Below are 71,236 nucleotides of genomic sequence, written 5' to 3' on the forward strand. Positions count from 1 at the left end.
TTTATCAAACTTTTGTAAATATTTTTGGTGATTTTAAATAAAGTGGAGGATTTCTTTTTTTAATTATTATCATTGTTATTATTATTATGTGCCTCAAAAATTTATTTTCAAGATCTCTTTGTCTACATACAGCTGTTGCTAACCCATATTAAGGGAGAAATCCAAAAAATATTTTAGCTTAGGATATCGCCGACAAACACCAATCGTTGACTTGCCTGTGCTAAGTGCTATTGCCCAGCTGTCAGGGTCACATGGCGTAACATTTTTTATCTGATTCTCAGCCGTTGCTCCCTCATTGGCGCAAGCCAATGAATACCACACGCAGGACATTGCGTGGATCGTAATCGTACCAATAGCAGCATATTTCAATGCCCGGATCAGTGTTGTGTTTGTTCCCAACTCATTTTCTCTTGCCCCTAAAAATGTAATATAAATGAGAGGAAAAATGAAACTGACAAATAAATAGATACGATGCAGGAGATCTCGTCATCGAAAGTTATGCACAACTTTTGAGATAAACTTAGCATTTTGTATGTAAAGAGGCTCTAGGCTAACGTCTTTATAGACCAGCTGCAGAAGTCTTCGAAGGGGTGTATACGTATTCGCCACAGAAACAAAAACCTTTTTTTTTTTTCACCACCTACACTATGGGTATCCATTAAATAATTTTTCTCTATTAGTAACCCGGAGTAACTCGTCGTTGTGTTCAACAACATCGGTTTGTCCGAAATCGCACTTTGAAAGATTTAGGAAACGTGCGACAGTTCATAAACGCAACTGAAATTAAAACACTGTTTATGTTATATATTTTAGCCACCAGAGCGTTTGAGAGAAATTATTCGTTTGTGGACCAGTCAGATTCGAAATTTTAGTCCATTAATTGTCATTTTGGAAAATACGAAATTAACATAACCTACCAAAAAATGAAACCAGCCTGTAAACCCTTAAAATCCGGTTGAGCCTCAGCAAAGTCAGCAACTGATACCATCCAAGATCTTTCTGAACTCCAAACACGAGCAGATCCAAGGGAATTAAAGTTAGAAAGTCAGGTATAAACTTTGTACGAAGATAGCGTCGGGTAACCGATGATTTGTCTGTGACAAGAGCTCCTTTGTTGTAGTACCCAACCCGAAATGTAAGCAACACATCGGCGAGAAACAGCACATCAAAGATGTAAACGAAAACCCAAAGACTCACATCTCGAGCATCGAAGCTCGCCTGGAAAGGCACTAATAGACAAGTCAAGAAAATGCAAATGGCGCTACCGGCTTCCCAGAAGCGATAAAAAGTCGTGCGAGGATTTACAACAAAGGGAGGTTGTGGTACAAAATTAAAATCCTCATTAGCGAGGGAAACTCCCTTGAAAGTAACTTGAATTTGACCGTCTTTAGCTGAGGACATTGTCCCTAGGAAACGTAGTAAATATCTATAAGCGCTACATCTTTAACGTAGCGCTAGACGCGGACCTTCCTTGAAAACAAAACACAACGGTTTCTTTCCATGTGCTTAGTTCGTTAAAATGACGCGACAAACAGTATACGTCTTATTTGCGCGCGAGCAATTAGCGCTTTGTTGCGCGCGCTGTTTTTCCGTGATTGGACAGCTCGAATCGACATCGTTGTTGGCAGATAAAGAAATGGATTGAATTAAGCCTATAATTGTAACTCCAGTAAGTTTACTTTACTGCCTTTCATAGATACGACTCCATTCCCCTTTTGCCGTGCGCATGCCCCTCGTTTGACCGCTTTAGTTCCAACATGTCGGCTAGTTATTGTTGAGTATTGCCGTAGCTAATTCTGGCTTGCATGTCCTTCGAAAGAGGAAGTTTCACGGGAGTTAATTCTTACAGAACTGAATAAAAATAAATTGTGAGATCACTAAGCTCGAGAAATTTAGTCAAAAGCGATTTTACGTTGGAAGATACCCTAGTGCTCAATCCAAACAGCAGTCTGTAGTTCAACATGTTGGGAGGAGCGACTGTAAAATCCTGTCTGTTAACTCAAAGCCGTTCTAGGCATTCATTCACTAAAACGAAGCGTGCCAGTAAATAGTGCGATAGAAGTAGCGTAGTGAGAAAAGAGGGACCAAAAATTTCCCTGCTTTATTCGCTCCGCTTCTACAATCGAACTCTGTTTTACGGCCGTTCCCCTAAATGAACGCCAGGAACAGGCTAGAGTTAGCTGAGTTATGCATCGAATTACAAGTGGCCTTCCAAAAAGAAGCAGAGTTATCGACGAATGACGCAATCGACGTGGACTGTACTTCAGCATTTCATTAGCACACTAGGTCAATGGCGAAATTATGTAGAGTTGTACTCAGCGCCTTACAGACTTTCTGCAGAGCAACACATGAAGTTCTCTTCAAAATGAGTGATGCAATATCAAAACTACATGATGCCCTTCCAGCAACAGCTGTCAACATACAAACTGTTAATGTAGCCACAATGGTGCTTGACACTGTTAAAACCAAGCGAGACTAAGCAATGCAAAGCTTGGAGTTAATAGGACAAAAGAGAAAACTATTGACTGACAAACAGCACAAACTGTTAGGAAAGGCCATGTCCTCAACAGCAAATGCTGCCAAAAAGAAAAAGAGGAATGCTAAGGTTGCCCAATCTGCCAAAAGAGCGAAAACAGTATAGTGTTGGACATTTTGGTTATTGATGTTCAAAAGTCGGGGTTGGCTTTTATTGTAAGAAAGGTATACATTTGGTGACAGTGAACTTTGATATTGCTTTGGTTTTTCAAAAGAATTATTTTTGCTTATCATTCTCACTGTTTTAAAGAACTAATAACTTAAGTGAAAGGCATCTTGTGATGTATCGAATGAAATTTGGAATCTGGTAAATGTTGTAGGATGAGTTGTGCTTGGTAACATAGGTGGTGGTAACGCTTGTTTTTGTTTATACGGCAATGAATTGTGGATGTATGCGATGGTCCCTGTTAAATATTAAAGGTTGGGCTGTGTAATAGAGTTGCTGTTGGGAGTGTTAAGAAGATAGAAATCAAAGAAATCCTCCTATTTTTTCCTTTTTTGGGGTGAGAATTCCCATTTATTTCCTATTTTTTGGCAACTGTCATTCTTATTTTCCTATTTTCTAATTTACTAATCTTTCCTATTTTCTATTTACTGCGAAGGATCGTTCTTATATACATAAGTGTCATTTGTCACTTGACACCTTGATCTTACAAAAGCCGGTGATATCAATAAATTTACTGTCACTCATCATGCCTGTATGGTATGTGGATGCAACCTATTTCCATTGAGCATTTGGTCATATTACATGTATGTTAAGGTATGCTATATTTTTTCAGAACAAAGGAATGCTAGCTTCGTCTCACCACAGTGAATGTTCGTAGTAAGCTATTTGTACCATCACCAGAATCTGTGGCCAGAAGAGAAAGGGCGAGGCGAAAGCCCTCTGCAAGATAACACAAAAGGATGAAGCTGGTCGTGCGCTAGTAAGCACGGGCTGTCACGTTTGTGTTATGACCCTAGGTCAAAATCAGTGGTTGGAGCGATTATTTTATCCTAACAAGTAGCAAACTTATTCCAAAGGAGAAATTTGATGTTCATGAATACGATGTGGAGTTCATAAAACCAAAACCAAAATCAAAACCAAAAACGTTTCCACTATCAAGTATTTTGAAGAACATTATCCATCATGAGATAGAATAAATATATGAAAATCATATATTTTGAACTGCGGTATTTGATACGTATGATGGACGATCCTCGCAGTAGATAGCGCTATTTGAGCAATAGCGAAATTCAGACCTGAAAAAAAAAAAATCAGGCCTGTACGGGACTCGAACCACTGACCTCTGCGATACTAGTGCAGCGCTCTAACCAATTGAGCTAACAAGCCAACTGAGAGCAGGCCGTTAAGTTGATTCGTAATGAACCCGTGAAAGTGATAAATGAGATAGAATAAATATATGAAAATCATATATTTTGAACTGCGGTATTTGATACGTATGATGGACGATCCTCGCAGTAGATAGCGCTATTTGAGCAATAGCGAAATTCAGACCTGAAAAAAATCATACGTATCAAATACCGCAGTTCAAAATATATGATTTTCATATATTTATTCTATCTCATTTATCACTTTCACGGGTTCATTACGAATCAACTTAACGGCCTGCTCTCAGTTGGCTTGTTAGCTCAATTGGTTAGAGCGCTGCACTAGTGTCGCAGAGGTCAGTGGTTCGAGTCCCGTACAGGCCTGATTTTTTTCAGGTCTGAATTTCGCTATTGCTCAAATAGCGCTATCTACTGCGAGGATCGTCCATCATACATTATCCATCATGTTTCTTCTGGATTGGTTGTGATTTTCATTGATTCAGAGACTCCTGAGCTAAAGAGTGACCTTTTTCAAACGTGGAAGTTCCAGTGTCCTAAAATGATCTTGAGCCCAGGATAGGTTGTAAGCATAAAGAATCTTAATTCCTTTTTATCGGAGAAAAAAAGGAATGAATATGTAGCAGGAGAGGTTGACCGGAAAGATGACTCTATCTGTCCACCCAGCTCAATTGTTTTACTGGAAGAAGGCGACAAATACCTTCAAGCAGTTGGAATTCTTAACTTTGAGGATAATGAAGATCACCCATTTGTTCCAATCTGGTGGAAGAGCTCAAATGTTGAGGAAATTTTAGGTGAGTTGAGTGTCTTTTATATTTTTTAACTCTTAACTTAATCAAACACAATTTGCTGCAAGGGATTAATTCGGTCAAAACAAGCAGAATTTCTTTAACATACACTGTATGATGTATTTTCAAACCATTAATGTGATAGATATCTTCACAACATTAGTTAGAAGGAGACAAGAAAAATTTTCCAAAAAATTGAAAAACAAAAAAAAAAATTAGTCACAGGTTCTGGTGAAATAGCAGTCAAATTTTCTTGAACAGCCGATAAAAACAACCAGTTACTGGCTCTTAGCAAGAACCCAGTTTTTTAAAACAAAATGATAAAGTTTGATCTCCTGTTGTAGTCAATGTGTAGTACAAAATAATATATATATTTTTTAATAAATTCAATACTTCTGAAAAGAATATTTATGGATAGATGATTAAAATCAATTAACTTTCTCAGGTTTACCAGATAAGCCAGTTATCACAACTGCAGATGGTGAAGTTAACACAGTGTTCACTATGACTTGGTCAGAAGTACACAACAACCCTTAAAATCTCAGCCTTGAATATTTTTTTTTCTAAGGATTTTGTACATTGTACAGATGGAAGAACAATAGAATGCGTAGTCCCCTACAAGGTTCATCCATCTAAACCCAACCCACCCATCCCACCCCGGGGATGGACATCCATCACACAGTAATCTCGTGCGTGAGAAATTAACGCCTCCTACGCCTCCTGCAGGAGACGGGGCCTCCATTTATTCGTCCCTATCCGAGAAGACTAGAATATCTAACCATTTCTTGATGTTATAGAAAGGAAGCATATTCTTCTCAATTATTTGAAGACCTTAAGTGTTGGTCCGGGCGGGGCTCGAACCCTCGACCTCCCGCACAACAGTCCAGCGCTCTATCCATTAAGCTAATTATTGTCTAGAATGGAGAAAAACAAACAGTACAGGATCCACAGCAGTACCACGTAAACACCTAAAAAAATCAATCATGATACTCATTTCAAGATTGCTGGCTTAGAGTATGACTCAGTCTATAAAGTAAAACTCTTTCCTGTCAGCAGATGGGGAGACAGTAAGTTAGAAATGCACAGTAAGCCAGATATCAGAACATTTAAAACAGAGACTGGTAGGTACCTTTTATTAACATGTTATGCACCCGAAGTACATTACAAAAGGTAGTGTTTGAGGTATAGTGCATGTACATGTAAGTAGATTTACATTTGAAATTTGTAAGAAAAATTATTTTAACATTGATAATATTTTTATAGGTTTACCTGGCAAACCAACCATCACAAATAACGAAAGTGAAGTTGACAAGGAGTTCACTCTGAAATGGTCACCACCAGAGGCAAACAGTAGTGATTTCCAGCCTTCGACTTACCGTCTGGAATGGAGAAAAAAAAACACTTCTTGCAGAATTCTCAGAAATGCCACAAAATGCAAAAACTAATGAAACTCACTTCAAGATTGCTGATCTTGAGTATAACTCAGAGTATGAAGTGAAACTGTTTGCAGTCAACCAACAAGGAGAAAGTGAGCCAGATGTCAGAACATTTAAGACAAAGAATGGTATGTACCTTCATTTCACATGTTATGCATCAGATGAAATACATTACAAAAGAGTGTTTGAGATAAAATACATGTATATGTAAGTAGATGATACATTTGGAATTTATGAGAAAAATTATTAATATAACTGATAATATTTTTATAGGTTCACCTGGCAAATCAACTATAACAAATAAAGATAGTGAAGTTGACGAGGAATTTGCATGTACATGTACATTGTACTTGTGTCTTTGAATATCCCTTTGAACATCCCATTGGAATTTAAATGTATTAGAAACGAACTTTACCAGGAATCATCAATTTTAATAGGTGCACCTGACAAACCAACCATTACAAATAAAGGAGATGAAGTTGATGTGGAGTTCACTCTGACCTGGTCGGCACCAGTGGAAAACAGCAGTGACCTGAGCCCTACTTACCATCTGGAATGGAGGAACCTCACAACAGGAATCACGAAGTTTGGTCTCAACATTGTTGCGAATCAGTTCAGCATCACTGGCCTTGAGTATGACTCAGTGTTTGAAGTGAAACTCTTTGCAGTCAACAAACAGGGAAAAAGTGAGCCAGGTGTCAAAAGATTTTCAAAAAAGTCTGGTATATATCTTAATTTACAATTTACTGGCAAGTTTATATTTATCTGTATGACATATTGTTGTTGAGTTTCACAAATCCTGCACTAGTTATGACACATACATCAACCCAAATTATGAAACTGCTTTCTCAAGCAGGAACGCTGTCATAAAAAAAAAGAGTTGCCTGTGTTGCAAAGAGTTGCCTGTGTTCCAGCCATTGTTATATATACCGGCACTGCACAGCTTTACACACATGAAACACGCGTACAATGCTGCTATTCCTGTGGCCAGTACTGTATATGTATATGTAGGTGCAATTAAAAATCATTGGTTATCCTTGCACTGTAGCTAATTGCCTCTCAGCAGTATCATTTATTCCTATGTTGCACTATTTTTGCTCTAATTGACATTTATTCTCAGCAGTGAGAATAAATTGCACAGAAATAAAAATCAATCAGTTCACAAAACTTTTGTATTGGAGTGACCAATCAACTTGCCCAATAATTGAAAAACTAGAAAGCTATGTATTGGTTAGAAAATGTTATCCTTGTAACCTCAACATCAATGTAATAAGGTGATAATAACATAGTGAGCCAGATGTCAGAACATTTAATACAAAGACTGGTAGGTACATTTTATTAACATGTTATGCATCTGAAATACATTGCAAAAGGTAATGTTTGAGGTGTAGTGCATGTACGTCTAAGTACGTACACATTTGGATTTTGAAAGAAAAATTATTTTAACATTGATAATGTTTTTATAGGTTTACCTGGCAAACCAACCACCACAAATAAACAATTGCAAGGTGAAGTTGACAAAGAGTTAGCTCTGAACTGGTCACCACCAGAGGTAAACAGTAGTGATTTCCAGCCTGCGACTAGAATGGACGAAAAAACACAACCTCCCGCAGGATCCAGAGAAATGCTACAGCATGGAAACACTGATAAAACTCACTTCAAGATCGCTGATCTTAAGTAACAACCCGCTTTAGCGTTTCCTTTTTTGAGAGATGGGAACTCAATACTTCTTTATAAAGAAAATTTGCAAAATTGTCGCGGAACAATGAGTTTACTACCTCTTTTTAATTTAATCAAGGACGAACTTCAAGGGAAATGTCTGAACTCACGTTTTGATATATTTCTGTTTTGTTTGTTTGTTAGTTTTGATTCTGTTCCAAATGAGTTATTATGACGTTTTGAACCTTGATTAAAAATCAGTAACTGCAAAAAAAGTATTTTGATCAGCTCTGCTACACCTCGTTTCGAAGCGCTTTTTCTATTCCGGCTTTGAGTCCCCCCTCGGAAACAAGCCCATCTATTTATAAGCCTACTAAAAACCGCTTGCGAAGTTAGATAAACCCAGCGCTTATAAGTGGCAGTTTACAGAGTGCTGCGCTGAATACTGGAGACTTTTACTGGATCGTACTCCTCGCCATTTTTTTTTCCTGCGTGCGTTTATAATTAAAAAGTTTAATAAACTTTTACAGAGGATGTACAAGTATGGACGCAAGTAGGCTTTTAATTCTTTGGCTCTTCATCCCATTTGCTACCATGCAGCGAAGAGTGTTCACATCACTGACCATCTTTTTATTTGAGTTAAAACTTTTGATTGTCAGTAGCTTCCTGGCCTTCGCTAATGCCTGTATCAGGGGTTTCCAGATCATAATAAAATTTGCTTGGTGAATGATCATCTTCGTTGTCCTTCAGTCAAATCTGTCGTTTGGTGACTCGTTTAAAAAGTCTCGTGCACAGAAAAAGAATATTTGCAGGTTTCTTCTTTTCAGTTTTAATTAAAAAGTTTGAATTTGCCAGCAATCGAGGAAATAAATGCACGGCTAACGATTGTTTCCGTCAATACGCAAACAGTTTGGGTATCGATGTTTTAGGGGGGAATTTGTGGTGATACTTCCACATATTTTTCGCTGGAGTCGAACCCGTCTAAGGGATATAGTCAAGAGTGTACGTTGCAAAATTGGACAATTATTAGTCTTTCTTTATGATGTCACGAAGCACCCAAACGTGAAAAAGAGAAAGGAATGCGCCATGTAGCACTAAAGATTGAAGGGAAAAGGTGTGATTCCGACTCGATCTTGTTGATTGCAGTTGTATTCATGCAATCGTGTTAAACGTCTCATTGTTGAAATCCTATTGTCAACTGCAGGGCCAGTGGGCAAGTCAAGCAAAGATCCTTGAATGCGAGGTGTAATTTCAGCAATTGCACACGCCGCCATCTGCACTATGGCGTTCAAGAACGCAAAACCGCTTCTTCGTCGATTGGCAGGCATTTTCACGACAAGCATTCTTAGGAAGAATTTCAGCGTTTTAATGAAGTGTACAACTCTCTGAAATGTTTTTGTTCAAGAACTGAGACCTGTTCTAAATGTACAATTGGACTAAATTCGTGCAAAAGCTACTTATTTTTTTATCTCTTTGTATGTTCTTATTGTCCGTTTTTTCCTACAAAAATTAGTAGACTTCTCACACCCCTAGATATATTTCCTGGTGACATTCTTGCCATTCACTTGAAAATGACCGAAGTTTGGTCGAAACGTCGTAACATTTTACCCGTTGAATTTTTATTGTCAAAACTTTTAAGAAACCCTTACTGCAGAAAAGAAGCCTAAAAAAATTCAGGCTTCGGTGCGATATTAAAACCCGCGACTCCCACCAGTTAGGTGTTACTGCCAAATGTATATACTAGACAGTGAGATAATAAAGCATTAAAAAAAATGATTTAACTCATCTAATATTGCAACTATTAAAACCTTTTCAGACACAAATCCCGCGCAGGTTGCTCTGAGAGGAATATTAATAACAAAGGACATTCGGAGTTTGAGTAACCAATCAAAGCGCGCCTTTAACGCTCTCCATTGTTTTAGCTATGCTCAAAACGGTTACTATCTTCTCGCTGATCGGGGTCACCTTTACAAGGAAATTAAAGCTTGCACCTCATTCTCTGACCTTAGCCCTGTCAAATTGTGCTCACTACCTATTCTGGGTTTGGATTTTTTTCTTTTTTTTGTTTCCCGATGTAAGTGAACCAATGAGAGAAAAAATGAAATTTTTCTTTTGTTTTCCTTGGTCAGCGGGAACTTGCATAGCTGATGTTGATTTCACAGATTCATCAGTGTTGGAAGAAAGGCAGGGCGCATCGGAAATCTCTCATTGCCGCAATATAAACTGCATTTGATTCTGAGAGGAAAACAATACATCGTCAGGTAATTGAAGATTTATCTTTGTTATTCATTGGTTTTCAATATCAGTTACCTTCTGAGTAGTGTCTGTAGATTGAAGACGCTAGTTTTGGTGGCAGACGTGTTCCTGAAGTAATCTCTAGAGTTGCGCGTGCATAACTTATCAGGTAATAACCGTTAATCTCGATCCCCTGTCTTCTTTCCCTTGACATTTCAATGAGGGGGAAGAGGAGGTTGGGGTGATTGGACACACAATTCATTCGCCTAATGCTTTTTGTGTTCACGTTTTTGTTTTTGAACGGCTTTGGTCCCCACCACCTACGACTTCCTGTATTTTCCTTTCTGTCGGTTTCTTTTCGGTTTCTATGAACACAAAAAAGACGCTTTTCGGTTTTTGTCTTTCCCTGGTGTTGTTCCGTCATTTTTCCTCGGTTTGGATAATTATTCATAGCGGTTTTTCGGTCTTGATCTTGTTATCACTGTTATTATTACTATTTCCATTGCGTTTCATTGTTATTTTTGTGTTGGTGTAATTTTGGCCAAATGACTCATTGTATACCCTTGTACCCCTTTGTAGCTCCTGAATGTTACCCGTTCTACAACCAAGAGCTCTACCACTAATTAAATTGAGCTTGAACACGCGGCGGAAACTGAAAACAACTATACAAACAGATTCTTTTAGGGAAAAAGGCGTATTGATGATGGTTACATTTTAGGTTTTGGTCCTACGGCCTACAGCGGCGTCTAATTCACTTGAAGTCGCCTATATCGCGATTAATAACAATCTTGCTGCAGAAAGGTAACTGCATGAAAAGAAGACAGCAAAACTTAAGCCTTATCCAGCCCTCCCTTGAACTAAACTTTAGGCCTATCGACAATAGTTATACGAGGTATTTTGAAGAGTGGAGGGTGAAATTGTCCGTACGATGACAACTCGGCTTTGAACTTCTCTAGGCTAGATAGGACTAACGAAAGTAAATAAGAGGAAAGACTAGCAAAACTTTTTAAATTGTACTCACGCTTTCTCCAACAAAAGTCTAGTACTTGAGCTGTCAAAAAGAAGTTCTGTATTGGTCACTTTCTAATTGAAGCCTCGGTTTTTTTTTTTCCTGTGTTCAATGTTTTTCTTGTTCATTTTCTCCTTGCATCATCCTCTCACATGTTATTGGATTTGACATCTATCCAGTCTTCATTAAATATTTTACATTTCTTATCTTAATTCATCCACATGACATTTTTATCACGATCCAACAGGAAGGTTATAAATTTTTTCCAGGTGAAATAGAGTAACCGTGGTGCTAAAACGGTAAACTCTACTGATTCGGCCCGATTTCAGCTTAATTCTCAAATAAGCCTCATGCCTAACCAAATCAATTGACCAATCGCATACCGTATGTGTAGAAGAAAACAGTCTGAAATTCTAAATTTGATTTGAGTAGTCGTATCACCGACGCGACTATACAATTTGCATAGATCTTTTTTTTTCTGGGCTTTCGCCTTCGAGTAGATAAAATCTTCGGCAATAACAGGCGTGACAGCCTCGAGCTCGTCAGGAATCGTCACGGTTTTAAATTGGCAATGTGCTATCACAGGTTATCCTTGACACACACTTGAAACAAAAAACTTGGCGTAAAAATCAATGTCATTGTTTCGTTAATGAAGGAACAAACGCTGGCGGGACTAAGGAAAATTACGATTACAAAGCCCGCATTATCAAAAGAAAACTGAAAAATTCATGGCTTTTTCTATGAGCAAGTAGTTAGAACTTGCTGTCTAAATGTTTGCTTCAGGTACACAAGAAAAGAGGATAAAAATGCACTATGTTGGACATGGGAAATAGTTAAATTCGTCAGTTTCTTAGACTCTTTGCAAAGTAAGTTTCCGAAAAAGCAAGTTTTCTTGCAAACAGCCACACAGGCGCCTAAGTGCAGTGTTTGAAAACCGTTACTCTTCTGTGTAGTAAATCTCAAAACAAAGTGGAAAATCAGCAGAAACCCGTAATCGAAGACGCGTTGTGTATGTCTCGACAAGAGAATTGATATTCTCTTAGTCTGGAATTTTCCTTTTCCCTGCTTTTTTTTCCTTTTACAGATTTCTATGAACGAATCAAATTATTTTTTTTTTTAATGCAAATATTTGGTGACAGCAGTGACAGGACTGACAGCGGCTGTGTCTTATATTTCCTTTGAAATTTTGCGCGGGAAAATTGGCGCGCGGCTGGCTGAAATTAATGCCCGTGCGCATGCCCCTCTTTTTACCGCTGTGGTTCCAACAGGTCGGCTAGTTAGGCTAGTTATTGTTGAGTGTTCAACATGCATGTTGGGAGGAGCGACTGTAAATTGCTGTCTGTTAGCTCAAACCTGTCCCAGGCGTTCATTCACCAAAATGAAGCGCGGCAGTAAAAAGTGAGATAGGAGCAGCGCAGCGAGAAAGGAGGGACCAAAATTTCCATGCTTCATTCGCTTCGCTTCTACCATCGAACTCTGTGTTACGGCTCTTTCCCAAAGTGAGCGCTGGGAATAGGCTAAAGTTACCTGGGTCATGCACCGAATTACAAGCAGTGACCTAATATTAATAAATTTTTGCGGGAGGACCTGGCAATGAACCGTCTCGAAATGCTATCTATCGAAGTTCGCAAACTTAGTACTAAGCCATTTGTAATCACAACTTGGTATAGACCCCCTAACTCTTCGGTAGATCTTTTCTCTCATCTTGATATACTTTTAAGGAAATTAGATACTGGATATATCGAGCATTATCTCATGGGGGATATAAATTGCGACCTTCTATCTGAGAATAATGCTAATTTTAATGCTCTTCTGAACTTTTCGGATGTATATGGCCTAAAGAAACTGATCACTAAACCAACTCGAGTTACACCTTCTTCTAGTTCCTTTGCAGACTTCATTTTCACCAATCAGCTGGATCTTTTCTCCTTTTCTGGTGTATCTCATGTTGGTATCAGTGATGACAGTTTGGTTTATGCCTTTCGGAAAGTTTCAATTCCTCCAGCTTCTAAGGGAATTAAACTGGTAAATTATAGACAGTTTAAACACTTTGAGAATGTGAATTTTAGAGCTGACATTTTAAGTCAACCCTGGGATATTCTCAAGGGACTTTTTGATCCTAATGAAATGTGGCTGAAATTGAAAGCGTTATTTCTAAGGGTGTGTGATGCTCACGCTCTGTTAAAATCTAAACGTTTGCGCCCTTCCAAATCCTCTTGGATTACCACCGGGCTAAAAAAAAGAATGAATTATCGAGATGATTTAAAAAAGAAAGCTGTCAAAAGTAACAGTCTGATCAATTGGAATTATTCTCGGACATTAAAGAACCAAATTAACAAGGAAATTAAGACCGCAAAACAAAATTACTATATCAGTGCTTTTCATAAGTTCTCTGGTGACACTCGGAAAACGTGGCAAACTATTAATAAACTAACTTGTCGTAAATCAAACAGAACAGTTATAAATGAAGTTGAATATTGTGGCCAAATATCGGAGAGCTCGTTGGAAGCTGCCGAGATCTTCCATACATTTTTCTCGGAAATTGGTACAAATCTTAGTAAGGCTGTTGCAGAGGCGGCCGTTAGCTATTCCGAATTTCTAATCGAAACTGAAAAACTGTCTTCCTTTTGTGAAACCACCCTTGCACATGTTTATTCGCTTTTATCGAAACTTTCCAGATCTAAAGCAACTGTCCCCGATAATATCCCCGCCAAACTCCTGAAGGAATGCCCCGATTTAATCTGTGAGTCGCTATCATTGATATTTAATCAATCATTTAAAACAGGTGTATTTCCGAATGATTGGAAAAATGCTAGATTCTCCCCTCTCTACAAAAATTTCGGGCAAGCGCAATGATCCATCCAGTTATCGCCCCAATTCAGTAATTCCTCTGGTAGCAAAAGTTTTTGAGCGCATAATCTATGATAAACTATATGTCCATCTTGCGAAGTATAATCTTCTTTCCAAACATCAGTCCGGTTTCCGATCATTACACTCGACCAGGGCCGTAGCTAGCATGAGGCAAGACGCCTCGTCTTGATTTTGGCCTTTTTTTTTTTTTTTTTTTTTCCACCAGTATCGCTTGGCAATAAAAAAGTGAACTTCCACACTTGCCCAAGATTGACTTTTCTAAAGAAAAGTGCCACGGAAAATGCTTAAAAGAGCATTTCTGAGCCTCTAGATTTCAACATTTTCTGGGGCCGGGGGAGGCATGCCAGACCCGAAACGTGCCTCGTCTTGTTCTGAAGTCTGGCTACGGCCCTGTCGACGGTTACGGCTCTTTTCGAGGCAACGGATAGCTGGGCTCTTAATATAGACCGTGGATTGATCAATGCTGTTGTCTTCTTAGATTTAAAGAAGGCATTTGATGCAATCGATCATGAGATTCTTTTATATAAGCTTCGTTCGTACGGAATTCGTGGACTAGCTTTGCGTTTGTTTCCCTCCTATTTAGTTAACCAAACACAGATCTGCCAAATCGATCGTTCTAAATCGACGCCAAAGTTCCTTAATTGCGGTGTGCCTCAAGGCACTATTCTGGGCCCGCTTTTATTCCAACTCGATATTAACGATTTACCTCAGTGCCTTCATTTTTCTCATCCTCGAATGTATGCTGACGATCCAGCATTACTTACGCTGGCAAAGATTTAAACGAAATTGATGATTATCTTAACAAAGATTTGAAATCTGTTAATACCTGGTTGTCTTCTAATAAACTCACATTGAACCTGACTAAGACCGAATTCTTAATAATAACTTCAAGGCAAAGGCGAGTTTACTTGTCAGACAATCCGTCTCTTACCATCAATAATTTTCCCATTGAGCAGGTGTCGTCAACAAAGTCTTCCGGTGTACTATCGATGAAAACCTAAGCTGGAAGACCCATATTGTAACTCTTTGTAAGAAAATTTCTTCAGCTTTGGGCTTAATTAAGCGCATTAGAGATTTTGTACCATTCTACACTCTTTTGAACATCTCCCGAATGGTTCAGTAAAGCCCCAGTTTGACTACTGCAGCTTAGTATGGGATTGCTGTAGTACAAGTCTGGCCGAAAAACTTCAGAAGCTGCAGAACCGTGCGGCTCGTATATTTTTCTAGACCAGTGCTCTAGACCTGTTCCGTAAACTTCATTGGAAAAACCTAAGGAATCAGAGGCTTTTCATTTGCCAAAGCCGTTATGAAGTTCAAAATTCTAAATGGACAGACACCTGATTATTTATCAAATAAATTCATCTTTCGTAATGATACTACTAGTTAAAGATTGCGAAATAGTGAAACGAGGCTGGCTCTTCCGCAACCTCGTACCGATTATGTTCGTAAAAGTTTCTCTTATAGCGGTGCCGCGTTGTGGAATAGCCTTCCGACTGATTTTAGAGTATCTAAAACATTAGGTGAGTTTAAGACGAAGCTAGGTAACCTCAGTTTTGAGTGAACGAATGACACGGTGTCCCTGAAAAGGAGTACTTTTATTTTCATTTATTTTCATTCTAATAAGAAGTTAGTTCAGTTCGTTTAGATTAGGCTTTTAATCTTTGTATATATTTTATAATGATTATATAGTTTTAAGTTTTACATTTATAGGTATATTGCTTGCATACGACTGAGCGGAATCTACCGTGTATAAATCAAGTGATCTATCTATCTATCTATCTATCTATCTATCTATCTATCTATCTATCTATGTCATGATTGTTTATTGATGGCTTCAGGAATGTCGAGATTGTACGCAAAATGCGAAAAAATCACCCCCACCTTCGTATATGGATGACCACAATTTTTTTGGTCAGCGGTGGTAGCCAAGGACATGAGATGAGGCAATTGAAATGGCGGAAAAAATCTGATCGGAGCGGCCGAACGGAGTAAACACCGGAAGTTTGTAGCCTTGTGCCAAGGTCTCCACTCTAACTTACATACAAAATGGCACCCACCATAGCAAACGGGAAAATTAACATTTCTAGATGCCCTTTTTTGCACATTCAGGCAAATGTATGTAGCATGAAATGCCACTTTGATGACGACCTCCTTAGTCGCACCAGGTATTTATTGCTTTCATCCTTTCTTAATCTAATTGGGGGGCCAGGAGGTGGTCCAGAAGGGGGTCCAGAAAAGGGGGTCCACATTTTGTACCGTCCCGCCAATCAGAGTGCAGAAGAGCCATCCTATCATTAAGAGTGTTACCCCCAACCAAAATGAATGATCCGCTCTGTTGCCAAAAAGTGGTGTCCAGATGGCAGACATTTGTGGTTGAAAGGAGATTCCAGTTTAAGATGTACACAGTTATATGACACACTCTAAAACGGCTCTTTTTGGGGCCACCACATCAATAAACAACAGTCATCGTCTTGACTTCTTATAATAGCCAAATAATTATAAGTGGGGAAACTTGGGCTTTTAAAATCAGTTACACCAAAACACTCAGCTATAAGACACACCCCAAGTTGGGTATTAATTTTCCATGAGAGAACAGATTTTCTCATTAAAAAATAATGCGCTTAACAATCAAAGAATTATGACTACTGTCCTTCTGTAATTGAAATACTAAACTTTGCTTTTTTGAGAATGATGTCGTCTCACTTGGAAGAATGTTTTACATTTTAGGTGTGTATATTTTAAATAAGGGCTGATAGTTTCTAAAGAAACTGTTTGGCGCTGCGTTGGTGGGGGTAACGAAATAATTTGAATATATAAACAAAGTTGAAATGGTAAATTGGCCACCGTTACAGTTATAAAAGCTGACGTTTCGAGCCTTAGCCCTTCGTCAGAGCGAATAGAGGATATTTTTAATAGGTGATCTGTTCTTCTTTCTTGATTTTTAAGCCCTGATCAGAACTTCAATAGTCCATTTTACAGTTGTGTGCTTGGTTGTCAAGCCTTTGAATGGGAGTGAGGCTAGGGTTGACCTTGTTATGATACAAACCATGCTGCCTTTCAAGTGTAAATCACGTTGTTATCATGCTAAGTAGATACAGGTCTCTATCACAACAAGGTCACCTTCAGCCTCACTCTGAATCAAAGGCTTGGCAACTAAGTACACAACTGTAAAATGGCCTATTCTCTTTAAAGAAGGAAATCAAAGCATCTACCGTGATAACATATGTTTCCAATGTTCTTTATTGTGGTTACTATAGAACAACCTCCGTTTGTCACACAAGCTGTCAAAAACTATAGATTACAACTAGCTTGAAGACTGATCATGTAGATGATTGAAACTTGACTCCTATAGTTACCAGTTATAACAATCATATTAAGTACCAGTAAACTTATAATTATAAGTTGTTTCTATTTTTAAAAGAAACTGGAGGTATCGGTAATCACTTAGGAATTTAATATACAAACCCTTTAAGTTCTCTGTCATAGTTCTTTTACTGGTTTTTGTAACTTTGGGTTTCATTACAAACATTAATTTTTCTATCAATGTTCTTCCCTTTTTATTCAGACTTTGTGTCTACAGTATAGAGTTGACAGATATCCATCATCTGATTGAGAAAAGAACAAAATCTTCACTATACCATGTAACCATCCATCATAGGCTGAATTACATGTAATATTAGTGTCAATGATGTGCAGTCCAAGACAGGATTGAAGGGTGATAACTGCTAGTTGAATGTGGAGTAAGTTTCTAAATTATGAGCTTGATTTATAATGCAGAACTGAATAAATACATTTTAGCTGTATTGAAAAAAATACAAATCAAAACAAATCAAACAAAGCGATGAAATAATTAACAAATGAACTAGCTCACTTCAATTGGTAGTTTTCTAGGTCAGTGTTAGTAGCTATTCCTAGGAGCTTCTTCAAAACAATCTGACTGCTATAATTTATTTTAGTTACAATACTCGTGACAATTTATAGTAAAATAATACCTATTGTACTGTTTTTTAAATTACTCTTTATCAACATCATCATTATCATTGTTGCATATTGTTATCCTCATTATTAATATATAAATAGCATTGAGGTTTAAAGTTACAGGAGTCTGACGTCTGTAACGTTAAATTAAATGTCTCTCGTCCTGCCTGTTTGGTATGTGGATGCAACCTGTTTCCATGGTGCATTTTAACTGTGTATTTGGTCACGGTACATGTATGTTAATGTGTACTGTATTTTTTCAGAACACGTTCGTAATAAGCTATCTGCATCAACATCAGACTCTCTTGCCAGAAGTGAAAGAGAGAGACGGAAAGCCCTTTGCAAGATAACACGAGAGGATGAAGCTGGTGGTACATGTACTTCAGTTGTAGGCGGAGGATGTTTGTTTTATGATCCTGATGTCAGAACCGATGGTTGGAGCAATTACTTTATCCTAACAAGCAGCAAACTTATTCCAAAGGAGAAATGTGGTGTTAAAAAATATCAGGTGGAGTTCATAAAACCAAAATCAAAATCAAAATCAAAAAAATATCCACTATCAAGTATTCAGGTGAAGAACAATATCTATCATGTTTCTTCTGGATTGGTTGTGATTTTCATTGATTCACACTCTCCTGAGCTTAAGGGTCGCCTTTTCAAACATGGAAGTTCCAGTGTCCTCAAAGATCTTGAACCCAGGATAGGTTGTAAGCAAAATGATACCCAATTCTTTTTTATTGGAGAAAAAAGGTATGAATATGTAGCTGGGAAAGTTGACTGGAAAGATGACAATCCACCCAGTGCTAAAGAAAATTGCTCAACTGTTTTACTGGAAGAAGTTGACAAACGACTACAAGCAGTTGGAATTCTTAACTTTGAGGATAATGAAGAACACCAACCTGTTCCAGTCTGGTGGAAGAACTTAAATGTTGAGGAACTTTTAGGTGATTAAGTGTCTTTCTTATTCTTCAGCTCCTAATTTAATCGAACACAATTTGCTGTGAGGGATTAATTTGGTGAAAACAAGCAGGATTTTTTTAACATATTACACTGTATGATGTATTTTAACTGAACTAGTAATGTGATAGATACCTTCACAACATTTGTTGAAGGAGACAAGTAATATTTTTAAAAAAATTGAAAAACAACATTGCATAACTTGGGTAAAAATTTAGTCACCGGTTTTGGTGAAATAGCAGTTAAATTTTCTTGAACAGCCAATAAAAATAGCTGGTTACCAGCCCTTAACAAGAACCCAGTTTTTTAAAACAAAATGATAAAGTTCAATCTGCTGTTATAGTCAACATGTAGTACAAAAATATATTTCTAACAAATTCAATACTTCTAAAAAGAATATTCCTGAATAGAAGATTAAAATTAATCAACTTTCTCAGGTAAGCCAGTTATCACAAATGCAGATGGTGAAGTTGACAGAGAGTTCACTGTGACTTGGTCAGAAGCACACAACCAACCTGAAAGTCTCAGCCTCGAATATCGTATAGAATGGTGGAAAAAAAACAGTAAGGGATCCACAGCAGAACCATGTAAACAAAGAATCTATGATGATACTCACTTTAAGATTACTGGCTTAGAGTATAACTCAGTGTATGAAGTAAAACTCTTTACTGTCAGGACATGGGGAGGCATTGAGTCAGATATCAGAACATTTAAAACAAAGACTGGTAGGTACCTTTTATTAACATGTTATGCATCTGAAATACATTACAAAAGGTAGTGTTTGAGGTATAGTGCATGTACATGTGAGTGCATATACATTTAGAAATTTGTTAGAAGAAATATAATTTTAATATTGATAATATTTATAGAGGCTGATAGTTTCTAAAGAAACTGTTTGGGGCTGCGTCGGTGGGGGTAACGAAATAATTTGAATATATCAACAAAGTTGAAATGGTAAATTGGCCACCGTTATGATTATAAAAGCTGACGTTTCAAGCGTTAGCCCTTTCGAGCGTTAGCCTAATTCGCTCCGACGAAGGGCTAACGCTCGAAACATCAGCTTTTATAACCATAACGGTGGCCAATTTACCATTTCAACTTTGTTGATATATTCAAAATATTTTTATAGGTTTACCTGGCAAACCAACCATCACAAATAATGAAAGTGAAGTTGACAAGGAGTTCACTCTGAACTGGTCACCACCAGAGGCAAACAGTAGTGATTTTCAGCCGGCGACTTACCGTCTGGAATGGACAAAAAAAAAACTTCTAGCAGAATTCTCAGAAATGCCACAAAATGCAAAAACTGATGAAACTCACTTCAAGATTGCTGATCTTGAGTATAACTCAGAGTATGAAGTGAAACTGTTTGCAGTCAACCAACAAGGAGACAGTGAGCCAGATGTCAGAACATTTAAGACAAATACTGGTATTTACCTTCATTTAATGTGCTTTACATCAGATCATAGATGTTTTGAGTTGTGATGATGGGTTTTGTGGACGACGTGGATAAAGTACTTTCACAACCTTTCAATATCCACATTGCCCGCAAACCCATCACCACACTATGTCAGTTACTTAAACCAACATTAAAGACAAGGACGAACTGAGAAACATACAGGGAGCAATTTATAAGATCAATTGCTCTTACTGCCAAGCCTCCTGCATTGGAGAGACTGGCAGAAATCTTGCAACAGGATTGACTGAACACAGACAGGTGACAAGGATGGGTGATGTCAACAATCACATTGCTAAACATCATTGACTTACAAACCACAATAATGACTGAGACTCTGTGCAATGCCTAACCTACAGCACTAACTACTTTCAACGACTAACCCTGGAAAGCTGGTTTACTAACTTAGAACAGACTCCCCTCAACAGGTGTCAACTACTAGCAGCTCCATACAAACGACTCATCCACAACATTAACATTACAAACAAACCAAACAGAAATACCTAACTTTTCCAACAGATTGAAACAGACCAATCATGACCAACCTACACCACTTGAGTCTTACAGCCAGTAACATTAACCACCACCCAGTTAGCTCAGTGGATAGTGCGCTGGACTGTTGTGCGAGAGGTCGAGGGTTTGAGCCCTGGCCGGACCAACACTCAAGGTCTTAAAATAATTGAGAAGAATTTGCTACCTATGTATAACATCAAGAAATGGTTAGATATTCTAGTCTTCTCGGATGGGGACGAATAAATGGAGGTCCTGTCTCCTGCAGGGTTGGAGTTAGGAGACATTAATTTCCCATGCACAAGATTACTGTGTGATGGATGTCCTCCCCTGGGTTGGGATGGGTGGCTTTACTGGGCCCGCAGTAATTGGCGCAAGCTGTTGCAGTGTCCCTGCCGGTTGGCGAAGGTAATAAACTAAACATCAGGGCAAACTGACCAATCATTTTATTTGAACTGGACTAAGAACATTCTACTGACAACAACTATTCACTTGACTCTAATGATGACATCCGCACAGGTTGTCGAAACGTCAGTCACCACCACCGACAACAGTCCTTGTCAGGACTACACTCACCCGGACAATCACACTACACTTTCACCTCTTGCTTATACTACTCAAGCTAATTTCAGGTTTGCCCTTCTCAGTAATAAAAACGTTTTCTTGAAACTGATTACTTTTAAATTAAGTGGTACTGGACATGTGTTTAAGATGTAGGAATTATCATTTTGGTACTGTAGGTTTACCTGAAAAACCAGTCTTCACAAATAAAGAAGGCGAATTTGACAAGGAGTTCATTCTGACCTGGGCACAACCAGAGGCTGACAGCAGTGATTTAAGCCCTACTTACCGTCTAGAATGGAGAGAGAAATTTCCAACAGGATTCTTAGAAAAGCGAGAGCATGGAAGCATTGTTGAAACATACTTCAAGATTACTGGTCTAAAATATGAATCAGAATATGAAGTGAAACTCTTTGCAGTCAACAAACAGGGAGAGAGTGAGCCAGATGTCAGAATGTTCAAAACAAAGACTGGTATGCAACTTCAGTTAACATGTTATGCATCAGATGAGAATGATATATTTCTTCACTTTATATTATTAAGGTTCCTTGGCTAAAAAGATAGCCACAGGCTACATGTACCGTAGAAACAAATGTGAAAATGACCTGAATTTTATGGAATAATTCAGTTTCAAAATAGACCAACATGAAACCTGACTAATTATCAGAACTACAACTTAACAACCAGACGATGTGAGCATGTTTTTTTACTGTTGTTGTTGTTTTTAGTCGGTTTGTTTGTATGTTTACATCATAAAGACAGCTGCTTTTGCATCACTTACAAAACTGAATAAATTTGCATGTACATGTACATTATACTTGTGTCTTTGATGTGGAAATTAAGTAGTTCGGATATCCCGTTTGGAAGTTAAATGAACTGGAAAAAAAGTTTACCAGAAATCATCAATTTTAATAGGTGCACCGAACAAACCAACCATTACAAATAAAGAAGATGAAGTTGATGTGGAGTTCACTCTGACCTGGTTAGCACCAGTGAACAACAGCAGTGACCTGAGCCCTACTTACGAGCTGGAGTGGAAAAACCTCACAACAGAAATCAGAAAATTTGGTCTCAACGTTGTTACGAATCAGTTCAGCATCACTGACCTTGAGTATGACTCAAATTATGAAGTGAAACTCTTTGCAGTCAACAAACAGGGGAAAAGTGAGCCAGATGTCAAAAGATTTTCAACAAAGTCTGGTATGTGCCTGAATTTACAATTTCTTGGTCAAGTGCATATTTATCTGTACCATACATTGCTGCTGAATGTAACTAATCAATAAACACATCTCCATTTTAAAATGTACTTAACCTTTTAAAATGTACTTGATATTTTGGGTATCTTAGTTCTTGAATAAACCAATCAGATCTCAAATACATTTTCAATGAGGTTTTTGGGAAATAAGTTACTATGTCAACCAATCAGGTTTGGTTTGTAATATGAACGTTACTCTTCAGGAACTTAAAGTTCCTCAACAAACCAATGACATGGAAGAAGATATGCCATTTCTTTGCCAAATTAAGGTTTGCCTGTTTTATTTAAGTCAACACCAAATGAAACAGACAATGATAGCTGGGACTTTCTGCTTAAAGAGCAGTAATGTTTCATACCAAATTGGATGTTATCTTTAGCAAATTATGTTTTTCCGAGGCTGTATTATGTTCATTTAGCCCTCAACGCGTACAAGCTTTTTGTAAAGCTCTGTCACAGTAGTAATTTTCGGTAAAAATTAGTTACATTCATTGGATTTCGCTTTAGAAATAAACTGATTACACTGTGGTTAACACAGCAATAGAAACACGCATAAAATTCTACAGAAATCGTTGACAGAAAATGCTGCTAACGGTTTTGTCGCGCTTTTTCGCGCTTTTTATTAAGCCGAACGCTGAATATTAAGAAAGCGATCAAATGACTATTATCATCTGTAATGACTGTCAAGTCATCTCCAGTGAACGTGCAAATAATCGTGATCGCGTTGTAAAAAAAATTCGTAACATAATTAAGGCTGCGATGCGTAAACGTTCTTTCAAAGCAAGAAGATTTTACAAATTTTTCCGTCAAGAATGTAATACCGTAGCGCTTATTGTAAGACAAGCGAGGACTTGACTTATGGCCGCACTAGAAACTGTATCACCTTACTCAGTCTGCCAATTTTGTGACAGACAACGATTTCGTTACAATTTTGATTTTTGCGCAGGATTTCTGCTAAATTGAAGCAAACCATGTTATTGAAACTCAGCTAATTACTACTGTATTTACGAGGTGAATTAATCATCAAATGTTGGAATAATTCGTGGAACAACTTCCATAAAAAAATGCTATTAGTCTAGTAAACTTGAACTTTTGCTACACAATTTGTAATTAATTATTCTGACACACGTAAAGACAATCCATTGAAAGTTACCGGACTTGAACGTCTTTCGAATCGCGAAATTGCCATTCTCCATTTAGCTTCCTTGCCAAGGGATTCAAAGTTTCTAAATTCTTAGTATATTTAACATTTTTTCAAATCTAGGTTTCGCTTCCATGTCTCAACGAGAAGTTCACTCACTCATTTCGCGCCATAAAGTACTTTTTAGCGGGGAATAGATCGACAACTGCTGTTTGTCTCTGTGCTTTCTAAAATGCGTTACCGACAGATTTAGCCGTGTTTTGTGACAGTTAGAATTCATTCAATATTCAAGAAAGCCACTAAATGAAATTGATTCGATAGAAAAGAACGTGGCTCGTTCACAAGAGTACGATCTTGTGAAAGTTATCGATCGAACGCAATTAACTTCACGGAAAGTCCTATTGTGAGCTCAGTTTTCCAATCTCAAGTCAAAATAACCGGTAGCTGATTGGCTAAACCAGTAAGTAATTTCATGGCTGTGCAAGCTACCAACTACCTCGTAGAATAGTGATCAGCCCGCACCATTAATATTGTTTCAACATATTATTACAGGAGTCTATTAAGCAGCACCTTTTGTTACGCAACACGATACTCGTGGTAAATCGTACTCGCACTGGGTTCTTTCAAGTGATTCTTTAAAGTTCCGTTCTTTTGTCGATCGAATCATTCAGTACTTTTTCCCGGTTTTTTTGTTTGTTTGTTTGTTTGTTTCTGAACCGGCCTCATTTTGATAAGGTTTTCCAAGCGTTGAAGGGGTCATCTTTAGCCTATGCTCGAGGAATGATTCGCAGTTAGTTCATCCTTTAAATTGTCACCTACTTCGAGGCGTCAAAACATTACAACACTCCGTTGTCCTCTTTCGTAATGCTTTTTGTACCTCTATGTAGTCGTTGATACAATGCGGTTTAAGCTCAGCGAAATGTCCACATTTTTAGGATATCTGTACAATTGTCTAAACAATTCTCTTACTCTTAATTTTAGTATTATGTAACTTTGCATCTGAGTTGCCGATCATTCTCACAAAGCTCGAAGCTTACAGCGTTTGAGGTAGTGAATCATTAATCATTAAATCATGTCAAATGACATTCAGTTATCCTCGGTCAAATATGTGGTCCATAAAATAATCCGTATCAGTTGATCGAAATGCTGCTTTTATAATGTTTTGACTTACGTCCAAGGATTCAGTTTCATTCTTTATTTCATCAGTAAGCAATGCTGCTTCCGAGTTGAAGATCGTCTTAAAACAGCTCGAAGCGCACAAAGTTCGGGTAAGAAAATCATTATGTGTATAATAAACTTCGAGTCGTATACTGTAATTGAAGAAGGTGTAGTCTGATCGTCCGGGTGAGTGTAGTCCTGAGAAGGACTGTTGTCGGTGGTAGTGACTGACGTTTCGACAACCTGTGCGGAAGTCATCATCAGAGTCAAGTGAATTACTATAATTGAAATTGATTTAATCTGATTTGTGCCTATTTACAGTACAACCTAACCTAGATGTCGATGTCGACGAATGTGCCTTGTCTCGCGAAAAGCACTGATCAAGTTAATGTACATCAATTAGTTTTAAATGTCAATCGATTAGATCAAAGGTCCACTGTACAAACAAAACATTACATAATGAATCGCTAAAACACGTGTCATTTCACGTGGGTCCGCGTGTAACATGTGCGAAGAATCTGACAATGTGCACATGATCATCACTAATGTCACACTAAACTAAGTCAGTGTCCTCTTTCGAATCTGGTGTCGTGAAAACAACTCGCATTTAATTCATTGAAATTTCGCCTACTTCAAGATTTCGTAACAAACTTATAAAGCGGGATTCTTATTTTAATAATAAGCAATTTCACTTCTCAGCTACAGATCGCTCTCCTTTTGATATCAATTAGGCCGATGTCCAAGTAGAGTGTTGGGCCTCAAAGCAGGTTATACCTTACTGGATGACCTAGATAATACCTCGTGATGTCCTACTTCTTGCCAGACTTCAGGCCTACTCTGGGGCTTTAAGTCGGCGTAACTTTGGGCGACTTTGGGCGATTTAAAGCAACGTAAGGAGACTTTAGCAAAACTGGCTGAAAAAAACATTGCAACTTTAGGCGATTTAAGGCGACTTAAGGCGATTTTATTAGACTAAAGTGATAAAATCAAAGTTAGCAACAGTCTCTTCATAAACCTTAAAAATATTAACAGAATCCCTTGCAATAAACACAATACTCATTTTGGTTACTATTGTATGCTCATCAGTCACCGCAGTCTAAAATATCTAGATTTCAAACCAATTTAGCTAAAAATAATGAGACAGAATTACCACAACAGTTATTGTTAAATTGTACAGTCAAAGCTAGTGAATAAATAACCAGGAAAACAGTATGGGTTATATGTCCAACATCAAACAAACCTATAAAAAAATATACACATAAAGACACACATTTTTAATTTAAGAAAAGAGACATGATTCACATAAAACTATCAATAAATTCTCCACATAATTTATTAAAAATAAGTTGATTATTTAGAGGAGCACTTTTATGAAACCGCCCTATAATTTGAAAACCCGAAAAATCCAGTTATTTTATTATAATATAAATTTTTAGCAATTAATAAAGCCTTTTCAATTATAATTCTAGTTGAAAGTCAATTCTAGGGCGAGAAATTATAACTTGAAAACCGTTCCGCCATTACTTTTCGTAATCACGGCCAACTTATCTTCGGTCAGCGGTCACTCCCATTGTGACGTAGATTACTCAAAACACTTTAATATTTATACGGAAACCTCGTGAAATTTAGTGAAATAGTCTTAGTCTTAGTGTTATAAAAAGCAATATATACGATCAAAATACTGTTTTTGAAAATTAGCCAAGAGCACGGCGCGTCAAATGAGTAATCTACGTCACGGTCCCTCCCATTGTGACGTAGATTACTCAAAACACTTTTATATTTATACGGAAACCTCGTGAAACTTAGAGAAATAGTCGTAGTCTTAGTGTTATAAAAAGCAAATATACGATCAAAATACTGTTTTTGAAAATTAGCCACGAGCACGGCGCGTCAAATGAGTAATCTACGTCACGCTCCAAACTCGCGCTAGTCTTCTTGAGTCTGGCAAGTGATTACGAAAATTAATGGTGGAACGGTTTTCAAGATAGATAGTTTATTTGTCAAAAGCTTGCAGCCACTGAGCTGAATTGTGTATTTACAATAAAGTATAAAATATAACTTATAATAGTAATATGATAGTATTAAAGTCCTAAATAAATAATATTATCCTATAAATATGATGAAAGCTTGAACTGTTAAAATATATACAACGGTATCGATCTCATTTACAAAACTCACCGAGCACTAAAATTCATTAATAAATGATCTTACCAAAAAACTATTTTTGAAACGCTCGGTCCTACATTTGGGAATCGCAAAACGCCTTTTGCACCGGAGATTATAACACGACGGCCCTGATGATTGAAGCATTTTATGTAAGCGATGGGCCGGGTCATTAGCAATCGAGAGGAAGGTCTTTTTACATAAGCTAGCGATGTAGTCATTGATAGACATAATATTTGAAAGCTCTATGGCCTCTCTGTAGGCCAGGCCCGGGCAAATGATTGACAATGCCCGTTTCTCTACTTTCTCTAGATCTTTCTTTGAAAACAATGGTAGGGCGTAGAAAAACGCAGGCGATGCGTAGTCAAGACTGACCTTATTCAAGATGTATAAAAAAGAATTAATTCCTGCCTTGCGACTTTGGCCCTTTTCAATTGTATTAGGAAATACGTACGTTTAGAAGCTTTCTTTATAGTTTGATCAATGTGCTTATTCCATGTAAGGTTGTTGTTTCGAAGGACCTTAGCAAATGGTTCTCAGAATGGTATTGGGGTGTTTTGTCTAACTGAGGCAGGAGAACAACAAATTGGTTGGGTCCCTAAGAAGGACCGAGCAATTTTGGATGCTGTTGGAAAGGCATGCGACTTACCAAACTTTCATGCCCAAATTGACAGTGCAAGTGGTAAAAGTATGGGAGACGAGTTTACCAAGATGACAATATTTATAATATGAGACTAAGTAATTCAGACTAAGTAATCTGAAACGATAGTTAACGCTTGGGTTAAAACACTTTTCTCGGTCATGGCCTTAAAAAAACAAACAAACAAACAAAGAAGAAATGATGAAATAAAAAAAAAAACGCTTAAACCGACGTGATAAGTCTTTGGTTTCTTACCCTTAAACTCCCAAGATCTGATTGTTAATTCTCTCCTCTATCAGCTACACATTTTTCTTGTAAATCGGTTATGAGAATTTGTTGTTCAATCAAGGGAACAAGCTCTACCAGACAAGTTTGAGTATTCTCACTACCTTTTAACTGGAAAATGTATGGATATTATTAGGAGAAGTTACATGTTAATCACTCCTGGAAGTTAGATAGATAGATGGTTCATTTGTTAAAAAAACAAAACAAAACAAAACAAAACAACAAAAAATCGTAATTTCTCGCCCTAGAATTGACTTTCAACTAAAATTATTATTGAAAAGCCATTATTAATCGCTAAAAATTCATATTATAATAAAATAACTGAATTTTTCGGGTTTTCAAATTACAGTGCGGTTTCATAAGAGTGCTCCTTTAATCATTTCACAAAGCTTCACAAATTATAAATATTGTCATCTTGGTAAACTCGTCTCCCACATTTTTACCACTTGCACTGTCAATTTGGGCACCAAAGTTTGGTAAGTCGCATGCCTTTCTAACAGCATCCAAAATTGCTCGGTCCTTCTTAGGGACCCAACCAATTTGTTATTCTCCTGCCTCAGTTAGACAAAACACCCCAACACCATACTGAGAACCATTTGCTACGGTCCTTCATCAAAACTCTTCCTTTCCAGTCTCTCCAACTACTTTTCTGGCCGCAGAAAACTTCGACGTCCCAGTTATAGGGAATCTAATCTGTTGATCGGATCAGCAGGACCTTCCAAGCATTCACTTGTTTCTAACCTCCAGTGTTTCACCTAAAAAAAATTAGACAAGTTTTATTTTTAGCCTGGTGGTAGTATTACAGGTTTAAAAGCATTTATTGTCACCTTACAACTGTCCAAAAACTAACGAGTCATGACGAAATTTTCCAAGCTGATAACTGGCTCTATAGTCTCCGCCACTTTAATTCTCCCAGTAACCTTTGCGCCGCTAACTAGTTTCCATGCTTCGAAGTTAGGAGCGAGACAACATTGGAGGGATTCTCTCGCCAAGTACGCCCATGCTATCCGCTATTACCGAAATATTTCCTTTATTTTACCTCGAATCGTGTCACTGGTAGGATTTTTCTATCCGCAATGCAAGCACGTAACCAGTCAATAGGCACAAGACGGACGTTTTCTGTGGGTGTGGATTGAAAAGAATTTCTAGGTACACTTTACAGCAGGCTCCCGTGCGTGTTGTTCTCGCGTGCACTTTGGTCACGGGACAAAACTTAAGTCACATGATCAAATATGACCGGTAGCCATGTTCACTGTAAAAGGCTTTTCTCGGCTTAGAAGTGGTTCATGTATGTTGAACGTCAAACTGACGAAGATGAAATGTACAAAAAGACTATCAAAGTCTTAAGATATAAAGGTTATTTCACAGTTGGCGAGCGCGTACGATTTTTACTCACAACGAGTGAATAAAAATCGTACAAGCGAACTAACTGTGAAATAACTTATTTATTGTATACATACCGAGATTCATATGCGAACAGAACTCAGAGATAAACATATCTTTATTTTCTTTCAAAGGAAAGCAACGCGCGGTCAAGCTGCCGTTCGGGAGTTGCGCTGAAATGGGTTCCTTGTAAAATATTTCTTTACATCTAAATTATCAAGCGAAAAAGCTGTTAAAGGCAGAACTAGGTAGAATAAATTAAGACATCCTGAAAATATGTCGAAATAGTTCTATGGAAGTTCAAAATTTGAAATAAAGAAGTGAAAACCCGAGACTTAATTTTTTTGTTTTTGTTTCGCCTTTCAAATCAAGAAATTCGTGGAATAGAGCGACATCGTGTTTGGTCTTTTTCTAGGTGTTTTCATTTTCCTGTCCGTCTAAGAACTCTTGTACTGATGAATCTAGGCTCTGAAAACGGTTAGTCTGATTTGAAGCCATCTTTTTAAAGAAAAATGCGCCTGAGGTCTTAGAAATGTGCTATTTGCCAGTCAAGAGGAGCGGCGAGCCAGCGGCACGGTTTTGTTCACTAGTGAAAATAATGATATAGCCAATCAGTGTCGATACGTCGTTTTTCACTAGTGAAAAAAAAATCGTATGACCAATCAGCTGGCTTCTCTAGCACGAAGAGACTATCTTTATCTCGATGCTTTTTGGCGCGTAAATCTCGGTATGTATATAATAAAAATAAATATTTACGTCTTTAGTAGGTTCGTCGAGCTACAAAGTTCAAATGTTTTCTGTTGGTCGAATACCATGGTGGATGTAGCTAGTACAGATCAATGGGTTTATGCTGGAGAAATGGCTCACTTTTGTCACTCTTTTACTCTGGGAAAGCTAAGTGGATAAACTTTAGCTTCAGTTAAGTTTAGTTGGATTTTAATAATGTTATTTTTACTGCTCAAGATATAAGTGAGTGGCAAGAATTGAGCTTTTCTCCAGAATGCCTTTCTATCCTATTATCTTCATCATCTGGTACTGTAGGTTTGATTTGATTCAATAGTATTACATCCTGATGATAATACACAGTGTCAACCCTTTTTATCAACTTTTTCATCATTAAATACAAGACAGAAATTTTGTTAAAACAGAAATGCTGTTTGAGTAAGAAAATGGAAGAGTATACATTGTCATTATTGACTACATGTAGGAATTACCCATTCCTGCACAGGGGCTAGACAGGTGCATGACTAGTTTCACATGGGGTTTCCATGTATATGGAAGCCATTGCCCACCTCGCAATAACAATAATTTAACTCACAGTCCATTGCAGGGTTACCTCCCCCCTTGCCAACCGGTACCCATATTACACCTGGAAAGGGTGAGGCATTTAGAGCTTATAGTATCTTGCCCAAGAACACAATGCAATGCTCCAATACTAGACACCAAAACTGGACTCATTTCGAATCCAGTGCACCAACCATACAGCCACCATGCCTCCTCCTCTGATGCTTATGATTAAAGTGGGGTGAATGGGGTCAATTGGGAAGGGTGGAACCCTTCTAACATTGCATAACCAATAGCGACTTAAGGCAATTTAAGGCGACTTAAGGAGACTTAAGGGGACTTAAGGCAAATTAAGGTCCCAGGGTAGGCCTTTACAGACTCCATTACAGCACGCAAACAAGCGACTCTCACAACTTCAAAACATTCATTTGAATTTATTTACAATTTGACTTTTCTTGACATTTGAAACTGAACAGAGGTAATTCTTCGTAGACTAATCGTCGTTGGAATATGACAATTCCTTCCGTAAGATCAGTGAAGATGAAAATGTCAAAGTTAAAGTTAATTACCTCGAGTTTACTTTCCCAAACTAGTGCTGTTGTTTTTTCAAAAGTGTCCACGGGCTTATTTGTTTCTTTATGCGCTTTCTAATCGACAGGTGTCAGATCGTGACAGAAAATGTTTCAATGTTTGCTTGGAAGCATTTTAGATCACCCTTATCAGTACGCAGATAAAAATGTTTCAATGAAGCCTCTCTTTTTAATTTGCGTTATCTCTGTTTTTACTACTGTACTCGCTCAAAATTTTTTTCCGTTAATGGGGGATGTGAGTTAGAGCCCTAAGTGGGTTGCAGCCCTAAGTTATTCGATTTCTACATTTCTGATCTTATGATCGATTTCTGTGTAGTCAGTCTCTCTGGTGTTAAAAACCAAATTAAAGTTTCTCAAGCTTACGAAACGTCCGGGAGTACGAAACGAAAACGTACTAAACGAGCAACGCTTCATTTTTGTTGTTAGAAACGAACAACGCTTTCCTTTGTTGTTTAAAACAACAACGCTTTTAGAATCCTCATGGTGTTGTGGGAAACAAAGAGCGCGGCCTTATTTCCTCTTTAAAGTCTTTAAGTCTGATCTTTTAAGTATTTTTTACTTTAGGCGACTTGACTTTTTTCCGATCTACATGACTAAAAATTACGGGAGACATGACTCAGGTTCCGGGCGACATGATTTGGGCGAGGTGACTCTCGGGCGACTTGACCAGCTACCCTTGTGACTCGCCCTGGTTCAGTTCCGACACTTAATTTTTTTTTTCAGAGCCTCACCTCTGCATTATCAATCTGAACGTAAGAGCTACGCCATCAAACTTTTACTCTGAACTTATCTAACATATCCTTTGAAGAAGAATTTGAGTTAAAATGAAAAAAAGAAAATAAACAATATTAAAAAAACAAAAACAAAAAAAAGTGTTTGCGCGGCCGGGGCCCTAACCTCGATGGGAGTTGGTACATTCGAAGTAACAGGTACGCAGAGCGTACGAAGTGGCGAAGTTTTGTGTTGAAATAAATTTTTTGCACACTTTATACATGTACTTATTCTATTAATTTCCTGCCATGTCCCCGGCCTGTCAACTGACAGTGTACAAACTCTGCCCTAACCAAGTCTTCCTTTCGGTAGAAGTTTGGTATCAACAAGAGGTTTTCATTAATGATAACTTCTCTGTGTTTTAGACCACACTGCCTTTTTACTGCAATACTTTACAACTATACAACAGTAGACGCATGCAGTCATAGATTACTTTTTTCTTTAAGTATGTCCTATTTTTCTTTTAGCCATTGCTGCCTACACAACAGCATTGAAAAGTTCCATAGAAGACCAAACGGAGTTTCAACCCAAACTGCTTTCCTCTTGCACAATTGCTAGCGCAAAAACAGAGGATATATTCACCAATCTTCTCATACAACATGGTAGAAAGGACCTCTCCGCGGGTAAGATGCAGTCAAGGACTAAAAACCTCAAGTACTACGGAGAAGTTACCGGTATTCCAGTTAAGCACTGCGACGAAATATTCCTTCGCTTAAGAGATGATCTGCTGAATCCTAATTCCATTCTTGTCGTTGGAAAAGCGGGGATTGGAAAATCTCTGTTTTGCCAAAAGTTGATTCGCGATTGGGCGAAAGACAAATTGCTTCAGCCGAGAAAAAACTCTCCCGAAACAATACCCAATTTAAAATTTGTGTATTTGCTTACTTTCCGTCAATTGAATTTGCTTCAAAATGAAAGCAAAACTTTAAGAGAAGTCTTAAACTGTTCTACGGTGTTAGATGATAACTCTAACATTGATGACGGTACATTTGAGTACATTTTGAAGAATCCTGAAGAAGTAATGATCATCCTTGATGGCTACGATGAATATTTACTACTGGATAAAATCCCTGGAAACCTGGAAGAAGAGTATCAAAACAGCTCCAAAGAAAAAATGCCAGTGCCTGCACTGTGTTCCAAACTTATCAAGGAAAAGATCTTGAAAGGTGCTATCATCCTGATAACCTCGCGGCCCGATGAATCCGACAAGTTGGGACTATTCCAGTTTAAAAGGTACGTGGAAATCGCGGGATTTTCTTCAGAACAAGTCGAAGAGTACATTGAAAAGTATTTTGTGAAAAGCGAGACAAAAAAAAACATTGTACTTAAGCATGTCTTGAACAATGAGAATCTTGTTAGTTTTGCCCACATTCCCATGCTCTGTTTTCTGATGTGCTTTGAAATGGATTATATACTAACAGACTCAGGAAACCTCGATGACCTCCCTGTCTCAGTGACTGACATTTACACTAAAATTGTAAATATTTTTGAACTTAAGCATAGCGGCGAGTCAGAATATAGAAAGAAGGCAATCCCTGAGGATGTGAAGAAGTCCCCTCGCATCATTGAAAACACACTGAAGAAACTATCAGAATTAGCGGCTAAACTGCTTCGGCAAAAAAAAGCAACTTTTGATCAAAGCGAGATGGAATGCGATTTCGATTCAAGAGAAGTCGAAAAACTGAAGGGAAGTGGTCTTCTTCATTGTGGTCAGCCTTTCAGGACCAGTTCGACTACAACAACTAAACTCTTTAGCTTTACCCACTTAACCGTTCAAGAATACTTGGCTGCTCGTTGCTTTGTAAACGAAAATCATATTCCAGATAGAAGTTTTTCTGAAATGGTTTTCCAATTTATGGCTGGCATTTTGTCCGAAAATAAAAACGAGGAACTAATGGAAAAATTAATGGCAAATGTTCAGGCCTTATCCTCTAAAAATCGCCTTCTCGCAGCAAAATGCCTGAGCGAATGCAACGACAAGGAATTTGCCAAAAAGTACATTAGGAAGCATCCTCATGCATGCTCCGACTCAGACAACAGCTGGTCTCTTGAAAATGTATCAGATGTAGACTGCCTTGCAGTATCATTCGTCTTGAACATCGTAAGTGATGTTAATGGAGAAGAAGCTGGAAGGGCTCGACACGAAAATTCTGAAAAGTTTGAGGCAATCAAGAAGTTGAAACTAACCAAGTCGCCGCGGTCATTGCCTGGAATAAAACGAATTTGTAAGTCACTAGAAAAGGAACACTCTCGTGTTTCCAAACTGGGAATCACGCATTGTGACTTGACAAAGGAATTTGACGTCCTTGGTAGTTTAGTGTCCTATAAATTAATAACTCTTAATCTGGGTTATAATGAGCTCACTGATACCAATATTGCCAGCCTAAGTGACGCTTTAAAAGATCCACGCTGTAGGTTAACCACACTCTCTCTCTGTGCCAATGAAATCACTGATAACGGTTTTTCTAGTCTTTGTGAAGTACTACAGCATCCAAGCTGTAAACTGACCACACTTTTTCTTGGGGGAAATAAGATCACCGATGCTGGAGTAGCCAGTCTATGTAATGCATTACAGCACTCTCCCTGTGGGCTAACCACACTAGATCTGTGGGGTAATCGGATCACCGATGCCAGTGTTACCAGTCTTTGTGAAGCACTACAGCATCCTTCCTGTAGGCTGTATACACTAAATCTGCTGGGTAATAAGATCAGTGGGGAAAATATGGAACATCTAGACACGTTTATTTGTACTGTAAGATTTCAAAAAGAAGAGTTGTATGATTTGAAAATACAGACAGTAACTCGCTACTCAGAATGACCAGGAACACAGACCACGATTTTAACCTTTTGGAGAACATTGTCTGAGTTAATTGATGTAAAAAGGCTGATAGTTTCGAAAGAAACTGTTTGGGGCTGCGTCGGTGGGAGGAACGAAATAATTTGGATATATCAACAAAGTTGAAATGGTAAATTGGCCACCGTAATGATTACAAAAGCTGACGTTTCGAGCGTTAGCCCTTCGGATATATCGCTCCGACGAAGGGCTAACGCTCGAAACGTCAGCTTTTGTAATCATTACGGTGGCCAATTTACCATTTCAACTTTGTTGATATATCCAAATTAATTGATGTAAAACTTGGAATGAAAAGAGTTACCATTGTATCACTAAATTTACTTCTTTTAAGGGGTTTGAAGCAACCCCAAAAAAATAGTTTCTCAAAGGGTGATGTAATTTTTAATTTTTTTTGTCCGTATTTCTATTTGATCGAAATAAATTGATAATTGCCAAATGTTATTTTTATCGTTGTAGGGTTATTAAGGAGTTGAAATATCGTCAGAGCATTTTTCTGATGAGTGTCGTACAAACAAAAACCTGAGAAGAGAGGTTAATACCCTGAAGAGCCAGTGAGATCTAAAAACAGGCAAATCACCTAAAGCGCGGGAAAACAGGTACATCACCTAAAGCGCGGGAAAACAGGCAAATCACCTAAAGCGCGGGAAAACAGGCAAATCACCTAAAGCGCGGGAAAACAGGCAAATCGCCTAAAGCGCGGGAAAACAGGCAAATCACCTAAAGCGTGAGAAAACAGGCACATCACCTAAAGCGCGGGAAAACAGGCAAATCACCTAAAGCGCGGGAAAACAGGCACATCACCTAAAGCGCAGGAAAACAGGCAGATCAACTAAAGCGCGGGAAAACAGGCAAATCACCTAAAGCGTGAGAAAACAGGCACATCACCTAAAGCGCGGGAAAACAGGCACATCACCTAAAGCGCGGGAAAACAGGCACATCACCTAAAGCGCGGGAAAACAGGCACATCACATAAAGCGCGGGAAAACAGGCAAATCACCTAAAGCGCGGGAAAACAGGCAAATCACCTAAAGCCCGGGAAAACAGGCAAATCACCTAAAGCGCAGGAAAACAGGCACATCACCTAAAGCGCGGGAAAACAGGCACATCACCTAAAGCGCGGGAAAACAGGCAAATCACCTTAAGCGGTCGGCATTAGATAACATGGGGTGAAGTAGACCCGAATGATTAGCATTTTCCGGTCATCGTAGTGACGTCATCTCCCGACCGCACTGTAAACTTCGGAAATTAACCCTTTGAATGCCAACCCAGGTGCATGCCTCGCAACCAGCGGCCATATTGGATTTTTCATAAAATAATTTTACTCAACAATTTGAGCCCTTTGGCATTGTATAACTCTTTTTAGTAATCAATCTTGCACTACAATAGTCAATACATCAAATATGTATTTTTATTGGCTAGGTTATTACAACCTCTATGCCAGTGTGGTTGCATTTATAATAAAAAAACAATTTGATAAAAATGATTTTCAAAAACATCTTATATAACAGATTTCATTTCTTCTTTGTACTCCCTTATAATGTTATTGTTCTCATAAAACCACAAAGTTCAATAAAGTTAACTTTTGTCAATGATTTGTCTCTTTTTCCCATATAATCATGACCAGCAGCCATATTGAATTTATAATTGGATGATCATTTGTCCCAAAATAATAACAAGTTTCAGTTTCCTGCATGTCTCCTTTTTGCAATAACAAAACAAAGTCCTTTGAAACAACCACGGATAAAAACCTTGAACGACCGAGAAAAGAAACAAAATGCTTGTCAGAGGACGTATATATACGTCCTCGGTATCTGAGGGTCCTATTTTAGGACGTATATATACGTCCTTGGCATTCAAAGGGTTAACATGGCGACGTAAGCATGAAACCAGCAGGGTGCGGGCGATTGTAGGCTGTAAGCTCAGACCAGGCCACGCATCGTTTTGGTTTACATTTGTAGACTAATGAGCAGTTCGCGGGACAAGCAGATGGATGTTTCCGGAGGAACTCACGACCCGACCTAATCTCGAGCTACCTCACCCGATGTTATTTGGACCTTTTGCACAAGACAGTACATAACATAAGGTGAGGATTATTGTTATTGTTTTGAGAATTCTAAGTTATGTAATTCAGTGTCTATCATATACACTCTGTCTTTGGCCTTCTTTGTTTAAGGGATGGAACTTTATGCAATATTAGTGTTATTTTTCTATGCCAAAACTTCCGTCAATTTTACAAGCTTACATTTATCTTAATAATATTAATTAGTATATACTAAAACAGTGGATAGCGTTGAAGGCGCGCTCTGATTGGCTAGTCAAACTCCGAATATCCTTTGCTATTTACCTCCGAGCAACTCGGGAAAAAATGGCGTCCCGGTTTGCATCCGTGACAAGCGAAGAAATCATTCAAATTAACGACGGTGGTGTATATTATCTCACTGTTTTAGTATATACTAAAACAAGTATTCACCTCCACTTTGGTGAATAGTTGTTAATTACTTTAAGAACATTTTTTGAAAAATTCGTTAAGAGCAACAAATTCAGAGCAAGTTATGTACCAATCAAATCATTGCCTCTTCACCTTGATTGTATGCCCTCTGGGCAACCCTGAATCTAACTGATTGTTATGTCTCTGGGGTATGGATTTTGTATTGATAATTGTATGAATGTGAATATTACAGTCATGCAATTAATGATTTACACTACAAGTGATATTTTAAATATTCTCTCAAAATTGCATGAGCTTTTAAGTGGGTGCAATTTCAAAGAATTTTCAAATATTGCAAGTAGTGTAAATCGTAAATCGTTATAGTTTTCTGTTACGATTACTCATTTATTCTATGACTGAGAAATTTACAAACATGCTTGCATTCATTAGCAATGCAGTTCAAATTAAGAATTAATGATAAATCTGCCTGCTATCAGTCAATCATAAAGAAGTAATTTTCTCAGTCATATAAAAAGAACTGAAACCTTCTGGTGTGCGATATTTTTAAAATCAACTTACCCCACACATGAGACCTTATGGACAAAATAGTGAGAAGAAGCTAGGTGACAAGTACTTCATGTGTGCCATTTGTTGTTGTGATTGTACTGGCAAAATGTCTTAGTGTGGAAAAAGTGAAAGAAAGAAAACACAAAAATGTCTGCATGCAGACTAGAACAAACCTTATTCCAAATAAACAGCTCAAGAGAAAATTCTTGTTACAACATAATAACATTCTTCCATAAGAAGATGATCCTGTTTCATCATTGAATAAACACATAGAAATTCTTACTTGTAAAGCATATTAATCACAGAATATGTCATGCATGTACATTATATATGACACTGCATACTGTTTTGTAAATAACAAGGTGCGGTTGGCTCATCAAAACTTTAAAGTCATCTCAACATTTACAATATATACTCTGGCCTAGCTTACTGACTAGTGAGTGATATGTCAGATTTTCCCAGCCAAAATAAATTTTTTTCACGAGTCAGATAATTCATTTGTTGTTTAGGTTTTGGCAAAAAATTGTTAGCAAATGTACTGTTGCATGCTTCATTGGAGCTCACAAATACTGTAATTGAAACTCTCAAAACTGGTGGCTTTGAAAAAGTTCAATTATAGATAAATTTTAGACATCTACCTTTCATCATCCACACTTCGATCAGGTTTCGCATTTGCGAAAGCAAATGACAACTAAGCCCAGTTTGATTTTTATCAGAATACTGTTTGAATTGCACCACAAGTGATCTAACTACCTGGTACTCAACATTTGTGCACACCACAAGGAAAAACAGAGGTAAAGCATTACGGGTAGTTTTGTATGTGGCATCCAGTAGACAAATGTTGCTATATCTTTTCAGGAGTCTGTGCTGCCAGGGACTTTGATGTACAAACAGAAGGGTGCTGGGATCCTGTTCTGTAGTGTGGTCTTCTCCATCTGTTGTGGCTGAAGAGACATCTCCACATGGCTGGAAGTAGATGAAGTCCTCCGGGCTAGATGCTTTCCACTGGATAACTTTTTCTGCCACATTCTCTTGATCAATTTTTGAGAATCTGTGCTTTATGGTAGCTCATTACATGTGGCTCCTTATGTTACTCAGCTTTGGATAAAACCTACGGTTTGAGGGAGATGGTTGGATTTCATCCTTTGCTAATATTTCATTTTTTATGTAGACAGTCAGGTGTCTCCGCATTTCATGGGTGTCTTTCACTCCCTCATTGACAAGCTTTTCAATTTGACTGATGATCCTGTCATCCACAGGCTGAGATAGGCTGCTCCCCTGATATGAAATGAGAATAATATGTGTTAAGATATTAATTTCTATTAAGGCATGTTATACTTAAGTTAAAACAGAGAGAAGTGTCATGGCTCCAACAAGACACCTTATTAAGTACCGGAATGAAAGCGTAATTTTTTTTCTGATTAACCAAACATTGATTGGTACTGGCAGTTGCAGGTGGACTTCATACCCTCACCTTCTATTATCTTACCTCTCCCATAAGATGATGTGCATGGTCAGTCTAAGTAGGAAACTCTATGTAAATTCTCTGCTCTGACCTCACATTTCCTTTTGCCATATCATCTCTCAATCGTTTTGATGCTCAATCTTTCATGTTTTGTATCTTTTTCAATCTGCAGTGAGTTGTAAATTTTAATATTAAATACTGAGAAAAAACGTTTTTAGTGTATTTTAATATGTTTCATCCTGGCTGCGCTTCAAATTTTAATGTTGCAATTTATTGTTGAAAGAGATTATTAGTTTTATTCTGAATGCACACATACTTATTTACAAAGAGAGATGAAATGCAGCTGGTTATAAAACCAACTGAGGAATGAAAGCAAAAATAATGATGAAGATTGTGTATGTTCAAATAGCAGAAGCTATTCTATTGAGTGGATGATGAAATTCTTAAATGAGGATGGAATTTTATGTTTCTGTATGAAAGAATTACGTTCCTGGTAAAGTGTAGCTCTTTTAGTGAATGATTAACTTCAATAGTATACACCATGATTTCCAAAGTCCTTGTCAGCCTTGTAAGTGGAAACTTTTACGGTGTTCGTCGTTTCGTATTTTGAAATAATCTTTTTGGCATGATCCAAAGACTGAACGTAGCCAAATGTTTCGGAAATCTCCACGGAAAAAGAAGATTCTTTCCCTTCTTCCATTGTAAACATAGATACCACATTCAATTCTCCCGCCAGATTTTCCCGCTTGAACAAGCAGCTCAGCGGAAGAGGGGAGTTAAAGTTTAGCTGACGAAACCAACAACACTGAGGGGCGAGGGGATGTTACTCTTCTTTATTTATAGCCTTTTAATATGTATAGCTGGCTTTTCGTACGGCATAAAACGGTAAACCTCAAAGATACTTGCAACTTTCGCAATTCTATTTTATATTGGTTCTGATGTTAGCCTTCGATGGGATAGTAAGGATAGTAGTTGATTTTAAAGTACACATATAGCCCAACCACGTAATCATGAATAAATGTGACTTCACTCAAAGTTGCTTCCTTTTAATATGTTACTTCTAAGGACTTCATTACTAACACGCTCTTTCAACGCAAAAAAAAGTATGGCTTAGTTTTATCGTATTGCTTCACACATCATTACGATTAATCCTCACCCTATGTTATGTACTTATACATCGTCCTGTAGTACTGAAAAGTAACATCGGGAGAGGTAGCATAGAGTCCTTCATTTAAGTAAGTAGGTCCGGAAACATTCTGCTAGTCCAGCGAGTTGCTTATTAGTCTGCAACTCCGTACACTAAAAAGATGAGTGGCCTAGTCTAAGCTTACAGCCTGCAATCGTGCGCAACACGAACTACTGGTTTCACACTTACGCCGCCATGTTAATTTCCGAAGTTTACAGTGCTGTTGGAAGATGACGTCACAACGATAATCGGAAAATGCTAATCGTTCGGATCTACTTCATCCTATGTTATGTAATGTCGACCACCTAAAGCGCGAGAAAACAGGCACATCACCTAAAGCGCGGGAAAACAGGCACATCACCTAAAGCGCGGGAAAACAGGTACATCACCTAAAGCGCGGGAAAACAGGCAAATCACCTAAAGCGCGGGAAAACAGGCAAATCACCTAAAGCGCGGGAAAACAGGCAAATCACCTAAAGCGCGGGAAAACAGGCACATCCCCTAACGCGCGGGAAAACGTAGGCGACCATGTCGTGATCATACAGCGGTCTAAAAAAGAGTCTAAAAACGGAACTCCGGAAACGTGTCTATCGTCTGTTAGAACATAGCTAGCAGAGTTGCGCAATTAAATTCATTATACGTGAGCGTGCTCAAAATCCCGATAGTGCACGCTGATAGCGTCAGCAAATCCGACTTCGCCAGAACTTTTTTTTTCGCGCGAGCGGCCATTGTTAGCGCGGGGAAAAATAATATATTTCGCGACAATAATGGATACAAACAGAAACTCGGCCTACTAGTCCGGAAACGAAGACAATGTTTCGACCTTTTCCCTTGGGCTAGAGCTCTTAAATGAGGCAGAAAGAGAGAAAAACAAAGGAAAAGGAGACTCGGAAACAGCGCCGTCACGATTCGCTTCAACTGATATTGTTTTCCGTTTTTCGCGTCGGATTTGATGCACAATTCCACCGGCTATGTTCTAAAACAATTGGTTCATGCTTTCAGCTGTGCACTATCGAGTTATGGAGCACGTGGGAAGTTTGGAGAGCACTCAAGAAGCTAGAGTTTCCCTCGGCTATCGCCTCGGGCAACTCTTACGCTTCTTTCGTGCTCTCCAAACTTCCCGCGTGCTCCATAACTCGATAGTGCACGCTAAAGCATGAACCAATTGTTAATTAGAACATAGCTAGCAGAGTCGCGCAATCAAATTCATTATACGTGAGCGTGCTCAAAATCCCGATAGTGCACGCTGATAGCGTCAGCAAATCCGACTTCGCCAGAAATTTTTCTTTTCGCGCGAGCGGCCATTGTTAGCGCGGGGAAAAATAATATATTTCGCGACAATAATGGATACAAACAGAAACTCGGCCTACCAGTCCGAAAACGAAGACAATGTTTCGACCTTTTCCCTTGGGTTAGAGCTCTTAAATGGGGCAGAAAAAGAGAAAAACAAGCAAAAGGAGACTCGGCATCAGCGTCGTCACGATTCGCTTCAACTGATATTGTTGTCCGTTTTTCGCGTCGGATTTGATGCACAATTCCACCGGCTATGTTCTAAAACAATTGGTTCGTGCTTTCAGCTGTGCACTATCGAGTTATGGAGCACGTGGGAAGTTTGGAGAGCACTCAAGAAGCTAGAGTTGCCATCGGGTATTAGGGACCTTAAGCATCGATGACTTTGGGTGTCACGGACGTTCGATCGTTTGCAGGAGGGGGAACCTGGGAACGACGTTGTCGCCAACAGAGTTCGTGACATGACTGCGTTAAGCAAAACAATTACGCTAATTTACAGACGTTGTCAGTCGACCGTGAAAATGTAAACACATCCTTGGCGTGCTCTCGATCTTGACGATGTCCAGTTTAAAGGAAGCTCGAGAAATGCTTTCTCTAGCATGGAGTCATCATTTTATTTCCGAAGAAGAATTTTTGTTATTGTATGACGCTAGTTTCTCCAAAAATCCATCATTTCCTCACGCCGACTACGATCGTTTTGATCTCGATTCTATGGACGAAGCAGAGTGTTTTTAGGAGTTTCGAGTAAGAAAAATGGACATTGTTAGACTTGCTGATGCCCTTGGATTACCAACGAGTCTGTGCTGCCACCAACGAACTAAGGTCAACCGCATAGAGGGACTGTTGCTAAAAAGATTTGCATACCCATGTCGTTTGGGTGACATGATCAGGGGCGGATCCAGGATTTTCTGAAAGGGGGGGTTGTACAGATGTCGGTGATTTAGAAGGGGCCGCAAGGCCCCTTCCAACTAGGGGGGTCTGGGGGCATGCCCCCCCAGAAAAATTTGAAATCTAGAAGCTCGGAAATGCAATTTCCAGCATTCTGGGCATCAAAAGGCGTGTTGTTGTAGCCTGTATTTCAAGGTTGGAAAGAGTGTTTTTTTTGACGTTGTCTTCCGTTCTAGAATTCTTCCGTTGCTTTCTTGCATTACTTATTAGTTTAGTTCTAGTAGAAGAGAGACTAAGAATTACAAACTGTGAATAGACGGCTGAAAGAGGCATGACAGGCGGCAGTAAACCGCCGGTAACCGGCTTTTATTGAAACCCTTGCGGCGGCCCGTTTGTACATTATTGTAGTACACTTTTATCGCCAATGGCAGAAGGCGAGTGATGGCCCCATGCCTCTGGCGTGAGCTCTTAACAGTTCCAGTGTCATACCTGTCCCCCAAAAATATGATGTTTAGATTTTGTGAAGGCATGATATAAAATCTGGGATTAATCTTATTTCTCAGACAGAAATTAAAAAATAATAATGTATGATTGAACTGTCCAGCAGTTGTTGTCGTTTTTCTACTGCATTAGCATACCTCATTAATCAAACAACGAAGCCTGAAAAAGTCTTCTTGGATGGGCTTTTACAAAAGCCTCGCAGATCTCGTCTACCTCGAATCTCTCAGGGTAATGCATCGCAATTACAGCAAGGTCTGAGAAGCGCTCTTCAGACATCGTTGATCTGGTGCAGGTCTTGATCCGTTTCATGAGCGAAAAGGACCGCTCAGCTTCCGCACTACTGATTGGTAGGGTGCATGCGATGAGTAGAAGACGATGGATGTTTGGAAAAGCATCCTCGTCACACGCGCCAAGTGCCAATAAAAGATTGTTTGGGAGGTCCTTCTCTGTTGACTGCCACATAGTTTGCCATCTTCGCAGCTCATTCCCAAGGGATTTGGGAAAAGGAAGGTCATTCTCCCAGAACAGCATGCCTTTTGTTGCTTCAGATAGCTCCATGGTGTTTTGAACTATGATTGAGGGAACAAGATAAAGCAAGTGGCGTGCGTGGCGGTCTTCGACAGAAAACCGGTCTTCCATTTGACTAATCAAGGAATGAAGGAGGGGAATAGCCACAGATTTTTTATAATGATCAATTGGACTAGAGCTGGGAATGTTTGAGCGGTTCCTCTGTATGCTTGTCTTCCTGGGTACGGCTTCCACGATTCCCAGTTTCTCGGCAAGGTTTAATACTTCTGTGTACCACACTTTAAAGTCGCTATCAATGTTTTTTCTAGCAGACTTGATGTTTCCAATTACTTCATCAACCATCATGTATGCTTCATAAATATCTTGGTCCCGTTTCTGCAGCTTTGATGCAAGAGCTTTGACTTCATCAAGAATATTCTTGGTTGTAATGAAAACCACTACTGTCTGAAATGACGACAAAGAGGCTTTCAGTCCCTGGGCTTTTGTGATGGTATCCTTGTCCCAGTTCCAGCTTCCAGTAGATGATTTTAAATTCGGGTATTCGTGGGGGGCAACAATAGCATCAAGAAATGTGAGAAGAATCTCATACATTTCAAGAAAAACATCTAGACATGTGTGCCTTTCCACCCAGCGTGTCTTGCATAGACCTGGAAGCTTGCTGTGAGAATTCTCAGGAAGGTATTCTTTCAGTGTCAACTCAAACAGCTGCTGTCGCTTCGGGCTGTTATTTAAAAAAAGATATGCTTCGTTAATCAGACCTATCAAATTTCGCACTTCTGCCAGTTTGCATGTTGCTGCGATGGAGAGGTTTAGGCAGTGAGCATAGCAGTGCGTGAAAAGAGCCAACGGACTGAACTCTTTTATCTTAGCCTGCACTCCTTCCTTTCCACTTGACATAACAGAAGCTCCATCATATGCCTGACCACGGATGTTGCTAGGATCCAAAGAAACAGATGGATCAGAGAGAGATTCCAAAATCTTCCTTGAAATCATGGTGGAATTTGTTCGTTGTAAGTGCATAAAACTAATCAGGCATTCTTTGACATGAGGATCGTTTGGCGAAGACTGGTCCACAAACCTCAGGCATAAAGATAAGATCTCCTGGTTTGAGTGTGGATCTGTACCCTCATCTGCTATAATCGTGAAAGGGAGGCCCTTGTCCCTCAGCTCTGCTGTCAGCCTTTCCTTAATTTTTGATGAATACACGTGAATGACCTCATTCTGAATAGTTTTGCTGGTATATCTTGCTTGTCGGCTTGCTGACATGAGGTGCTTCTGAAGAGGCTCGTTTCCTTTCGCAAGTAATTGAAGTAGAGCAACAAAGTTTCCTCTGTTAGTTTCATAACTTGAAAAATCGACACGATCATCACGATGTCCTCTAAAGGACAGACTCTGCTTTGCTAGAAACTCAACAGCTAGAACAATCTGTCGTAGAATTTCTTTGTTCTCTGTGGCTTGATTGGCTTCGGCCGTCGCCAGCTGGGAATCTACTCTATACCTCTCAGGATTCTGAAAAGTTTGTTTGAAGAGGTCTGCCTGTTCAGTTGCGTATCTATGCATCGCAGATTGCTCATGACAGTTGAGGATGCCATCCTTGCCAAGTGCCTTAGTGTAAGATTTCTGGTACGGTACTGTGACCAATACACCTGGTGTTGTACCCTTGGTAACTTTGTTAGGAAATAAGATACAGTGACTACAAATCCCACCTTCAAGTATGTAGCTGTAGCAAAGCCATGGGAACTGTTTCAGCCATTTCGATTGAAAAGAAACTTTCCATGTCTTCTTTCCTTTGGTAACTTGATGAGAATGAAGTATATCAGACTCAGAAGGTTTGCAGTGTAATGTAAGGTATTGCATTCTTTTTTCATCTGTAATTTCGTGCGATAATCGCCTCAAAACATCCCAAGAGCCTGCAGCATCTTTGACAACAGTTCCCAAATCAATCTTTGTGCCTGTGGTTGAACCAGAAGTGGTAGGCACAGGACATTTTGCAGCTACATCTAAAATTTACAAAAAGAGTTTATTTGTATACATTCACAACTTTTAATAGGTTAGTCCTTTATCTATTTGCAATAACCTCAATAAAATTGACACACATGCATTAAATAAATACAATAGCCTGCTTTTATTGTACTTTACAGGTCACATGAAAAATGTCTTGGTTATATATACCTTCACTAAATGACAAACTATTTTCTATAACATAACACTGTTATGCCGCTATAGTATGTAACATGCTTTTACTCTTAGAGGCAGACAAAAGTAACGTCATATTCTTCCCCTAGAGCATCAATATATTCTTTATCTTCGGAACTGCAAGATATTTCAAAAAACTGAAGGCTGTTCAATTTTTGCAAAATCAGCCTTACGTCGTTTCTTTCAAGGCTTACACCAACCAGGCACAGAACATTCAATGAGCATAATGAGGAAGTAATAGTTGCCACTTGATTGGCAGTGAATCCTACTCTGTTGAGTGATAGTACTGTAAGATTTTGTAATTGCTCTAAAATAGCCGTGCAACAACAAGTATCTATTTTTCTACAGTCATTTAGGATTAAGGTTTCAAGAGGAGAAGAATTAGAGTCAGTCAATAGGAAATTAAGGGATGATATCGGTTGGCCACTTAAATCCAGATATCTCAAACGTTTAGAAAATCCCAGACTATCTCCTAACAATGTTTGAAGCCTCCTTTCTGATGTTGTTATTTCGATATATCTTATAGATAAATATCTGAACCCACTGGAGTGCGACATGAAATTAACAATTTGTTCTTCATTTAAATATTGCATGGGCCACTCATCAAGAAGTAGGCAACTCCACAGAATGTTATTGTTGTTTATAATGTGCCTCCACCTCTTTTAGACCAGGCACACTGTTTTAAGCAATTCTTTAAGGCAGAAGTTTTTAAACACCTCGACCAATACTTCATCGGGCAAAGCTGTGTACAAAACGAAATTATAATACTAGTCAGTTTTATTTGGAATTCACTAGACTTCTTGCAACGTTGGAATAAATACTTTTTGTTGGTGCTGGCCGATATCAGTTTACTTTTCGGATAAATAAAAATAAGAAATTCTACCTTCGATCCCAGACCCTCCAGCCTGATCGTCAGGGTTGCTGATTCTTGGCTGCTTGTTAGGAGGAGCACTTTCTGTGTTTATAATTATAATGACAGTTCACTTAGTGAAGTATAATAAATTATTTTTTTGTCTCCGTTTTAAGAACAATTTTATTTCTGCTTACCTTCATTAATACCTTCATTATCTTCAGGCCTCGACTGGGCTTAGGGCTGTCCCGAAGTTGCTCGGCAACTTTTGAGCCACTTTTCGGATTTGGAGCAACTTTTAGTCCTTCGAGCAACTTTTCGGATTTCGAGCATTTTTTTCCTTTTTGAATAACTTTCTCGCCCTTTTAAGGCAATTTGTAACTAAAATTTGTCTAAAAACCACCCATTAAAGTTCTAATTTAAACTTTTATGTGATTCGGCCATTTCTGTGTAAAACACAGTGAAAATACCGGTCCCCTGGGCTGCCTGTGGTAGCAGACGAAAGTGGTCAGCGGATATGCTCAAAAATTCAAAATGGCGGAGGCGAGTGATAATTCATGCTCGAGTGAAGATGATGAATATTCAGATCCTTTGGAAGAAGCAGCTAGTGCTGGAGCTAGATTAAGTGTTCCAGAAAAAGCCAGTATCTCTCGGAAAAGAAAAGTGCCGACTAATCCAGCCAAAAAGAAGAGAAATGTTCGTGGATCAGTCGATCCAAAAGTGTCCGCGTGGGATAGAATGAACGAGTTCAAGGACCAGTGCCTGACTACAGATACAGTGTCGGGAAATCTAAGATGTGACGCCTGCAGAGAAACTCTTTCCAAAAAAAAGAGTTCTATCAAGAAACATGTAGCATCTGTAAAGCACATCAAAGCGCTGGAGAATATTAAGAAAAGCAAGAAGAAAGATCAAAATATCAAGGATCTTCTTGCAAAAACAAGCGGAGGAGCAAGAGGATACACATTACCCGAAGACATGAGGCTCTATCGATACGAGCTCGTGGAAGCGTTGCTGAAGGCAGGTATCCCTCTTTCAAAAGTCGACAGTTTGCGACCATTTCTTGAAAAATATGGTCATCGCCTGACAACTCGGAGCCATCTCACAGAATTCATTCCCACCATTCATCAGAAGGAGATAGACTTTGTGAAATCCGAAATAGCTGCCAACAGTGCTTTTTCTGTGATCTTTGATGGGAGCACCAGGCTTGGTGAAGCGTTGGCAATTGTGGTTCGCTTCATTGACAAAGATTGGAATATACAGCAGAGGCTTCTCAAACTTGAAGTTCTAGCCAAGAGCATGAATGGGGAAGAGCTTGCTCAAAGACTGATTCAGTGCTTGGCTGTGGAGTATAAAATACAGCCGAACCAGCTTCTAGCAGCAATGAGAGATGGTGCCTCAGTAAATGAGGCTGGATTGCGTCAAGTCATGTTTTTCTTTCCCAATATTTTTAATGTCATCTGTTTCTCACACACAATCGACAATGTTGGGAAACACTTTGAATTTAGTGTCCTAGACACATTTTCTAGGTGTTGGAACACCATGTTTTCTCTAAGTCCAGCTGCCCGGCTGTTGTGGAAGACAAGAACTGGCACAGCGATGCGACTTCATTCCAAAACCAGATGGTGGAGCAAATGGGAAGTCCTCAATCAGGTAATGGAGTTTTTTGGGGACGTTGAGCCCTTCCTAAGAGAAAATGATAACCTGTCTCCTGTTTGCCGTGCAAGCCTGTTGGAGATTTTTGATGATCCAGTTACTGCTAGAGACTTAGACATTGAGCTTGCTGCTATGATTGATGCGGGCAAGCACTTTTTTCAAGCAACTTATTATCTTGAGGGGGATGGTCCCTTAGTATTTGCTTGCTATGAACGTTTGTCTGCATTAGCACATGCAATAGCCATTGACTCTTATCCAAACACTGAGGCCAAAGCTCGCCAACATGCAGGTAGAAATATGGCATTGTACAACCAGTTAGTTGCCCAAGGAAAGGCATGCATCAATCCAGGCTTCCGCTTTTACCAACAGAAATTAAGTGTGCAGTTCCACAATGTTGTTCGTGCATTTAAGGCTGCACGGTTATGTTGCCCAGTACAGGTGCAAGCACTACGTCCAACTGCTGTATCAGTCCAGGACCTAAAGCAATTTAGTTTCATTACTGATGCAGAGGTTGTACAGCTTGTGGAAGAGCTGCCAAACTATCTGGCCACTGCTGATGGTGCAGCCATTGAAACAGATGAAGACAAAGTACATTGGTGGGCTACACATGCCGCTGCTCTCCCAAATTGGTCTGCTGCAGTCAAAAAGATCTTGTTGGTGCAGCCTAGTTCAGCATCGGCTGAACGAGTGTTTAGCCTGCTACAAAATGCATTTAGTAAGCAGCAAGAGGCAGCATTAGAGGAAACAGTGGAAACATCGGTCATGTTACGTTACAATGACAATAAGCGCACATGAAATCATGAATTATGTGTCGGTAGAGGGGTAGCTGGTGGTGCAAAACCTTCAGGGACAGTGTAAATATTGTAAATATTGAAAGAACATGGCTTTATACCACAAACACTCGTTTATGTCAGAGAAACTTTATATCCTTAATAAGCATATTAGCAAAGTTTGTTTTGTTCGAATACAATCACGTGGTTGCGTTTAGCGAAATTTATTAATTAAATCGTTATTTGAGTTGTAAATCAATCTCTTACACCCAAAAATAGAAAGCAACTTTTGAGAAACTTTTGGATTTTGGGGCAACTTTTGAGCAACTTTTAGAATTTTGGAGCAACTTTTGAGCAACTTTTTTGGAAAATTGGAGCAACTTTTTGAGAAAATTGGAGCAACTTAGGGACAGCCCTAACTGGGCTGAACCTGCAAAATGTTTATTTATGTTCAAAAGACATGATTTTCTTGCCAGTCAGCTTTCAATATGGTGCACAATGTAAAATACACTTTGTATGAATTGCACGGTATGTCGAGGCTATCGCGTGTCGAAGCTATCGCGTGTCGAAGCTATCGGATGTCGAAGCTTTCTGTGTTTATAATTATAATGACAGTTCACGTAGTGAAGTATAATAAATTATTTTCTCTGTCTCCGTTTAAGAACAATTTTATTTCTGCTTACCTTCATTAATACCTTCATTATCTTCAGGCCTCGATTGGGCTGAACCTGCAAAATGTTTATTTATGTTCAAAAGACATGATTTTCTTGCCAGTCAGCTTTCAACTGGTGGACAATGAAAAATACACTTTGTATCTGTTGTATGAATTGCACGGTATGTCAAGGCTATCGGGTGTTGAAAGTAGTTATTATTGTTATTAAATATAATTAACCGTCTTTTTTAAAAAAAAAACACGAACTTACCTGATTTCTTCGCATAAAAATCGGTTATTTTCTTCATGACAGCTTCCAGTTCGTACGTTCTTCGACCTCAGCAACTGACTCAAACATTCGCTCGGTCCCAATCCCGCTCGTTTACGCTTGAATGAATTTCACCTGTGTTCCTATTATATATGACCCTGAGGACGTCACGCGATCCTAATAAGACTTTCTCCCAAGTAACTGATCCCCCACACTGACAGAAGTTGCGAAATGTATATTATCTTTTTAAATCCGCAAAAGCAGGTGAATGGTGGAAGTGAAACAACTTCGTAAAAGACAATTTTGTTCTTATTTTTTTTAAAGAAGAATTAAAAAAAATTAAAATGCTGCTCAAAGGGGGGGTTGCAACCCCCTCAACCCCTCCCCTGGATCCGCCCCTGATGATCCACAGATTTGGACGAAATTAATTGCTAATAACAAGACAGACAAATAAAAAACTAATATCAATTTGCTTTTTATGTATTTACAAGTTTTTAAAAATAACATGATAACTGTGGGGACTCTGGTTGTCTAATCGCTTAATCTTCTGTACCAAAATAAAAATAGGGCTTGTGTTATAAATGCTCATTACACTGTATGGCAAAGTTCATAGAGTTTTTAATCAAAATTTTGTTTCAAAGTAATGTGCCCAGTTTTATATTATAGCAAGTCATGTAAATTTTAAAGTTCTATACATGGCATTAATTTCTCATCAGTAATATACCTTTTGAGGATAAGTAATTACAATGTATATGCTGGTATGAATAAACTGTGTCATCAACAAATTATAAAAAATGTAATACAGAAAGCATGAAGACATCACAAGCAATAAAAAATATGTTAAGCATAAAAAATATGTAAGCAGTCAATTTCATCACACTAACAGACTCCAACTGAAGTAGATGGTGATTCTTTTGATCAATGAAGTTAATATGTACCAATCTGTTGCTTTGGTTGGGGCCGATACAATCATAGTTTAAAAAAAATGTTTTAAAAGAGTAGCTCAAAAGATATCCAACAATATTACAAAAAATAAAGGCATGAAATATATGTTTCATGGTATAATATTGTAAATCTTCAAATAAGTGGTGCCCAGGGTACTTATTCAAATTTTGAGTTAAAACAGTAGGGTGCTTATTCAAGAGGGATCCTTTTCAGTTCACTTTAAACATGTTCACAAGCTGAATTGAAAACAAGTATTAATGTTCAAATCTGGGCCAGGGAAGAGGGCAGGGTGCTTATTTCAAATTTTCGTGGATAGGAGAGTGCTCTTCTTTTTTCAATTTTTCTTTTCTAATATTGGCATAAGCATCTTATACTGCTGTTGTTGCTGTTGAGCCATGTAGGTTTGCATTTGTAGCAACTGCTGCTGTTGTTGTTACTGGAACTGTTGTTGTTGTTGTTGTTGTTGTTGTTGCTGCTGCTCCTGTTGTAACAGCAGTTGCATCAGGCTGTTATGCTGCTAGTCAAGCAATTGCTGCCTCTCAGTCTCTTTCTCCAACTGCACAGATCTTATTTCTATATCTCTCTCTTTTAGCCTGTTCTCTTCAGTTGCCTGCTCCCTCAAATAGGCCACCATTTCAGTTCCATTGGATTGCCTCTTTTTGGCCTTGTTTTGATTTTCACCATCCCCACCTGAAAGTGACCATTTCTTCGTTTCACTCAATGACTCCATGGCTTTGAGCCTGATATCCTTAGCTTGCTCTTGTTCTTTCTGTTATTTCTCTCTTGTGTTTTCATCCTCCTCGTCTCTTGACTGATCACAGGCCTCAGCTCTCTCTATGATTTCTTTGAGTAGTCTGTCCAGCTTGGTTGGCTCAGGACTGATGCCACTGGCTTTTAACTATTGTGAAGTCTTTTTTTTTTTTAATTTTTCCACCAGGACCATATAATGATCTCTTACAGACCTCTTGTTAACTTTAAACTCTGCTCTTTTGTTGAGAATGTTGGCAATTTTCTCCCATGCCTGTGCTCTGCCCACAGTCTTCTCTTTAGCCCTGTATGGCTCAGCCTGCAAGACTTCATGGCACAGGAGAATGTCTTTCTGTTCACTCCATTCCATTTTACCACTGTTTTAAACAATGCATGAAATTTCAGCCTTTAAAAGATAACTTATACAAGTATCCAGTTAGCTCACCTGAACATCATGCCCAGTTGATCTGATATGATTAAAAATGCAGTGTTAAACATCTCTGTAGCATACGTAAACATAAGTCCCCCCAATTATACATTACTTCCAGTTTTCGAGCTACACCCTATTTTTGGTAAAAATTTATATTTTTCATTCCCAAGCTGAAAATCCTTCGTTTCCCAGCGATTTTAGGCTAATTTAAATGTTCTATACAGAGGATAGTAGTACGTGAGTAAAGTAATTAATATGAATTCTACCAGCCAGCCAACAAATGGCATGGCCGGTATATAACCACCACAGTTGCAAACTGTCTTGAATTCTCCCAACCAACCTCGTGTTTAGATGAGGCTATATAAACATGGAAAAAGTGCTCTATTACTTAAGCTTAAATAATATGCTTTACGTGTAAGAGTAAGTTTAATAGCTGCAACACACATTTTATTTTCAAACCAGTTTGGGCGGTATCACGGCTACCTATATTCTTTAATTTCCGTTAATCTCAGATAGTCCTTTAGGAAAGATTACTAGAGAAAAAAGTGTGTACATTCCTATAGCTAGATGTCGCACTTTGAGCCGGGCCGGACAAAAAAGATAAACAAAATAGGAACTGCCGACTGCTTGTTGCACAAAACTAACGGACGACTTTTGATATTCATCTGTTGTAGCGAAGTTAACTTTAACCTAAGGTTAAGAATTTTTTTCTCAAAGTACGCATTACGCTAAGCTACTTGCAAGACTTCAGAGATTTTCGTCCAAAAAAAAAATTAAGCTGCATGACAACTAACCTCGAGGATCTGCTTCGACCAGCGTAATTTCCTCCTTCACCGGGAACTTGTAAGCTTGACATGACCACAAGTACAAAAGCCGAGAAAATTTAATGTGGTTATCGGAGTGAATGACATCAAATCATCTTCGAAGTACGGCAATTTTAATCTCAAACCCACCTGTATTTCTGCGTTTTCTGCAGGACGTCAAACTAAGTGATCCTGCGTTGTCGACGTGACCTTTCACCAGGGACGGACGGTGTATCCATAGCAACGGCTAACGACAGCTGAAAAATCACTTCCGGCGAACGTCCGTGACACCCAAAGTCATCGATGCTTAAGGTCCCTATTGCCTCGGGCAACTCTTACGCTTCTTCCGCGCTCTCCAAACTTCCCGCGTGCTCGATAACTCGATAGTGCACGCTAAAGCATGAACCAATTGTTAATTGATAACGTGCTCACGCCGGATATCTTGCCCCAGCTTGTATAGTCCTGGCGGGATTGTACACAGAGTTTAGATTTTTGGGATGTTTTTTCGGTTAGTCCGTGACCCGTGTTTAGAGAGTTTTATTGCTCACCTCGATGAGTCGTGCGACAGTCTTGTAGCGTGATAGTTAAGATAGAGTGAACGCTTGTTAAGTAATGGAAAATTCAATATCTAGATTTCATTGATTTCTGTTATCCTAGATAACTGATCTGCGTGATGGTTTTGACTGAAATCAAGAACGGGGAGAGGGAGTCTGGGACCGAAGTTCCGGTGGTAATCAACCGTAAGAGTTCAAAAAGATGGATGACAACACGGAGAAAGGGTCTCCGAAGATCAGGTTTCTGTCGCACCTGCTATTTATAACGGCGTAAACCTAATATTTTAAAGGAAAAACTCAATTGAAAAAAAAGCCTTAAATAATTATCTCTCTCGTCCATGATGATTGCTTTTACGAGCGAGTTCAAAGAACGCTTGCCCAAAACTCAGGACGTTTTTCCGTGTTATCATCCGCCATTTGTAATTTTTCTTTCCTTGTTCCTCGTTCAATTTTCACCATTCCTAGTTTTAGCAAAATCCTCTATGAAATTGGTGGTTCAATAAATATTTCACCTGCAAATACAACATTTTTGTCTATGTAAATGGTAACACTTCCTCATTTGTGGTACATTGAGTCTGCCCAATTGGCAAACTATGCCGGCCGGTCTTGTCAGCGGATCAAGTGGTGAAAGAATTTGACAATTTGGATATTTTTAATGCAGATGTAACAGACAGGAGAAGACCTAGTACTCTTACTTAACTAAGTTTTACAGAGGGGTGTAGGGGACCCTCCTATAGCCCAGTGTAGCAGCATCCGAAGTTCTCATCGGATCGTCGTAGTTTCTGCTCCTATTGGAAGCCCTTGGCGTTCTTTTTCTCCAGGTATGCTTGTGTCTGTCACTGAGCACATAATCTTTCATCTAAATCATCAGGTTTAACATTTACCGTCTTTATTATATCTTTATTGCGCAAGGGCATTACTTCATTTGTTTAAAAGAATTGAAAGTGAAAGTGTAGTGTGATATCGTCCGGGTGAGCGTAGTCCTGAGAAGGACTGTTGTCGGTTGTAGTGACTGACGTTTCGACAACCTGTGCGGAAGTCATTATCAGAGTCAAGTGAATAATTGTCAGTAGAATGGTTTCATTTCAAAATGATTGGTCAGTTTTGCCGTGATGTTGTTGGCTGTAAGACTCAGTAAGGCGGTCGTGATTGGTCTGTTTCGATCCGTCGGTGAAGTTAGGTCGTTCTGTTCGGTTCGTTTGTAATGTTTATGTCGTCAATGAGTCATTTGTATGGAGCCGGTAGTATTGACACCTGTTTAGGGGGTCTGTTCTAAGTTAGTACACCAGCTTTCCAGAGTCAGTCGTTGAAAGTAGTCAGTGCTGTAGGTTAGACATTGCGTAGAGTCCCAGTCAATGTTGTGGTTCGTAAGTCGATGATGTTCAGCAACCGATGATGTTCATCAACCGCCTCCCGGTTAGCTCAATGGATAGAGCGCTGGACTGTCGTGCGGGAGGTCGAGGGTTCGAGCCCCGGTCGGACCAACACTTAGGGTCTTAAAATAATTGAGAAGAATTTGCTACCTTTCTATAACATCAAGAAATGGTTAGATATTCTAGTCTTCTCGGACAGGGACGAATAAATGGAGGTCCCGTCTCCTGCAGGGTTGGGGTAGGAGACGTTAATTTCCCACACACGAGATTACTGTGTGATGGATGTCCTCCCCTGGGGTGGGATGGGTGGGATATTGGGCCACTTAATTTGGAGCCTCGCTCTGTTGTGCGACCCTCACCATACTCTGGTGAAAGTGATTAAATTAAATGTGATTGTTGACATCACCTTTCATCGTCGCCCGTTTGTGTTCAGTCAGTCTTGTTGCGAGGTTTCTGCCAGTCTCTCCGATGTAGGAAGCTTGGCAGTTGGAGCAAATAATCTTAAAAATCGCTCCCTGCCTGTTCCTCGATTTGTCCTTGTCTTTGACGTTGGTTAGTAATGGGTAAGGTAATGGGTTTGTAAGGTAATAAGGTAATGGGTTTGTAGGCGACGCGGATATTAAAGGGTTGTAAGATGCGCGAGATGTTCTCAGACATGCCTTTTATGTAAGGTATGGCTGCTGCAGTCGTAGGAGTTGAGGTGTCATTTGTTTCGGTAGTGGTAGTGGGTCGGTGAGCGTTTTTTCGGATGAAGTCGTCGTTGTAGTTGTTCTTTGAAAAAACACGGTGAAGATATTTGTTCTCGTCGGATAAGCTGTCTGTCGAGTCGCATACTAGTTGCGCGCGTCGTGTTAGAGTTCTGATAGCTGTGGCTTTGTGTGGTGTAAGGTTGTAGGATGATTCGTCTAGTAATCTGTCGGTGTTTGTGGGTTTCCTGTAAACTGTCGTCCGAAGTAAGTTGTCGTTACGGCTTACCAGACAGTCTAGAAAAGGAAGTTTGCCATTTTCTTCGACTTCTCTGGTAAACTGAATGTCAGTGTTTTGTCCGTTAAGGTGGTGGTGGAATGCGTCGAATTCGTCGTTTCGCATGGCGGTGAATGTGTCGTCAACGTAACGTAACCAAAGCGGTATCGTTTGTCGGTATGTCGAAAGGGCGCGCTCCTTGATGCTCTGCATCACAATTTCTGCTATAACAACAGAAACTGGAGACCCCATGGCTGTACCGTGTAACTTTTTGTAGTGTTTACCGTTGTACTGAAAGTAAGTTGACGTCAGGCAAATGTTAAGAAAGTCCATAATGTCGTCTGTCGGCAGCGATAGTGGGTCGGTAGATTGTCGGATTGCGGTCTTAGTACATTGTAGTGCCAATTGAAGTATCTGTACAGTCTTGGTAGCGTTAATGAAGTCTTCAGTGGATTGTAGTTTACGTCTGGGTTTGTCGGTTAGCAGTTGTAGTATTGTTGTCAGGTAGTTGGATAACAACAAACATATGAAACATATGAGTGAACTGCGGTTATGAGACGTATATAAGAACGATCCTTCGCAGTAAAGCACTATTTGAGCAATAGTGGAAATCAGACCTGAAAAAAATTTCAGGCCTGTACGGGATTCGAACCACTGACCTCTGCGATACTAGTGCAGCGCTCTACCAATTGAGCTAACAAGCCAACTGGGAGCAGGCCATCAAATTAATTCGATATAAACCCGTAGATGATAAATCGAACAACAACAAACATATGAAACATATGAGTGAACTGCGGTTATGAGACGTATATAAGAACGATCCTTCGCAGTAAAGCACTATTTGAGCAATAGTGGAAATCAGACCTGAAAAAAATTTCAGGCCTGTACGGGATTCAAACCACTGACCTCTGCGATACTAGTGCAGCGCTCTACCAATTGAGCTAACAAGCCAACTGGGAGCAGGCCATCAAATTAATTCGATATAAACCCGTAGATGATAAATCGAACAACAACAAACATATGAAACATATGAGTGAACTGCGGTTATGAGACGTATATAAGAACGATCCTTCGCAGTAAAGCACTATTTGAGCAATAGTGGAAATCAGACCTGAAAAAAATTTCAGGCCTGTACGGGATTCGAACCACTGACCTCTGCGATACTAGTGCAGCGCTCTACCAATTGAGCTAACAAGCCAACTGGGAGCAGGCCATCTGATTTCCACTATTGCTCAAATAGTGCTTTACTGCGAAGGATCGTTCTTATATACGTCTCATAACCGCAGTTCACTCATATGTTTCATATGTTTGTTGTTGTTCGATTTATCATCTACGGGTTTATATCGAATTAATTTGATGGCCTGCTCCCAGTTGGCTTGTTAGCTCAATTGGTAGAGCGCTGCACTAGTATCGCAGAGGTCAGTGGTTCGAATCCCGTACAGGCCTGAAATTTTTTTCAGGTCTGATTTCCACTATTGCTCAAATAGTGCTTTACTGCGAAGGATCGTTCTTATATACGTAGTTGGATAGTTGGTATGTAGGGGAGCCACAGAAAGAAACAATAGGTCGCATCGGGAAACCAGGTTTGTGTAGTTTGGGCAAACCGTAGAGTTTCGGTGACTGTGGTACTGAGCACCTTAGTCGATAGTGCTGTTGGGTGTCAATGGCGTTCGTTTTCTTGAGTGTCAGTAGTTTACTGTTGAGTTTGCGTTTGTGAATTGAAAGGTCACTTGGTTGCATCACTCAGTCAGTTCTTTCACTTTATTTAGTCTGTGCGTATTTTATATTTGTTCCGTTGTAAATATGACTCATTCTGTTCCACGCACTGACCTCTTTGGTCTGTTGTAATCACGATAATCTGTCAGTTTACCGAGGCAAAATAACTCTGTCTACTGCATGCGCTTGTCCAGCCGGAAGTAATCAGGATACTCTATCAGTTGAACGGACTTATTCGGTCGTCTCAAAAAAAAATTGTCTTTCCAACGCAACTACACGGTTAGTGGTAGACGTAACACTAACCCTACAGCTGTACGACTTTCGGTTAATAAAGATTACTTTTTTTCGCACTTACGAAGTCCTTTGCGAACTTGATACTCTGTCAGTTGAATGCCAATCACAGCTGTGGAATACCACCCAATCACAGCGGAGCATCATGCTCTCTAAGAAGACTCGAAACCAGTCGACCTTATCGCCTGATGAAGACGTGCAGTACGCAGTAGAAACGCCGCCACATCATAGGTGACTATTTCGTGATACGAACGATGATACTTTATTATTGTTGTACCTATTCGATCGGTTGTTCAAACTACTTACTGTCTGCTGTACTAACTCATTTGGTCGGTTGTAAGAATAAAAGGAAAATCGTTCTTAAAACTCCCGGAATTTCCGCGGACCAAGACCTCACAAACAATTACTGAAGCAAAATTACGTTGTCACACTAACTAAGCGGGTGGAACGCCGTGTGTTGTAATTAATATAATTTGTCTATTTATTCTGGGTTCCTTTTTTATTTGCGTTGTTTCCCAATGTAAGTCAACCTATGAGAGAAAAATTGAAATTTTTCTTTTGATTTCCTGGGTCAGCGGGAACTTGCATAACTGATGTTGATTTCACAGATTCATATTGGAAGAAAGGCAGGGTGCATCGGAAGTCTTTCATTACCGCACTATAAACTGCATTTGATTCTGAGGGGAAAATAATTTATTGTCAGGTAACTGAAGATTTATCTTTGCTACTCTTTAGTTTTCAAAATCTGTTATCTTCTGGGAGTTAGCCGTAGATTGAAGACGCTAGTTTTGGTGGCAGACGTGTTCCTGAAGTAATCTCGACAGCTAAGCGTGCATAACTTATCATGTAATAACTTTAATGTCGATCACCTGTCTTCTTTCCACTGACATTTCAATGAGGGGGGAAGGGGAGGTTGGAGGTGATAGGGCACCCAATTTATTCGGTACTGATGATTTTTACGTTCATGTTTTTGTTTTTCAATGGCATTGGTCTCCACCACCTATGACTTCCTACATTTCCTTTCTGTCAGTTATTTTTCGGTTTTTATGACCACACGAAAGACGCTTTTCGGTTTTTGTCATTCCCTGGTGTTGTTCCGTCACTTTTCCTCGATTTGGATAATTATTCATGGCGGTTTTTCGGTTTTGATAATTGTTTTCCATCATTGTTATTATTATTATTTCCATTGCGTTTCATTGTCATTTTTAGTGTTGGTGAAAAATTTGGCCAAACGATTAATCTCTTGTAAACCCTTGTACCTCCTCATGACTCATGAATGTTACCCGTCCTACAACCAAGAGCTCTTTGACTAGTTAGCTTGAGCTCGTACACTTGGCGGCAACTAATAACAATCATACAAAGAGATTATTTTAGGAAAAAAGGCGTGTGGATGATGGTTAGATTTTCGGTTTTAGTCTTGCAGCCTACAGCGGTGTCTATTCACTTGAAATCGCCGATATCGCGATTGATAACAATCATGCAGAACCGTGACTGCATGAAAAGAAGACAACAAAACCTTAGCTTTACCCAGCCCTCCCTTGAACTAACCTTTATGCCTATCGATCATACGAAGAATTTTGAAGAATAGAGGGTGTACGATGACAACTTTGAACTTCTCTGGACTAGATACAACTTATTAACGAAAGGAAATAAGAGGAAGGGTTTGCAAAACTTTTAAATTGTAATCACGCTTTCTCCGACAAAACTCTAGTACTTGAGCCTTCAAATAGTAGTTCTGTATTGGTCACTTTTCTAATCATAGCTTCCTTGTTTTCCTGTGTTCGATGTTTTTCTTATTCATTTCTCTTTGCATCATCCTCTCACATGTTATTTCGATTTGATATCTATCCAGTCGTCATTTGCATTTCTTATCTTAATTCATCCGCATGACATTTCGTCACAATCCAATAAGAAGGTTGTAAAGCTTTGCCAGGTGAAATAGAGTAACCGTGCTGCTAAAACAGAAGACTCTATTCGGTCCGATTTCAGCTTGATTTTCAAATAAGCCTCATACCTAACAAAGTCAAATAACTACTCCCATAGAGTAAATTCAGAGGAGACAGCTCTAAAATTCTAATTTTGACTTGAGCGGTCGTATCACCGACGCGACTATACAATAGCATGGAACAAAGCCGCGACTATCAAATGAAAACTGGAAAATTCATGGCCTTTGTATGACCAAGCGGTCAGAACTCGCTATTCATAAATGTTTGCTTCAAGTACACGTATATGTCAAGAAAAGAGTGAAATAATGCAGTATTTTGGGGATGGGAAATGGTTAAACTATTCAGTTTTTTAGACTCTGCAAAGCAAATTTCCACAAAACCAAGTTTTCTTTTAAACAATCACATGGGTGAGTATAAAGTTCGGTGTTTGAAAGCCGTAACTCTTCTGCATGGTAAAGCTCAAAACAATGGTAAATCAGCAGAAACCCGTAATCGAGGACGCTTTATGTATGTCTCGACAAGAGAATTGATATTCTCTTGGTCTAGCGTTTTTCTTTTCCCTCTTTTTGTTTCCTTTTACAGATTTCTATGAACGTATCAAATTTTCTTTTTAATGCGAATATTTGGTGACGACAGTGACAGGTCTGGCAGCGGCTGTCCTTTATTTCCTTTCAAATTTTGCGCGAGAAAATTAGCGCGCGGCTGGCTACAATTACTGCCCGTGCGCATGCCCCTCGTTTGACCGTTGTAGTTCCAACATGTCGGCTAGTTTTTAGTGAGAGTTGCCAAAGCTCGCCGTTGCTAATTCTGGCTTGAATGTGCTTTAAAAGAGTACGTTTCACAGGAGTCACCTCTTACTAAACTGGATTACAAAAAATTGTGAGATCACTGAGCTCGACAAATTTAGTCAAAGTGATTTCGCGTTGGAAGATGCCCTAGTGTTCAACGCAAACAACATCTGAAGTTCAATATGTTGGGAGGAGCGACTGTAAATTGCTGTCTGTTTACTGAAACCTGTTTTAGGCGTTCATTCACTAAAATGAAGGGCGGCAGTGAACAGTGCGATAGAAGCAACGTAGCGAGAAAAGAGGGAATAAAATTTCCCTGCTTTATTTGCTCCGCTTCTAGTATCGAACTCTGTTTTACGGCCGGTTTCCAAAATAAACGCTTGGAACAGGCCAGAGTTAGAGCTGGGTCCTGCACCGAAGTACACGTAGTGGCTTTCGAAAAAGAAACAGTTAATCGACGAATTACACAGTCAACGTGGACTGTGCTTCGAATTCAGTCCATCATTAGTACATCAGGTCATTGGCGAAATTATGTCGAGTTGTACTCAACGCCTAGTAGAGTTTCTGCAGAGCAACAAATGAAATTCTTTTCAGGTAAAAAGCATGCATCGATTTTTTTTATTCATCTTTACTGCATATGAACTTTTGGGGAAGAAAAAGAGTTCTAAGTAAAGAGAGAGATGTTAAGATTGTTTTCCCTTTTGAATGTAGGATATTTTAAAATGTCATGAGAGTTACACACATGGAAAAGACAACCAATCAGAATGAAGAAGAGCCATCCTATCATTGAGAGTGTTACCCCAGGCGGTGTGCGCACTCTGATTCAATTGCATTGTAGTAGAACTCTTTTCAATATGGCGGTAAAAGCGGTAGAAATGGGTAGAGTTTGACTGAATATTCCGTGAAAGTTAGGCCGTTTATTTTTCCGTCCATTATAGGTAAATATAATGTGATATATTCTGAATGTGTCGAAGTATTTTTCGTGCGTATTTGTCGCGTATTATATGGTTCTCAAGGACAAACGCAAGCACTGTATTTTAGCATGTAATTTGAGACCAGTTTTCGAGCAGGTCAAAATTCGTTGTACGTCGTAGTTTGAAGCCTTTCAAAGATTTGTATGGCCACTTTGATGCTTCTTAAACAGCTCTGACCAAACGCACTCAAACTCGCTCCAACGGTACAAATGTTTTATGGATTTTAAGTGATGGTGTTTCCGACCCTTTTGTGGAGCAAAAAGGCCCATCGTTCAAGTTGTGTTTAGTGTGTTGCGTTACATAGCGTTACTACTGCAAATCTACTTTCCTAAGTGAAGGAAAATTAAATAATCGCGAGTGTTGTGTGGTATAAAATCTTCTATCTTGATCATTGAATGAAGGACAGTTTAATTAGAGCAATGAAAAGAGTCACTTGATCCATGAAAACCTCTACTTGCGTGAGGCGACACGTCGGAAAGCCGGAAAGCAAAAGGCAGTCTACCATTGAAAGGTGTTGATAGGCCTGTACGTCTCCTACCATTCGCTAGCGCTTTTAAATCTTCTACCCTCAAAGTTTAGCCCTCATTAGGATTATGTTAATGACTTTCCTTCGCGATGTGATAATAAGGGTCAGTTTTGAGGTGTCAAAATTCTCCATCTGTATGTTCTTGAGGTTTGGCAAAGCCTGATGAGATTGTGTTACAAAAGGTAATATTTTCTTGTGTGCGCGCGCTATAATCCTCATTTCAGAGTATACTTCTCTCCTGAAGTAATAACTCCAGAGATACGTTTCTCAAAACCCTCACACAGGTTTCCTCTATTCTCGAAGGGTATTTTGAAACTCTGTACGTTTTTACTAAACGTGGAGCGCGACAAATTCGTTCTTAGGAGGCATGACGCTTCTCCTTTTACAAATCCCGTATTTACGCTCGGTGGAAAAAAGTTCTTCTATTACAAGGTCTCTATCTCTCTAATATGAGTTTGTATGTCAATGGTCAGTTCACAGTTGAATAACTCGCGTCTAAGGATATAATTACTGACTTTGAAATTATTCATCCCGCCATCGGTTGTGAGCGTAACTGTTGCCATTTGTGTCGAGATTGTTGGGCAGATTGAAGTTTCGAATCTTTCTAAATTAAACGTCAGTTGCCTCCTAAGAACGAATTCGTCACGGAGGAATGACAGGAGTCGCCCAGGCCTGTCAAACGTTTGACTTTTGAAGGCATGGCAACAGACAGTGAATCCCAATTACAATCCACATTTATATTCACGCCATGTCTCGCTGCCACCAAAGATGTTCACCTCAACGCGCCAAGATGCCGTGAATGACTCAGTTTTTGATTTACGACCATAATACAACACAATCAGAGTGCGGCGCCGCTACCGCCTAATGTTAACCCAAACCAAAATAAATACTCTGCTCTGTTACCAAAAAGTGGTATCCAGATTTTCAGACATTTGTGGTTGAAAGGAGATCATCTAGTGCTTATTAGAAAGTACCGTACTTATTCAACTGTAAAATGCACTCAGTTATATGACACACTCTAGTACGGGTCTTTTCGGGGCCACCACATCTTGCCAAAGTCAATAAACAACAGTCATCGTCTTGACTTCTTTTTAAACACTCAGCTATGAGATACACCCCAAGTTAGGCATTAATTTTTCATGAGAGAAAAGATTTTCTCATAAAAAATAATGCGCCTAAGAACCAAAGAATTATGATTACCGTACTTCTGTAATCGGAATGCTTAGGGTGGCTCGTACCGGTTTTCATCTTTTTGATGGTTTGTAACTTTGAAAGAATACAACAGTGACCAAAGCCAGTTGAACACTTTTACGGGGGTTGAATTATATAATCATTGGTTATCCAAACATAGATGTCATTTCGTCACTAGCAGTTTCCATGGTAACGCATTCATAGGCTTATTCAGACGCATTTTGTAGCTTGTGGCTTAAATAATTCGAAAACTAACCCGGTGACCCCCTGATTTTTTCAGTGATTGCTTTTGGCACTTGAAAAGGAAAATGCACAAAGATTTTTAAAAAATTCTACGGAGCGGAATTTCAGAAAATCTACAAAAAAGGCAATTTTAACACATCGCAAATTTCCTTCCGTAGAATTTTCTACTTTTTTTTCAGATGATTCCTTTCCACGTTATTATCATACTGGAACAATAAAAAGAAGGGGTCACCGGACTTGTTTTCATGCAATAGCTTTCGTGAGTTTAGCAATTTCCACGCGCGTTCTCACGCATTTAAAAATCTGGATTCTGTGAGATCGACATTTGCTCATAATCTGTTGTAGCTACCGCTGACAATTGCAAAAGAACTGCAAAAGGTATTTTATTCCTGCCCTTACAGGAAGTACATGTATCTTTTTATATTGACAGATCCAAGATATGTGCTGATGAATCAGTTCAGTTGGACTCTGTTCCTGCGGATCGTGGTACCATGAGAGGTACGAATAGTATAGGATCGTCCGTTGTCTTCCTTGATGACTTCCCCATAGATCCATGGTTTGTCGCGATGGCGGGGAGGTGGCTTGGCATAGGCGTAGCTGCCAACTTTGACTGGTTGGTGCTCCACTCCGGCTGACTTGTCATAGTATGCTTTGCTGTCATGCCTTTTCTTAAGGATGTCTTGTTTTACATGCTGCTTCATTTGGAGAAATCAGTGCGGGATCATGGAGCAGGGATCTTTGGAGCAGTTCCTTGTTCGTTTTTGAGGATTGGAATGGAGACCTTTCTAATTATTTCCATGGAACACAAAACATTGCAATCCAGGTCAGCTAGTGTTGCAAACTGTTCAATTAATACTTTGTACAGGAAGTTGATGGTTGTTGTACTCTTCCTGGTATAATTTTAAACAAGTTTTAAGACAATGAATTACTGTTTTGACCAACTTTTAGCCACAAAGTAAAAATAATGGAGTCAGGCCATAATACAATAGAATTTATTCAGTGTGTGTTCTTGTTGTATGTCTTGCATTCAATGGTTCTAAGTTTCCATTTAATTTTTTATTGTTTTGAAGATAATGACTGCTGTGACAAGTCAACAAAGCTTCCCAGAAATGATAAAAGAGATTCCTCCAGGGCATGCAAAAGATCTGGTGCTGCGGCTTCGTGGGCAAACAAACAGGTTGGTAGTTAACCCTTTCGTGGCATATCAATCATTCGGATCACATTTTGTTCCTGGGCAACCGAGCCCGATATGCATTTGTCGTACTCGATTACCATTCCTGCTCGATAAGCAAACCACGTTTCATAATCGAGCTCGATAACTACAAGTCGAGTACGATTACTAATCGAGTACGATTACTAATCGAGTACGATTACTAATCGTACTCGATAACTTATCGAGCTTGATAACTTATCGAGCTCGATAACTAATCGAGCTCGACAAAGCTCGTTTATCGAGCTCGGTTACAGAACTGACGAGAAAGACTGGTGGAGAGTAGAGTCTTATGGAGTGCGATGGGGTTTGGAAAAAAACCTCGATACCAACGGTGTTTACTTCATAAGTTTTTTAAGGAGATTCAGACACAGGATTCATAGAAAGAATATGAAGTAAGAGTGGAGAATATTGAAAATCAATTTTCCCATGCTGCCGTTTTTGTTTAGGCGATTCTCTTCCCCAAATATCAGGACGCCCTTTTTATCGCTTGCGCGCGTTCCTGCTTTTTCTGCAACAACGTGCATTGAGATATTATTGAACTTTTACCGTAAATCTTTAAAGGGTAAATAAAGAACGGAAAACCTACACATGCATATGAAGCAGTAAAAAAAACTGGATATCGCCGCACCCTTTTTCCTACTCACAACAGCGTCATCTATCGATACAACAACATTAAATCGCACTCTAGTTTTAAAATGCTACTATTTTTGCTCCTTCAATTACGATTGAATCACCAATCTCTTAAACTTTCAATCACATTTTATTTTTGAACACTCTGAATTGTTCGGCGTTAAACACTTCCAAAATAAAGGCAAACCATCACCACAGTGACTTTTGTAGGTGCTTTGAAAACGTCATTTTGCTCTCTGAATCCAACAAAGGCTTTGCCTCTATCCATGAAAATGAATAAACTATCTTTTTTCCCCATTATTATAATAGTCACCTACGGCAAAAAACGCATTGCAGCTAGATGATGCGTGTAGTAAAGCCCTTATTATCCCGTCAAAAAAATGTTACAAGAGAAATCAACATCGGGGAATTCGAAAAGATCTGTTTTAAAAGTGAGTTAAAATTCAAGGTAAAGTCGCACATTTTAAAAGTGCGTCTTTTCGTCAGAAAATCTTTCTGGACCAGTGTGGTCAATAGACCTAACCTATGAAACACTTTGCAACATAGTCATGGACAGAGCTTAATTGTTTATCTAACTTTCTCTCAAAACCTGAAAGTAAAACCCGTAGCTTATTTACAAAACCGGATTTTGAACTAGATACTGATTGGCTAAAACGGCCAAAAAGGCTGCATTGATTTCTGAGGGGCTCCCGTTCTTCCCTCCTTATCCTCCAGCGTGTTGACTGGTCCAGTTTTAAAATTTTCCAGCAGGATTCGATTTCTTGGGTGTCAACCCCATAGTGACTGAGTCAACGAAGTTAAGTCGGTGGACAATCATTTGATGTGCAGTTATGTTGTTAATTCTTTGGTCCATCTGCCGGAAGGAGGGCCAGTAATCCGAGTGCACTTCGGATCTAGGGCGGTGGCCATATCTCGTCTTTCCACTATCTGGAAGTGGTCTTATGCAGGTGAATTTTGTATCGTAACAATTCTAAAAACCCATGTCTCCCTTCGTGCACGTCTTCCCCTATTGTACTGAAATATTGAAAATAGTAGATATATTTGAGATGGATTTTGTCCCATCAATATCTTTATTTAGGCGTTATCCTAGCTATGCATATATGTGTAATTTATCATTCGCCTGTATGAAATAATTTTGATGTTAAAGCGCCCTGAGTACTTTTTGTTGTCACATTTCCACCTTCTTCAGCTTGCGAACCACATGTCCCAGAATATCAAGGAACAATGAGATTATGAAAATATTTACATTTAAAAATCTTTAGACAATGTCTGCTCTAGTATATACTATGTCAGTGATTCTTTTTTAACTCTTTTATTCCAGTAACGGTTATCACAATTTTTGTGTGCCAATAATGGGTGAGTTGCTCGGAGGTGCATAGCAAAGGATGCTCGGATTTTGAGTGCAGGCCGATCAGAGCGATCTTACGACGCTATTTACTGTTTCAGTATATACTTGAGAAAATAGAGATTTCAACCTTTGATAAGTGGTTGAACTCGCTCTCGTTGCATTTTACCACGTTCCCAGGTCCACCAAAGCGTGCGACTGGCCTTTCCTAAAGGTGTTTCGAGCAGCCATCCTGTAAGGGTCTACCAATCTTGCTGTTCAAGCATGCATTTAAATCAGAGAAGAAATAAACCATGAACTTCCTCTCTTTCCCAGGTCCACCAAGGGGCAGAATTGGCCTATCCTAAAGGAATCTCGAGCAGTCATCCTGTAAGGGTCTACTAATCTTGGTGTTCAAGCATGTATTCAAATCCAGGAAAGCCTGGAAATTCGTTGCTGGGAATCCTAAGCAGAGAAGAAATAAAACTCGTGCAGGGGTTTACCAAGTGGCACTCTGGGTAACTCCTCGAAAAACTGTTTGATCTCACACCTCTTTTCTTGCATCTTCTGCAACGCCTGTACAGCATTAAAAAGGAAAGACCCTTTAACGGTTTTGAACAAATTAAGATGGCCGGCTTAAACTTTGTGCATAAGCATTCTTTTCCCCTGAACATATAGACGCGTATAAGATACGACTTTTATGGTGGATTCTCTTGCTTCGAGAATTTTTGAATCAACATAAAGGAGGCCTTCCACATCGAATGGGAAAAGTGCAGTCTACAACAGCACCTGAGTACGTCGATAATTATTATTGTAATCCACAATACTTTTAGTGTTGTTTTGAGTTTGTTTTTTAGTTTTTATTTATCGCGTAGGCGTCAATCCAATTTGTGCTACGAACAGCGAGCAGACGCACGTAAAATTTGTTACTATATAAGATGATAGAGATAGATTAAAGGACGTTTGTGCCAATGCACGCACACGATGAAAGAAGGACTAAAGCGCCCTTTCCCCGTTATTGTTTTTCAATTAATACAAAGTACATTTACGTCAGCCCCGCGCGTTAAGATGGTCGCTGCGTTAAAAAAAAAAAAAAAAAGAAATCCAACGAAATGAGGTTTATCCATAATTGACGGTGCCCACTAAAAAGGAGACGTTGCAATATTTGTGTGCACGAACTAAAAACAATTCATTACCATTTAAATGGAGATGCGACTTTTGGGCATATGCTCAATTCTTTAATTATAAGCGGAAAGGAATTGTACAAAATAATTTCTTTATTATCTCGTGCTGCAAAAAATTGATACCCTCGCTCGCAATTTAAAGCCTGGCATCTTTGGAGAACGCTTTCAGTTTAATCTCTTAAATAGGCCGAGGTGATTACCGAATTAGTCCCATTTTAAGTTTGGGTTGAATGTTTCATGGAATCTGCAAAAAATTAACTTCGTGTCGTTGCAACAGTGTTCGGCAACCGACCTACCGGCGTTGAGGTTGAACTCGCCAAAAAAAAATTCATAAATGAATAATAGTAATGATATTAAAAAGATGCACCAAATAGTGGAGTGTTCCTATTGGGTGATGGTTCGAAAGTTTAAAGAATAAAATTATGGCCACTTTACGGCTGGCGGTTTTTTTCTCCTTACGCCGGTTACCATAAATATTTTTACTCTTAACATTTTTTTTACGACTACTGTTTAAAAGCTTTATCGTGGGCCCTGCTTTAAAGCTGCATACTGACGTAAGGACTTACCATTTTCTTCTTCTCCTTGTTGGAGTCTACTCAGCTAGCAATAGCGAATAACGATCTAAATTTCAATGATTCTGTGACTTTCTTCAGTTTCCTAATTGACTATTTCGCACTTATGCAAATTACCTCTTTTTCACACGGTTGTTTAGAACAAAATGAATAGAACCTCTTTAGCTGACCGTAAATCATTGCTAAGCACAAGGTAAAACAGCCTATTATTTCAACTTGCGACTTCCTCATTACTGCCTCGCGCAAGGTAAGTTTGATTATTTTTCATCTTCTGTTATAATGGCGAAGTGTGTTTGCCGTTGTCACAACAGAAAACAGGACAGTTTGTAATTACAGTTATTACAACGATTACTAAAAATTTAGGTTTTGTTCATAAAAACGTTGGGTTGTTATGTACTTTCATTTAGGACGGAATATATTATTTGTATGTGGTGAAAATATTATCTGCGTGTGCATGTCCTATAACTCCCCTGTTCCCGCGCTTTTTGATCTTACATTCTGCTGTCGCCTATCAAAAATGGACGCCCGTAATAAAAACGTTATTATTTAAACGCTGGTAAATTTACTTGTTGACGAAAGAAACAGACCTGACTTCGAACATACCTAAAGGGAAAACATACCCTATTGATAGGGGTAGGAAACTTCTTAACTGACTGACGTGACTGACAAACTGGCTACCATGAAAACTACCAAAGCTAGCTTTTTGTATTTCTAAAGGTAGAAAATTTACACGATCAAATCTGTTGAACTCACCGATCATTTTTTTCTTAATTAACGACAAGTTGTGAAGAAAAAAAGTGTTTGTTTCTTGAGTCACAACAATTGACGATACCCTCACGGCTCCCAAACAACGACAACGCTCAGTAAATTAAGGCATTTCTTGTAATATCAGCATGGATACGGTACGACTTAACTGACAAACCTGACTGGCAAACTGGCTACTGTAATAAATTCGCGGCCCGTATATCTGACGGAAGAGAACTTATTTGTTCAAATCGGTTGATCTGACCGACCTTCTTTCCTAATTAAAAAAGATTTGTAAAGAAACAAAGTCATTGTTTATCGATTCACTGCAATTATCATTTATCCTACGGCCCTCAAAATACAATAACGCGCAATAGATTAAGGCCTTCTTTTGTAACATCCGTTTACAGGATTTTTCAACTCTGATACACTAATATGGGAAAGTAAACTGAGACTACCGAATGTGTACTTATATTCTTTCCAATGCTAGAGACGACACGCTTCGGAAGAAATAAAGGAGAAATCACAACAATAAGTCTTCCTTTGTGCTGCCCACTAGTCTCCTTTGAGAAAAAACTACTTTTAATTAATGTTATGCAAGGCAAGGTTTTTATTTTTTCGCTTTTTTTTATTATTATAGCCATATCGTTTCTCCCCCACCCTAGCATCAGCACTGCACTGATGAGGCCCAGAAGACCGAAACGGTACTGTCTGCAGTTAGTTATATATATTGTTTTATTTTGTTTTTTAACAAATTCAAATTCGTGTCAGACTGGGGTGGTGCGAGGCTACGTGTCGGCTTTTATTCGGTGTGGGATGCCTTTCATTCTTTTACCAAACCGGTTATAGCGTCTGCGACAATGGGACCAGGGTATTCAGAGAACAAGGAAAAATGAATTTATCAAATTATTTATTATCACGTGAAACACAGTGCAGCAAACGAACAAATCTAGCTTACTCATACTGAACAGAGGTAAATTGACAATTCTGTTTCCCATTTATCTTGAAAAAAAAAACAATTTGACTAAAAAACCTAACCTTTTTTTATATCGCCTAAAAAAGATTTACTATCAGAGCACCACTCTCTACATTTGTCCTCGTAACTATCTTTCCTTCCATAACGTCATTATCGAGAACATTTTTCTTCAAGTGTACTTCTGTTTCCCACAGGCATTTTTCCAAATGTACACAACTTAACTAAACTGGTGGCTGACTGGAAAACTCAAGTTATTTAGCTTCCAGACTCTCTATTTTCTAAATTCGTCACTTGTTACTAACCCTAAAAAACAACAAAGTTTTGACATCAAAACAACTGCGTCAAGTGATCTTTTCCAATTAGTAATGTTACAGATAAGAGCTAAGAGAGGTATTACATACAGCGAAAAAAGCGGAAGATCTCCACGAAGAAGCACTTAAACTTTTTTCCATTCAAAGTTATTTCTTAAATTTCATTGTTAGTTTGTTCTATGCTTATCACATCGCCTACGATCCTTTTTGTTCTAGTGCATAAACGACTTCCATTTTTTGCGTTATCATTTGCGACCTTGTTAACTCTCCTAGTTAATAAATGGAAATCTACTTGTCTTCTTTTAAAAGATAATATGTCAAGACAAACTTGACAATCATAACGTCTTCTCGGTCCACGTGATCCAGTTCACAGAGCGGGATATTTGCTGCTACTTCCCCCTCTCTTATCTCCCTCGCTGAGAAAGGGAAAACCTTCTCCTCGCGGGAATCAGGCATCAGTACTATTCTGTTGACATGAAGCATAAAGTCATTACTGTGGAGAATCATGATAAGGTTTATTTTATTTTTGACAGTTTTCAGGTTCGGAGACATGGTTTTAGATTTCCTCACTCCTATATGGAAAATTAACGATATTGATAGTTGTCGTAAAATACGTCACCTATATGCAAGTACTTTGGCTTATCAGCAACGATCATTTATCCTCTGCACAGCGTTGCAGATTCAAGAGTGAGAATCTATCCTTTA

At 39.0% G+C, this 71,236-nt stretch overlaps 5 protein-coding genes and 2 pseudogenes across 11 annotated transcripts in view; 2 read left to right on the forward strand and 5 right to left on the reverse strand.

The window, feature by feature from the left end:
• Positions 1-103: 103 nt before the first annotated feature.
• On the reverse strand, positions 104-1,514 carry LOC148736463 (uncharacterized). The gene is made up of 2 exons (XM_088751879.1): positions 918-1,514; positions 104-416 (listed from the first exon to the last, which is right to left on the reverse strand). Exons 1-2 carry the CDS (start codon positions 1,399-1,401, stop codon positions 139-141), a joined length of 762 nt encoding a protein of 253 aa, XP_088608005.1. The 5' UTR covers positions 1,402-1,514; the 3' UTR covers positions 104-138.
• Positions 1,515-9,881: 8,367 nt separating this feature from the next.
• On the forward strand, positions 9,882-39,753 carry LOC111323715 (uncharacterized). Of its 5 annotated transcripts, none has more exons than XM_088754177.1 (9): positions 15,768-16,027; positions 17,428-17,602; positions 18,104-18,784; positions 19,235-19,522; positions 19,927-20,226; positions 21,504-21,797; positions 22,240-22,524; positions 32,459-33,224; positions 38,699-39,753. In XM_088754177.1, exons 2-9 carry the CDS (start codon positions 17,596-17,598, stop codon positions 38,721-38,723), a joined length of 2,646 nt encoding a protein of 881 aa, XP_088610303.1. In that variant the 5' UTR covers positions 15,768-16,027; positions 17,428-17,595; the 3' UTR covers positions 38,724-39,753. The 5 variants fall into 5 exon arrangements, with proteins under 5 accessions (XP_088610300.1, XP_088610303.1, XP_088610302.1 ...); XM_088754176.1 differs by having other exon boundaries at positions 15,770-16,027; positions 32,459-34,216; XM_088754174.1 differs by lacking the exons at positions 15,768-16,027; positions 38,699-39,753 and adding an exon at positions 9,882-10,008 and having other exon boundaries at positions 32,459-36,437.
• Positions 39,754-42,982: 3,229 nt separating this feature from the next.
• On the reverse strand, positions 42,983-46,982 carry LOC148736464 (52 kDa repressor of the inhibitor of the protein kinase-like). 2 transcript variants are annotated; one of them, XM_088755223.1, is made up of 3 exons: positions 46,942-46,982; positions 46,778-46,849; positions 42,983-46,636 (listed from the first exon to the last, which is right to left on the reverse strand). In XM_088755223.1, exon 3 carries the CDS (start codon positions 45,553-45,555, stop codon positions 43,312-43,314), a length of 2,244 nt encoding a protein of 747 aa, XP_088611349.1. In that variant the 5' UTR covers positions 45,556-46,636; positions 46,778-46,849; positions 46,942-46,982; the 3' UTR covers positions 42,983-43,311. The 2 variants fall into 2 exon arrangements, with proteins under 2 accessions (XP_088611349.1, XP_088611350.1); XM_088755224.1 differs by having other exon boundaries at positions 42,983-45,698; positions 46,942-46,976.
• A 34-nt stretch (positions 46,983-47,016) lies between these two features.
• On the forward strand, positions 47,017-49,591 carry LOC148736465 (uncharacterized). Its single transcript, XM_088755225.1, has one exon. It carries the CDS (start codon positions 47,279-47,281, stop codon positions 49,190-49,192), a length of 1,914 nt encoding a protein of 637 aa, XP_088611351.1. The 5' UTR covers positions 47,017-47,278; the 3' UTR covers positions 49,193-49,591.
• A 1,098-nt stretch (positions 49,592-50,689) lies between these two features.
• Positions 50,690-53,346, reverse strand: LOC148736466 (uncharacterized; annotated as a pseudogene). Its single transcript, XR_015999395.1, has 3 exons — positions 53,164-53,346; positions 53,004-53,067; positions 50,690-52,156 (listed from the first exon to the last, which is right to left on the reverse strand). The product of XR_015999395.1 is annotated as an uncharacterized LOC148736466 (transcript).
• A 2,094-nt stretch (positions 53,347-55,440) lies between these two features.
• LOC148736467 (uncharacterized) lies at positions 55,441-57,642 on the reverse strand (annotated as a pseudogene).
• Positions 57,643-70,137: 12,495 nt separating this feature from the next.
• The window catches only part of LOC148736468 (TNF receptor-associated factor 5-like), a 5,889-nt gene continuing 4,790 nt past the window's right edge, over positions 70,138-71,236 (reverse strand). Inside the window, exon 5 of the mRNA XM_088755230.1 lies at positions 70,138-70,997. Within this exon, the coding sequence (XP_088611356.1) occupies positions 70,820-70,997 (178 nt within the window). The 3' untranslated portion in view covers positions 70,138-70,819. The remainder of the gene's footprint in view (positions 70,998-71,236) is intronic.

The sequence above is a fragment of the Stylophora pistillata genome, chromosome 3, assembly GCF_964205215.1.
Source record: "Stylophora pistillata chromosome 3, jaStyPist1.2, whole genome shotgun sequence".
Lineage (NCBI taxonomy): Eukaryota > Metazoa > Cnidaria > Anthozoa > Scleractinia > Pocilloporidae > Stylophora > Stylophora pistillata.

Excerpts from the sequence above, each read along its gene's own strand:
- LOC148736464 (XM_088755223.1), bottom strand. The coding sequence starts at position 45,555 with ATGCAATACCTTACATTACACTGCAAACCTTCTGAGTCTGATATACTT.
- LOC148736463 (XM_088751879.1), bottom strand. The coding sequence starts at position 1,401 with ATGTCCTCAGCTAAAGACGGTCAAATTCAAGTTACTTTCAAGGGAGTT. Across the intron at positions 417-917 it reads CAGGCTGGTTTCATTTTTTG|GGGCAAGAGAAAATGAGTTG; the intron begins GTAGGTTATGTT and ends TTACATTTTTAG.
- LOC111323715 (XM_088754174.1), top strand. Across the intron at positions 21,798-22,239 it reads AATGTTCAAAACAAAGACTG|GTGCACCGAACAAACCAACC; the intron begins GTATGCAACTTC and ends CAATTTTAATAG. Across the intron at positions 22,525-32,458 it reads AAGATTTTCAACAAAGTCTG|CCATTGCTGCCTACACAACA; the intron begins GTATGTGCCTGA and ends TTTTTCTTTTAG.
- LOC148736465 (XM_088755225.1), top strand. The coding sequence starts at position 47,279 with ATGGCGGAGGCGAGTGATAATTCATGCTCGAGTGAAGATGATGAATAT.